Below are 72,089 nucleotides of genomic sequence, written 5' to 3'. Positions count from 1 at the left end.
TGCGTGATCCGTGGTCCCACTGGACTTCCCTTACAAGGCACAAGTTCAAAGAAAAAATTATTAAGAATTTTGAGACAGTGACGGCAGAGCCTTAAAGCACAGGCTCCTTCTGAGCACAGGTCCCTGTGATGGCGCAGAGCACAGCCACGGAGACTGCCCTGATGAGACCTTTCCCTTCACCTTTAACTCTGCCACAAAACCAAGGAAGCCTGTAGTTGGCAATTCTGAGGAAGTGTACTAAGAGGTATGAAGTGGGCTTGGCTTGAGCTGTAGGGCCTGCTGTTATTCTTTCATGCCACAGATGTTTGTTGAACAGCTACTATGTGCCAGGCACTGTTTTAGGTGATGGAGATAAAACAGTAAAAATAAACAAAACGCCCTGACCTCAAGAAGCTGACTTCCAGCAGGAGAGACAATAAACAAAGTGTGTAAACAAAGGAGAGTGTTTGTTGGTAGTTAAGTGCTAAGGAAGGAAAACTAAACCAGGGAAGGGGCAGGAAGGATTGGATTGAGGGTGCCACTCTAGGTGTTAATGTTTAACATTTTACAGCCATTTACTACAATAGTGAAGAACAGAGAAAATATCACAGGAGAAAGCTGAGAGAGCTGATGGGGAGATGGCAGGCGCTGGCAGTGGGAGGGTGGAAAGCTTTTCTGAGGAGGGACTGGTTCTGCTCATGCGGGACCCCTCTCCCCCAACCTGAGGCAGGACACCTGCACAGCGAGCTTCCTGTCTCTTCCAGCCAAGCTGGTCTAGTCTGTGCAACTGTGAAATAAAGTTCATTAAAAGAGAGTTTCCCTGAATGTAAGGGCTGGACACATGATGAGTTCCCGTAACCTCAGGAAAGTTCAGTAGTCCACATTTAAACTGGGTTTTCAGTCAAAGCTTTCACATTTATGGTTAAATAAGCCAGTTGATTAGGCGCCATAACTTAAGCCAAAAGTGGTGGGGATCCCCCAACCCACCAGACTGCAAATCAGACGTCCAATTTGCCTAAGTGAAAGCCAGAGGGGGAAGTGTATTCCCCCAGGGTTTTACTATGCCGGCTGAACACAGACCAACACCAAACCTTCCAGAACACTGTACTTCCCAGTCTAGCTTTTTAAACATCTCCAGAAACCATTCAGTTTACTCTCCAAGAGAACTGCTTACTAACTTCTGATCACTTTTTAAAAATGATTTATAATGCATTTCTTGACAACTATGGTTCCGACAATAGACATTAAGATGGAAAGGTTTAGAAAAAAGTGAAGATTTTCTCTTTATCCCTTGCTTGTATGATGTTTGTACATCAATAGATAAAGATTATCAGGAGGCTCTAGGGACCTTTTTCTTGAGTCATTGTCACATCCCAGGTTCAAATTCCACTTCTATTAATTTTTAAAACGTCTGCTGGTTTGGGAAGAAGAAATTATATCATCACTTCTGTAACAAAGCCGTGGTGACCTTGCAAAGAAGAAGTCAGCATCAAATATGCTAACCATCCAGACACAGGGCCACGTGTCCCCTCTTTAATTTGGATCGAGCTTAATCTGAAAGTTAACGTTTAGCCAGGTCTTCCTGCTTGGTTCTCCAAGTGTGTGTCCGCGGGTTGGCAAGAGTAGTGGGACGGGGTAGCCTGGATGAGGAAACAGTAACTGGAGGCTGGGATGCTCGCCACCCCAGCCCGGCTTCTTCTGTGCTCTCATGCAGAGCGAAGAGGGCTGGTGGGGACGCCTGTTCCCCATTCACCTCTCCCACTCGGAACTCGGTATGAATGGACTCTGGTGTTGTTATTTATTGGCGGATTCTGTCCACGTCTCTTCAGCGTTAAACACTGGCATCTCTGAAGCTGGCTTTGTCTCCCACCCATTGTTGGGTTGGGGCATTTTGAGGCCCTTAAAGAACTTCACAAAGTAGAAGAGAAAAGAAAAGGGGCAGCCAGACAGGATACACTGGTTGTACTATTCTTACCAGTCCATCCAATTCCAAGGAGCTCCTGCATCTTGAATAGTTAATAAAAGGTTAATGTGCAGCTGGGCCCCATGGACCCGCTACCTTTCCCTTAAATGCCTGGTAAAGGGAGTCTTTAGGATGGCTCACAGAACCAGAAATGACCGCCTTAAGAAACAATTTACATAGTTAAAAAAATAAAAGGCAAATGTGGGTTCATCAACTGTAACAAACGTACCTCTCTGGAGCCAGACGTTGGTGGTGAGAGAGGGTGTGTATGGTGGGGAGAATGGGGCACATAGGAACTCACCGTACTTTCCCTCAGTTTTTCTGTGAACCCAAAACATTCCAAAAAATAAAGTCCATTAAAAACTAAAAAAATAAAAAGCTATGAGGAGATCTCCCTATTCAAAATAGTTTTCATAGCCCAAACTTATTCACATATGCTGGGGGGATGAAACAAAGTGAAATTAAAATGAACAATAAAAATATTCTTTATCCTTAGGCAGCAGGTATTTGCATGCTATTTAAAATACAAGTATTAAAAAACTGATAATCTTAGTGGTTACTATTAATTAAACATTTGCTGTACCCTGAACTAAGCACTTTATCTCATGAACTTAAAAACAACTCTGTCTGGAAAGTGCTATTATTATCCTTACTTCACAGAAGAGGAGACAGGCTTAAAAGCAGGTGAAGAAAATTGTGTCCAGTCACACAGCCAATAAATGACCAGCTAGGAAATTAGCATTAACTGAAGAGTAAAAAGTAAAGGAGAGGGAAGTCACGCAATATTTTTTTTGCCTAAAAAGGAACAAATTAAACACATAAAAAAATTTTAATTAAAAAAAACTTACATCTAAAAGATAAACAAGCTGTAATTAACAAGTTTGGAGGAGAGAAGAGATAAGAGGAAAAAGAGAGATGTAGAAAGTGGGTACCGTTTTGGGGGTAGAGAGGAGTAAAAGAATTCTGCCTGGGGGTTAAGTTTGGAGAAAAAAAGTGAAGGGGGGAAAGGGAGAACATAAGAAAAGAGAGGAAGAAATATATTAAAGACTGGGACAATTTAATTTATGTGACTTTCATTTTGGAATGAATTGATTTCAACAAAATGATAGTCTATCGTGGCATCAAATGTGCAAACATACTTTTAAATTACTTAAATTCAATTGTATGGTTACGTAAAAAACCTTTAGTTCTTCGTCTTTGTTTAGTGTAGATGCTGCTGTGTGCCCTCCCTCCCCAGGACCTAAAGCTGCTGTACTTTATCCCTCAGGCTCGGACCCCCGGGCCTCTTGTGTGGGAGCATCTCACTGGTCAACGTCTAAAGATATGTGTTTGGGGTACACCATGGCCCCAAGTGCAAGCCATGGCTTCATCTGGTGCTTAAATGAAGAAACAGCCAATGCTGGAGGAAGCTCTAGCTGTGTTTGTCTTACTGAGCGCGTGTGTACCAGTCTCTTCCTAAAGGATTTTCAGAAGCCTTAACTTTGCTGGATGTTTACTTCCTGTGCTAGTGTAGAAAGTAACCCCCATGTACGGACAAACTTGATAGGCCACTGTACTTCTGCTCACCACCCAACCGCATCCAAACCCTAGAACCATCCAGAACTGTGAGATGAGCCATTAAGAGAGGCCACTGGGCCTCCCTGGTGGCACAGTGGTTGAGAGTCCGCCTGCTGATGCAGGGGACGTGGGTTCGTGCCCCAGTCCGGGAAGATCCCACGTGCCGCAGAGCGGCTGGGCCCGTGAGCCATGGCTGCTGAACCTGCGCGTCCGGAGCCTGTGCTCCGCAACGGGAGAGGCCACAACAGTGAGAGGCCTGCGTACGGCAAAAAAAAAAAAAAGAGAGGCCACCACAATGTCAACAATGAGCTCTCCTGCTCTCTGTTCACTTCATTAAAACATCATTTTAAATGAATGACACATCTCCATTTCAGCATTTTTGAAATCAAAATTACACGGGTGCCTCAATCATCCCAACTAGCAAATGGCCACCACGGAACTAGGAAATTGGGTTCTCCACAGGCCTCTGTCTCACTGCTCTACATGACCTCGGGCAAGTCACCACCCTGGGGCCCAGCTTCCTCAGCTGGACAGATAGAGTCAGATGACCTGAACTCCTCCAGCTACAAACTTCCATTGTCCTGCTTACCTACCGTTTCACAGCAGGTAGAAACTGGAGTTAAAAAGAATAAATCTCAAATTCTGACCAACGTATGAACCCACCCAAGACTGACCAGTTCACTCTCACGCATAGGAACACACACACTTGCACACACATGTACACAGCCTCTATCCCATACACCATATGCAGGCTAAGGAAGTCAGATCTCACAAAAGAGAGCAAGAGAAACACTCTCTATCACTGCATGGGACTCCCAGGGAACATCTTAGGACAAGCTGATGATAAGTTCAGACAACCATCTGTCCTTTACCTAAACTATGACTGAACTTCCCAATCTCTGCAGACTCTCTGTTGTTATTATTTCAAAAGAGCAGAAAGAATAAAGTAGTGAGGAGTTAATGTTTAATTGTTGAGCAGTCATAAAGAAACCCAGAGGAAATTCAGAAAGTTTAAACATCCAAATGGCGAACAACTCTGAGACCCACATCTAATAATCAGTGCATAATGCATCTATCTCTGTAGCACTTCAGAGCCCCAGATCTTACCTTGGGTCCCTACTTAGATTTTTGTTTCAGTTACCTTTTATCTCTCTAGTCTGTCCTTGTGTTTCTGAATTCCTTATCACCAGGATTTTTTTATATTTATAAGTTTATTTGTATTTATTTATATATTTTTGGCTGTGTTGGGTCTTCGTTGCTGCGCGCGGGCTTTCTTTAGCTGCGGTAAGCAGGGGCTACTCCTCATCGCAGTGAACAGGCTTCTCATTGCGGGGGCTTCTCTTGTTGCAGAGCACGGGCTCTAGGCGTGCGGGCTTCAGTAGTTGTGGCTCGCGGGCTCTAGAGCACAGGCTCAGTAGTTGTGGTGCACGGGCTTAGTTGCTCCGCGGCATGTGGGATCTTCCTGGACCAGGGCCCGAACCAGTATCCCCTGCACTGGCAGGCAGATTCTAAACCTCTGTGCCACCAGGGAAGCCCATCACCAGGATTTTTTTTTTTTTTTTTTTTTTTTTTTTGCAGTACCCGGGTCTCTCACTGCTGTGGCCTCTCCTGTTGCGGAGCACAGGCTCCGGACGTGCAGGCTCAGCGGCCATGGCTCACGGGCCCAGCCGCTCCGTGGCACGTGGGATCCTCCCGAACCGAGGCACGAACCCATGTCCCCTGCATCGGCAGGCGGACTCTCAACCACTGCGCCACCAGGGAAGCCCTGAAGTTTTCTTTTAAGGAATCCTATTAAAAAGTCAGTTCTCAACTTTCTTAAACGAGAGTGATACCAAGTTTTAAAGCTCCTATTTTTCAAACTCTGATCACCTCAGCGTTTTGTGAAAAATGTCTAAGATCTTGAGTTTTTCTTCAGCCATAGAGTATACAATGAAACACTGACGAAAATTTTAGTTATCCCTGGAAGAAGATGGCATTTCTCACCATACATCCCTATAACGTGCCTATTTTTTGAAGTTACCAGTTGATCACAGTCTTGGCCTCTGCTGACCTAATCCAGCCACAGGCTTCAATAAAGAGGGAGCTTTTGGCCTCTCATGTCACAGGAAAATACAGCAGTGAGTCCTCTAAATTTAAATAAACAGATTCAAATTGTTCCCAAAGAAAAGTTACTAGAAAGGCTTTTCCTCCTGAGAGGCAGTGGAAGTCCACTGGAAGTCTGCCTGAAGCTTAGTATTTATTCTTAGACTGGTCTGAGAAAGGATTTGAGTAACCTAAATAAGAGATTAGGAAAGAGGTGACAATGAGCAGAAGAAACATTCTTCACCTTTGCTACAGCAGATTCCATTTCCGAAGCTCACCTGCAAAAGGAAAAACCTATGGAACCTTCTTTTGCAGAAATGTGAAAATCGGGAAAAGGCCCTTGCTCAGCAAAGGCGGAGCACAGACTGTGAAGTGGCACAGACGCCTTTCCAAGGGCAGTACCACGTGTGCTTGTCCTTCTGGCATTGGGAACACAAGCTGGGCCAGCCGCCTCTGCTGTCATGCCCACAGAGCCAGCCTGTTGGGCAGGAACAGCCTGGTGTTCCCTGGTACACTCAGGAGACATTTACCTTTCTCCTAAGAGAGGATGCTCCAGTGGACACTGGATGAATTAAATGGTCAACAGGCAGCAGTGCTTCCAACACTTGCCTAAAGAAAACGATGTCTGTGTGCAGCCTCAGGAGACATTTACTTTCTCTTTAGAGAGGATGCTCCAGGGGAGACTTGTATCACATTGAATTCAACAAGCAGTTATTGCGCGCTTACTGTATATCAGGCATGGTGTGAGACACTGGGGACAAAAGGATGAACAAGGTGCCCTCCTGCCCTGAACGGTCCCCAAACAAGACCAAGAAACAGGCACAAATAAAGCAACTCTAAGACAACAGGAGCAGAATAGACCAGCGGATGAAAACGGTTCTGACGGGAGGTGTGGAGAAGGTGAAGGGTGAAGCGGACAGTGCTGGGAGAGTGCCTCAGAAGTGGTCACACTTGAGCTGGGTTTCCTCCAAACTTCCAGCACCAGGAAGCAAATCCCAATCTTTTCTTCCAAAGCTCGCTGTTCTAAGAACTGGCAAAGGCTTGGAAAGAGCTGCATTCTTTAGATACATAATGTCCTAATTAGTGGCTATCCTCCAAAGCCAAACAAAGAGGACAGCAGACTTCAAAGCCACTCATCTGATGACAGACTAGGACACAGAATGGCTTGAAATGAGAATAAGCCCTGACTGAGCTACATTTTGCTAGCATTCTAATTATCACCGCTGCTGGCATGCCTAATTTATTCACTCAAAAGAGCCTTTTTCTCTTTGTCATCCCACAGCAAGATAAATCTTTCTTCAGTAGTCCCCAAAGGGAAATATTAACAAATTCAATGATTAAAAGATGCTTGTAAACTTGGCCCTGAAAACTGTCATTCTGTTTAAATTCAGTTAAGAGGGCAAGTGCTTGCAACCAGGTCAAATATTTCCTAGCAGGGCCTAGCTTCCTCTAGGTCTAGAGGCCAGCTTTATTTTTTAGCATGAGTTACTTAAACAAATGTTCATCCTTCAGAATGGAGTTATAACCTAATAGTTGATTCTAGTCTAGGACAGTAAACTAAATTTCTATCCTGAGTTTTAATTTTCATTCATTCCAGCACTTAGGAAGCATCCGTTACGTACACAGTAGAGATTCAAAAAGCTCCTTCCACCACTTTCAAGGCCGCTCATTTAACCCCATTTTCATCACAGCACTTACCCTACCTGCCATTGTATTACACACTAGAACATAAGCTTCATGAGGACAGGAGCTTCAGACTGCTTTGATCACTGCTATAAATCCAGAGCCTAAAACTGCCTGGTGGAAGGTGTATTTGCTCAGTGAGACACTTGCTAGTTGACTCAGGTGAATGAATGAGCCAGGCATTGTGCAGTGCAGGGTAGTCAACTAAAGTTACAGAATGTAGTGGTAGCTCCATCATTTCTATATGGAAGGAGTGGATAGGGCTCAGTCTAGGGTTGGAAAGAATGGTTGTGCCTTAAGGCTGGTCTACACAGCAAGCACACTGTTTCTACTTAGATCATGTTGACTTGGAGTGATTTGGTGTGGAAAATAATGGAGATTTTGGAGGAGTAGCTAAATTCCTGCCACTAATAAAAGAATAAATGTGGGGTTTTTTTTGGTTTTTTTTTTTTGCAGTACATGGGCCTCTCACTGTTGTGGCCTCTCCCATTGCAGAGCATAGGCTCAGCGAGCCCGCTCCGCGGCATGTGGGATCTTCCCTAACCGGGGCACGAACCCATGTCCCCTCCGTCGGCAGGCAGACTCTCAACCACTGCGCCACCAGGGAAGCCCAAGAATAAATGTGTTTGACTGAATGAATATCACAGTTTCTAAAATAACAATATGAGATCCTTTCCCTCAGAAAGTCACATTTAGTAGGGTAAACGTGGTGCATGCAAAAGTGTTAGAGAAGCCCCAGAAAATCAACAATGAAATGAGGAAGACAGATGAGGACGACTGAACTGAGGCTTATATAAGAGTGGGAATTTTTGCAGTGTTGCCCATGTGCAAAATTCATCAGTAGTTCCCTCAAATGCACACAGAGACCTCCTCAACTTTGGGTAGCCTCTTTAGGTGAGACACAGGAACGTGAACTCGGAGCCAGGCCACCTGGGTTCACATCCTGGGCCTGCCACTTATTAAATGTGTGACCGACCTCGCTACCCCTCTAGATTAAGGCTAATAATACTCTTCCTACTTCAGAGGATGGATGTGAGAATTAACTGACTTAATAGATGTACTTAGAACAGGGCCTGTCATAGAGTAAATCAAATGATAGTTGTTTATTATTATTAATGGGATAACTATTATTATTGTTGGTGTTATGAATAGAATAGTACGCCTAAGAATGAAATAAATTACCAGTTATGATTTAAAGGCAGTTCTAGTTTCCACCCTAGGCAATGAGGTCAACTGGGCCTCCAAATGAGGGCCCACAACCAGAGAGGGCCAATTTTAACAGTCCAGGTAAACTTTGCCTAAAACACACGTAGCACAGCTTTTTATTTTTATTTTTTAATTTTTTAAAATTTTATTCTATTTTTTTCATTGAGGTACAGTTGATTTAACATAGCTTTTAATGTAAAGGGAAATCAAATTGAATTATTCATACATACACCTCATGAGCTTAGAAAAAAAGAGACTTTACATAGAAGGGAGGCTCCCAATGAAAATAAGGAATTATATTAATTTATACCTTTCAGCCTAGACTCTACAACGTGCTTTGGTTGGAATTAAGATAATTTGGCACCTGAGCAACTGGCCAAGCAAAAGCTACTTTTAACATTTTGTCATTCTTTCTGCATTTAAGACCTTAAACGCTACTGTGAAATATTTGAAAATCACAGAAACTATTTTCTAAACCACTAGATGTAAAATGTCAAATTATCACCGTAAGCTTAACAGTGTTACCATTAACAATTTCCCTTTATGGAAAATAAATTTTAGGAAATCAGTAAAACTTTGTAAGGCATTTATTTGTGTTTATACATCAAACATGCTTTTCACTCTTTTATTCACACAAAGCAACAAGTAAAAACTTGACCTTCATCCGTGCAGGTTTCAGTTTCTATGCTCAGAGATTTAGTTAAAATATTCCCAAGAAACGCTTTTAAAAGATAGAAGCCTATGAAATTGGGAGTCATTACACACCAAAATATGCTTTACTATACCAAGTTAAAAGTAAATTGGTTTCAGCCTTCCCTGGTGGCGCAGTGGTTGAGAGTCCGCCTGCCGATGCAGGGGACACGGGTTCGTGCCCCGGTCTGGGAAGATCCCACGTGCTGCGGAGCTGCTGGGCCCGTGAGCCACGGCCGCTGAGCCTGCGCGCCCGGAGCCTGTGCTCCGCAACGGGAGAGGCCACAACAGTGAGAGGCCCGTGTACCACAAAAAAAAAAAAAAAGTATCAAAAAATATAATCTCCTTTAAACTCATTAACCTTGCTCTGGCAGTTTGCTCTGCTTTTTCTATTTCTCGATGATATATTACTCTGTAGAATTATTTTCATTTAATTAGTAACATTACGTTTGTTCATGTGAATCTTACACTTTTCTGAAATATATCATGGTTTACCATGCTGGCTCACATATAAATGTAGAATTGTATATAATAGTGGCCACTTACTTTTCATATCACAGAAATACATTTTCAAATAATTTTTGGAGAATTGTGCACTTCAAATCCATTCCTCTGGTTCCTTTCACTAAAACTCTCTTAAAATTCAATAAATTCAGGACTTCCCCGGTGGTGCCAATGAAAGGGACATGGATTCGAGCCCTGGTCCGGGAAGATCTCACATGCTGCAGGGCAGCTAAGCCCACGCGCCACAACTACTGAGCCTGCGCTCTAGAGCCCGCGAGCCACAACTACTGAGCCCGTGAGCCACAACTACTGAAGCCCATGCGCCTAGAGCCCGTGCTCTGCAATGAGAAGCCACCACAATGAGAAGCCTGTGCACTGCAACGAAGAGTAGCCCCCTCTCGCCACAACTAGAGAGCCCGTGCACAGCAACGAGACCCAATGCAGCCAAAAATAAATAAATTTATATTAAAAAAAATTCAATAAATTCCATTCATGGATTTCTCATTGAAATTGAGTTCCTAGGCCTCCTCCCTCAAGCATACTCTATGCTAGGGTCACACCACTGTTAAAAGGTTGATTTGTGATTTATTTATAAGTTAAACTAAAGTCCTAAAAATAACTTTACACCTTTACTTTTCAATCATCATTACATAAAAACAACTGGAAACCACTTGGGTTATCTTGGGCAACCTGCAAATGTCAGCTGACTTGGTTTAAAGCTGTGGTTTTCAAATCCCCTGAGGTCTTAGGAAGGTGGAGGGAGGACAAGCCAGGGTCTGTCCTGGTTCTTGGCTCTCCAAACCTCCCTTCAGCCAGAGCAGCTCAGAGCTCCAGTTTTCTCTCTCTTATTTGTACATGCCATCAGGTGAGTTTGTTTTAAAGATATTCCCCTGCTCGCTTGCTTGCTTTCTCTTTCTCTGTTTCTCCACCACCCCACCTTTCTTCTTTTTCTAGTTTTCTCATGCGAATAAGCCTGTGTCTTCTCCTGAGCAACTCAGTCCTGAGTCATCAGGTGCACCAGAGCAAGGGAGGGGTCCGTTCAGAGGGGAAACCTGGTGGGGGGTGGAGGGGTCAGAGCCGGAGAAGAGAGTGTGTTGGGGAGGGTGGTGACGGGGTGAGGAGGGTAGGCAGCCTGGTGCAGTGAGTCAGAGCCCAAAGACGGCAAGGTGTCCACATGAGGGGAGCAGCGTGGCATGGGTGGTCCGTCAGAGCCCAAGCAGAGAAGGTACATAGTTCATGTCCCAAACACAGTGAGGAGGGAGGACATTCACACAGGGGTAAGGCTTGGGGCCTGGTGTCAAAGCAGGATGAGAAGAGCGCTCAGGTCAGAAATGGGAGTGACCCAGTGAGGAGAGTCAGAGACCACACAGGGTAAAGTGTCCTTGTCTGTGGGTGGCTCAGAGTGGGATGTCAGCAGTAGGCAGGGTGAGGAGGCACCCCTGCAGAGAAATGGTCCACTGTTGAATGCTGGAGCCCAGGTGTGATGGGTATCCATATGTGAGGGCAGCCCAGAACGAGTTGTGAGAGACCAAACAGGGTGGGAAGGATGTCCACACATGGGGTAAGGCTCAGCACTGGCTGTTGGAGTGGGATAAGGGGGCCATCGATGATAAAAGCAGCCTGATATGAAGTATCAGAGCCTGAGTGGGGTTACAGGGTACCCAGGTGGGAGAGAGGCAGCTGTGATGATGAGATAGGTGACATACTGGGAGACTGATCAAACAATCTAAATATATTAATGAGACCCAGTCCTTCACTGTCTGAGAAGAGAGGAAACTCATAGTGTTAGAACTGGAGGTATCAATTCAGTATGAAGTCGGGGATTTCCACATAGAGACAGATGTGGAAGTTTAGATATGAGTGTGTGTGTACCAGTCAGAATGGCCATCATCAAAAAATCTACAAACAATAAATGCTGGAGAGGGTGTGGAGAAAAGGGAACACTCCTGCACTGCTGGTGGGAATGTGAATTGGTACAGCCACTATGGAGAACAGTATGGAGGTTCCTTAAAAAACTACAAATAGAACTACCATATGACCCAGCAATCCCACTACTGGGCATATACTCTGAGAAAACCGTAATTCAAAAAGAGTCATGTACCAAAATGTTCATTGCAGCTCTATTTACAATAGCCTGGAGATGGAAACAACCTAAGTGCCCATCATCGGATGAATGGATAAAGAAGATGTGGCACATATATACAATGGAATATTACTCAGTCATAAAAAGAAACGAAATTGAGCTATTTGTAATGAGGTGGATAGACCTAGAGTCTGTCATACAGACTGAAGTCAGAAAGAGAAAGACAAATACTGTATGTTAACACATATATATGGAATTTAAGAAAAAAAAATGTCATGAAGAACTTAGGGGTAAGACAGGAATAAAGACACAGACCTACTGGAGAAACGGACTTGAGGATATGGGGAGAGGGAAGGCTGAGCTGTGACAAAGCGAGAGAGAGGCATGCACATATATACACTACAAAACATAAGGTAGATAGCTAGTGGGAAGCAGCCGCATAGCACAGGGAGATCAGCTCGGTGCTTTGTGACCAGCTAGAGGGGTGGGATAGGGAGGGTGGGAGGGAGATGCAAGAGGGAGAGGATATGGGAACATATGTATAACTGATTCACTTTGTTATAAAGCAGAAACTAACACATCATTGTAAAGCAATTATACCCCAATAAAGATGTTAAAAAAAATTTAAAACAAAAAATTTAAAAAAGTGTGTGTTGTGTATACACACACTAGATTTGTCCACTGAAAGGGCCTGGGACTGGTACATTCCCCAAAGCAACAAGTACAACTCATGCCCAAATCTTGGCTTCTAAGTATCACTCTCCACTAAAAGGGCTCTTTGGAGAAATGGCCAATTCCTGGGTTGGGGAAGGGAAAGTTCAAGACGAGTCTAGAACATCCTGTAGCAAAAAAGTAAAAAGGGCTCAAATAGTGAAGATCTGTCAATAGGCCACAGAAGCCAGCTTGCCACTGGCCAAATTAGGGACTATTTGAGCATCAGAATAAATTATGATAATAATGGGTAATAAAGTATGGTCCCTGGGCCGGTAACAACAGCATCGCCTGGAAACTTGTTAGAAATGCAAATTCTTGAGTCCCACTCCAGACCTACAGAATCAGGAACTCTGGAGACAGCGCCCAGCAGTCGATGTTTTAATAAGCCCTCCATAGGATTCTCATGCACACTCAAGTTTGAGAACCACTTAAGTAGGAAACCATGAGTCCATAAAAGAAATAAATGAAAGTTTGACGAGGAATACAGTATCTATATGATAGATCTTCAAGTACCCTAAGGTGACATATTGAAATTGAGCACCACCTGATAAGATGTGATGATGTTTATGGAGTAAAAAGTTTGCCAAAGTAACTCTGGAATTTTCGTTTCTTCAAGTCATTAGGATATTCCTATAAGAAAGCATGATCTAGGGACTTCCCTGTTGGTCCAATGGAGTAGGATGCTGCACTCCCAATGCAGGGGGCCCGGGTTCGATCCCTGGTCAGGGAACTAGATCCCACATGCATGCCGCAACTAAAAAGGATCCCACATGCTGCAATGAAGATCCCGCGTGCCACAACTAAGACCCGGCGCAGCCTAAATAAATAAATAAATAAAGCATGATCTATATACAAAAATCTAGACTTTACAATTTTACCCTATTACTTTTGTAACAGTTTGTCTTAAGTCAGAATAGTTTGAGTCATTCTTTCTGACAGTAACTTGGACTTCAAAGCAAAATTATATGAAGTCAGCTGCCAGCAACAATAAACCATGTCTTCAGCATATGAAAGAATGTTTTCTGAGCCTGCCTGCAGTATATCCAATAGTTTTACCCTACTGACTTGAAAGAAAAGGCTAATGCAAACATACTGCCGTTTTACTTGACTGGAAATTCGCTAAAGAATTCTAATGAATTATCTAATTCATTAGGAAATAGCTCCCAACTCTAATTCTGGAGGAAATATTAAGGATATGTTCTGTGTATCAATAACCAAGAGTCCTCATCACACTCAAGAGTTAGAAGGAAACATAGGAGTAAATCTTCATGATCTTGAGTTAGGCATTATCTACTGTCTTAGATATGACACTACAAGCACAATCAACAAAAGAAAAAACTGATAAATTGGACTTCATCAAAATTAAACTTTTGTGCTTCAAACAAATACCATCAAGAAAGTGAAAAGACGATTCACAGAACGAGGGAAAATATTTGCAAATCAATTACCTGATAAAGTCATATCTAGATTATATAAAGAACTCTTACAACTCAACGACAAAAAAGAAAAACCACCTAATTTAAAAGTCAGCAAAGGACCGTTAACAGACACACCGCCAAAAAAGACATGCAAATGACCAATAAGCACATGAAAAGGTCATCAACGTCATTAGCCATTAGCCAAATCAAAACCATGGGATACTTCACAAGCTATAATCAAAGGCAATAAGTGTTGGGGAAGATGTGGAGAAATTGGCTACATTGATGATGGAAAGTAAAATGGTACAGCCACTTTGGAAAACAGTTTGGCAGCTCCTCAAAAGGTTAAACATTGAGGTAACATATAAGCCACTGCTCCATTTCTAGGTACGTACTCAAAAGAAATAAAAACACGTCTACACAAAAACCTGTACACAAATGTCTGTCACAAGATTATTCACAATAGCCCAAAAGTGGAAACAACCCAAATGTCAACTGATAAATCAGTAAAACGTAGGTCATCCATACAATATTAATTGGCAACAAAAAGGAGTAAGTACTCATGCATGATAACATGAATCTTAAAAACATACTAAGTGAAAAAAAGTAGGTCACCAAAGACCACATAATGTATGACTTCATTTGTCAAATGTCCAGATAAGGCAAATCTATAGACAGAAAGTAGATTAGTGGTTGCCTAGGGCTAGGGGATTGGGGAGTGATTGCTAATGAGTGCAGGGCTACTTTTGAAGTGATGAAAATGTTTTGGAAACAGTGGTGATGGTTTCAAGAATATACCAAAGCCACTGTATAACTTTATCTTATTTTCTTAATTGTATACCTTAAACGGGTGAACTGTATGGTAAGTGAATTATATCTCAATAAAGCTAAAAATAAAGAAGAGTAAAGCATGTTATTTCTTCTAAACATTAAGCTGACAGGAGCAAAATCTGTTTAAAGTGATACTGACTACTCCTTTTTTCTTGATAAACTGTTAGATAATACCATCAAGGCTCTACAGCAATAACGTAATTAAATATAACAATGGTTCGGATGGTGAAGATAATGTTAGCAATATTATCAACCAACTTCCTCAACCTTTTAGTACTGATCAATTAAAAAGATAGGATTATCAAGCCAAGCAATTCTACCTTTGCCGATTTCTGTTTTTGCCAAATACTACATTTAGAGTGGATGCAAAGAGCGATACTGTTAGTTAAATGGCTTAAAATTCTACTTTCTAGAGTTGAAATTTGGTATACTAAGTGTACTATTGCAAAAAAAATTTTCAATTACTTCAGATGCCAAATACAAAGTGATTTTTAAGAAATTTACTGTAAGAGAATGCCATTGATAATAACCTTTATAGAAATGACCCTTAAAAAGTTTAAAACCACCAACACCAATATTATGAAGCCTAACATAACAGATACTTAATAAATGTTGAATGAACTGAAAATAATTTAGCTTTTAAATTAAAACTTTAAAGTTACTATCAATAAAGTTTCATGTATTTTCATCCTAGACTTTACTATTCAATTTTATCTTCTAAAATGTATAGCAATCATGTGGATTTGTAGATAATTGCTACTACACTGTATAAAGCTACAACATGTATTTGAGAACAAGTTAGCACATCCAAGAGAAAGATTACAGCTCAAGTACATTTTTGAATGTTTAAAAAATCAGAGGTATACAATTCAATACTACCCATTTATAAGAATTTCAGGGACTTCCCAGTACAGTGGTTAAGACTCTGTGCTTCCACTGCAGGGGGCACAGGTTCGATCCCTGGTTGGGGAACTAAGTTCTCACATGCTGCATGCAGTGCGGCCAAAAAAAGAAAAAAATTTCAGCATAAAAGTGACAAAGATATAGAAACAAATGACTTTATATAAAACTGGCCATTGTATGCACTTGACCCAAAGGCATGAATTCCTGTGTTAAGGTGTATGTATTCAATTTAATATTTTTCCTTGGCATCTACAAATTTTTGCTTCCTTTATGCCAATAGTTATCAATTTGGTTAATGTACTGGGGATCCAGTACAGTCCAAGTAAATTTCATTCAAGAGAACAGCATGAGAAACTGGCACCAAAATCATTTCAGGTTTATATATAAGTAAGATTTATAAAAGCTCTAAAAATTACAGAAAAATATTCTGGAAGAAAACACAGCTTGGACTCTATTTGCAGGTAAACTCCATGAAAAGGAGGCAATTTCTCTTCACTGCTCTACTCCTAGTGCCTAGAACAATGTCTGGCACATAGAAGGCACTCACAGCTGCTGAAATGAGGTAGAATACGCATAACATCTCCATTAACCTTAGCAAGGGGTAAAAAATCTTCAAGTCACAATATGCACAGAAGGTAAGTTGTAAAATATTTTTTATTGTAAAAACAGAGTCAATAGAGGTTGACAACATAAATGTTATCTCAGAACATTTCCCCCTGGTTCCTGAATTTGCTAGGTTCCTATGTATGAGCAAGTCTCCATTAGCACTTCTCAGATTTCACGGTCCTTTTTGGATATGTTTATTGATTATATGTAAATATTGCTTAGAAACAAAAGTCCACATGATATTAAAACAAAACAAAAAAAAAACCTGTTGTGCCTTTCTTTCACATTTCCTACAGGGAGATCTATATATCTCAGGTGCTTTCACAACTTAAAAGTAAAGTTAGTGCCTTAACCAAACCAAAGAATCCTCCATCACAAGTTATTAAATCAAACCTCTCACGACATTTGAAATATATCCAGATTTAAAGATTTTAAAACAAAAGAATTTAGAATTTAAAACAAACTTCAGACTGATTTCTCATATTTGAAAGACTACAGTTATTTGCAGCATACAAATGGAGAGAGTAGTGCAAAATGCATCAAGTTTTATATGATAAATATACTTTCAACCTAATGGCTGCCTCAAAAGCAAAGAGTGAAAAATTACCTCTTCTTAAAAGCAATCTAGACTGACTCAATAAAGTTCACAATTTAGAAAGATCAATTGCTACTCTATTTCCATAGATTGCAAAATGATTTCAGAAACAGATTAAACATACAACTGTTTTACAAAAATAGAAATATTGTTTGGGACTTTACAAAACTTTATAAAATATAACACTATATTTGTAAATTCAAGATAGTTTCACACTGAAAGAGAAAATACTTCCACAGATATGAAGTCTAGTCAAACTTAACTGGTCTCTCTTGACCATTCTCATACATTATTTCTTCCAAATCTTCAACCTAAGGATATCTGTGCTCTAGCATGAGGTTTTTTTTAAGAGATTGTTTCATTTCAAGAAGTTGTATAAGATGTTTCATTCTAGAAACAATGTTAAAGCAGATGAATTTATACCTAAAAATATGTCTTACTAAAAGTAGCAATAATGCAATGACAATTTGTATTTGATAAATTTCAAACCAAATTCCCCAGAATGACAATTATAATTTGATACCTACAAAAAGTAAAAATATAGAATAATCACAACTATTTTATGGAAAAATATTCATATAGAATAAAGAACCTCTAAATTTAGTTATTTGTAGCTGTCAAATGAGAAGTATTTTCTAATTACACCCATTTATAACATTCATTTTACACCTCAAAGAGCACCAGTGTATTTTTAAAACAAACTAAAAAGTGAGAAGGTAGGGGCTTATTACATGCAACAGTGCTATTATGATAAGGCACCACCTGGTATATGAAAAAGCCAAACAAAGTATTTCCAAAGCATGTATTTCTGTTACTGGTGTCTTAACCTTTAGATAGGATGGTTAGAAAAAAGCTAATAACATTATTAACTGACCACATCACACTCCTTTTTCCATCATTCTTTGCTTTTAGTTTTTCCATATAACAGAACATATAATAAACAACAGTGTAGTACATGTTAAATAAACATCTTTTCCCAACCATTCAAGAAAATAGTCTAGAATTAAAACAAGAATAAGAAACCAAAACTTTATCTGATATATTCGCAACAGTCTATCCCTGTAGAAGAATAGGGAGCTGGGGGAGGTGAGGAGAGAGTGGCAGCAGCAGTTGGGGCTGGGGGATGGTAACAGGACCTATTTTCTATAGAATATATTGAGGCACATAGGTTATAAGTTTCTCAGGCAAATTCATGGCTAGAGCAAAACTGACAGAAAGCTCAGGATTTTACATTCCCCCCAGAGCTGATTTCTCAGATAGTCACATCTGATTAAATATTTCAAAATACGCCTTTAGTCACTGCTATCATCATCGTCATCATCGTCAGATACATCATTTAAAGTACACTTCAATGACTGACTATAAGAGTCCGATCTAGTAGGCTGGCACGTGGCCATGTCCCCAGTAGAAAGCAAGTCATAGCAGAAGTCACAAATCCTCACAGGCTTAGAGGACTGGCTGGGAAGAAGAAATCTCTTTTCAGAGCAGGGCCCACAGACAACAAAACCACATTTGCGGCAGTGGTGACGACGATTAACAGGTGTGAATTTTGCTTTCTGACAACGCATACATACAGTTGCCTCAGAGTCAGGAACCCAGACAGCAGCATGTTCATTACTGGGTGTCTTCCCACTTTTGGAGAGTAAATCAGTAACACATTTATTTATGTGATTCATCCATTCTGATTTCTCAGTGGCAGTGGCAGCATAAACTGCAAACGATTTAGTTGGTGTCTTGATCAGCCATCCATTCCTCAAGTCTCCCTCATCTTTGATAGAATCAATTGTGACATTTTCCAGGGGAATAATATGTTGTTTGTTATATTTTTTCTTCTGGATGACAATATTGCCATATACAAGAATATCATTAAATAAGAAAAACTGCCTTGCTTTAGGCTTTTTTCTGCACAACTTAGTCAATACTCCTTCTCCAATAAGAACCCGTCCAGGTATAGTTAAGGGTTGACCAGCTGCTCCAAAACAGTTTTCTACTATATTTATACGTCTAGTATTTGCTTCACTGTTTGCCAAGCGATCCACCATCTTTTGCTAATAGCCTTAAAAAAGAGAGAGAGAGAAATCAGCACACAGAAATTATAAATTCATATAAGTTAAAAAAATTATACAATCTAAATTTAATCTAACGAATCATTACTTCTACCCAAAGGCAAAATTCCCCAATTGTTTCCCTCTAAGATAATCACTAAGTATACCAAAAGAGCTAACATCTTCCAATTTTTATAATCATCAAAAACATTTATTAACCATCTCCATATAGTATCATTAGCAGGTATTTATAAAAGTATAAACTTCTTACAGACATAAAACAACAAATAATTAGAAAATGAATATAAGCCATCAGCTACATGAAATTTAATCTCAGAGGGATTCTGAACAAGAAGGCCAAATATTATATAAGAGAAACAACTATGATTTTTCCAGTAGGCTCTATTACCATTGAGCTAAAGCCTCAATCCTCTCACCTGGATTACCAGAATCGTTTCCCAACACACCTTACTGCCTTAGCTCTTGCCCCTTAAATCAATCTTCAGGCAGTGATCTCTCAAATGCAAATCTGACCACACCATTACTCAAGATTATTCCCCTTAACCTAAAAAATGCAGAATCTTTAACATGGCATTTAAGGCCCTTCATTATCTGGTTCTTGCTTATCTTCCCAGACTCATCATAAGTCACTCTTTACCTCCAATGTTATGTTCTAAGAAAACCCTACCACTTGTAGTCCATTTCAATCATACATATCTTCTCTCATACTCTTGTATCCTTTACTATTTACTACCCTCAGCTAACTCTTATCATCCTTCAAGACTCAGTTTATCACACCTACTCCAAGAAGTCTTCCTTAAACTCTGTTAGACTAAACACCTTCCTCTGTGCTCTTCATATTCCCTGTACCTTCTGGACTCACTCTCACCGAAGGATTGAAATCTGTCTTCTCCATAGGCTGCAATGGAACCTAAAAGGCAGAGACCATCTGATATCTATCTTTGAAACACACATTGTCTGGCATAGTAAAAGTGCTCAAAAAGGTTGACAAGAACATCTTGGCAATGTGCAAAAAACCCACATTAATCTAGTCTTAAATGATCAAAGATTTAATCTCTAGATCCAATATTGACTTCACTCAAGTCCCAGAGTTGTGCCTATTTCAGACCACTAACCCAACAATACCATACTATAACCAAATCATATCAGAAAGGAGAGGAGCATTTAAAGAGTAAGAGCATAGTTTAAGTTCCAGTATTCAGCTCACAAACTGATGAGACTGTAACCCTTCTTGGCCTCCATTATAAAGGATACAACAATTCTGATTATTCCTGAATTCTGTCTCTCTCCTAATCCTGGGTCCTTATAAAGCCCTCTTGCCTTCCACAAGGGTGGACTCTGCCCTGAAAGTTGTTCCCAAAAATTAATATGACAACACATGGCTCCGAAGTGTGATGGCCTCTCTTTCTAATTAGGGCAAATCTGCCAGCCAATTAAAAGTCTACTGCCCTATGCACAAGTGCATCACAGAAGAGAAAATTTAAAAAGTAAACATGAAAAGAGGCTCAACCTCATTCATAAATAAATGAGTAAGACATTAGGATATGTTTTCATTCATCAGATTAACAAAAATTTTAATAATTTCTTAAGATGCAGTAATACTGAGGATATAGGGAAACAGGTACCCTCATACACTACAGAAAATATGTGTAGCCACTGATCCAGGCACTCAAAAGATATGTACAAGTATATTCAACACAACACTGTCTGTAACAGAAAAAAACACTGGAAAAGCTCCAACTGTTCATCAAGAGGAACTGGTTGAACAATTTATGATACACCCTTAACAATATGCTAGATATCTGTTAAGAATGTGACAGATCTAAATACAGTGATATAGGAAAATGCTCAAAATATTGATATCTAGGTGGGGGAGTTGAACCTAATGATCTCATTTTTGTTTCAAATACATACCAAATTTCATCAAATCTAAGATGCTATTAAGACACAGCCTCATTTTATGTGCTATTGAGAAAGAAAAATGCTGCCAATTAAATCATGGCAAACTCTTGATTATACGACATCCCAATTTTAGAGACATAAAATACAGTAAAACATGTTCATCTTTAGACTCAACGAAATATGGTATAAGAGCATAATATTAGACACTAGTAAGTATGTAAAATTAGAAAACTATATACCATAATATCAAGAATGGTTATTTATCTCTGGGAAGTACAATTATGGATAACTTTTCATACTTTACATGATAGTCAAACATTCAACAAGTGTTTGTTAGGCACTGATCTGGGTACAGGACAAAATAATAAACAACACAGGCAAGGTCCCTGCTCTTCAAGGCTTACATCCTAGTTGGGGAGGAGGCAAACAGAAAACAATCGAGACCCAAGTAATAATTAACATTGTTAAGTTTTTAAAGTGATTTTTAAAAAAATCCACTGGGACTACTCAGTCTACTCAGACTGGATGGTCAGGGTATCTAAAGTGGTATCTTTTCAGCTGATAGGGCAGAACTAGATATGCATACATGAGGGACGAGGATGAGGGAGAATATTCCAGACAAAAGGAAAAACTACAAAGGTCCTAAGGCAAGAAATACGTTGGCACCTGTAGAAAACTGAAAGTATCTATTTATTCCCACCTGAATCAACTACTGATTCTACTCATTATACAGTTATTAATCAGCTCATTTGCAATGCAAACAGGTTTCCTATTATTGCTACTACTGGAATTAATACCACCACAAATTTGTGCAGTGCTTTTCACATTTATTATCTTCTGATTTTAACTGTCTCAAACTGCTGTGAAGTTTTTATCTCCCAAAGAATCATCTAGTAATATTAGCTGAAATGCGAGCTGAAGGAGAAACTAAGGCACAAATAGAGATTCAGGCAGAACAGTCTGGAATTTACTCACTGGGAGCCCAAGCAAGAGCTGAGCACTTCACATGTATTACTGTATTTCCTACCCAGGGCAACCTTATGATAGATATGCACTATTAGCTCCAGTTTATAGATGAGCAAACTGACATAAAGGAGTTAAGTACCATGCCCAAGGCTGTCACAGAACTGAGGCTCAAAGCTGATTCCTCCGTGCTGTTACCAGTGTATTATGGCACACTGATTATTCCTTAAGGCTCCACTGGCTCTATATATAAGAACTAAGAAAGCTATTGCTAACCTCTGGACCTTCACCGCAAACCTTAAAAATACTGAAGATAAAAGAATACTAATTTGAGCAAATAACCTGAAAGGGTAAGTCATCATGATTTATTTAGCCAGTCTTCTGATAATGTTTCACTGTTCAAATTCTGCAATACATTAAGCCTGAATCCCTGTTCATAAATCTTTCCCCCTGTTTAAATATGATGCAACAAAAGTGAAGTTTGGGGCATTTTTTGTGTGTGCGTGTGCAGTATGCGGGCCTCTCACTGTTGTGGCCTCTCCCGTTGCGGAGCACAGGCTCCGGATGCGCAGGCTCAGTGACCATGGCTCATGGGCCCAGCCCGCACCGGGGCACGAACCCGTGTCCCCTGCATCGGCAGGCGGACTCTCAACCACTGCGCCACCAGGGAAGCCCAAGTTTGGGGCATTAACTGGTATTTGGCTGGAGCAAATAGCTTTCAAAGTTTGACAGTGACGCTGATAAGAAATATATTTCATACTGCAATGTTACAAACAATATACAATTCTATGAATGATGTATTCTAGCATCTTCATTTACTTTAATGATAGTTGCAGCCCACTTGACTTCAGCAATGGATTGTGACCTGTATTTGAACATCAGTGAGCACAAAGAACTTAAGGCCTTTGGCCTTAAGCAATCCTTTCCATTATCCCTGCTGGTCCTAAAATGTTTTCAGTATGTGTCTGACAAGAAAAAGAAAGGAAGCACTGATTTTGAAACCCCAGGAATACACAAATGCCCCCCCCCCACACACACACACGAGAAAGAGGTGGTGGGGGCACAAAAGGGAGGGGCTGAGAGAAGGGAGATAAATCAAAAATGAAATCAAAGTACCACCATTAGCTGGATTACTTCCAGACACCCCAAAGCAAGGCTCTTAATAAACTGGATTTAAGGCATTACCCTTTAGCCCAGGGCCTAAACAGGACCCTTTACTTTCCTCCAAAGTCCAAATCCAAATCTACTACCTGTACAGTGAGGTGCCCCAAGCAGTAAGAACTCTCAAAAGACTTCTGTGAGAGTATTAGAATACAAGAATACTGGGGCTAGCCAAGGAGTGAGTCCCTGGCATATCTGCATGAAAAGAAACAGAAGACAACTATAAAATGTGGCCCAATTGGACTTCTGTCTACTTTTCTTAGGAAGGAATATCAGTGAATACAGTAAGAGCTAGGAAGAATGCTTCCCCATCTTCTGGCAGAGATGACTTCTTTAGGATAGATTCCAAGAAGCAAAATTACTGGGTCAAAAGGCACTAATGTTTAAAGCTCTTGCTATCTTTTACAAAATTTCCATTCTGAAAGGTAACACCAATTTACCAAGTAGCACAATGACTATATCCATCCCACCTTGTTTCACACAGAGTATTTTCCTTTAAAAATTTCAGCAAATAGAGTAGATTTTTTTAAATGGTATCTCATTTTTATTCATTTTTTACTTCTCTTTTATTCATTATGTTTATTTATTCAATAACTTTATTGAACACTTTCTAAACGCCAGACATTATCCTTTTCCTCTCAGAGCTCAGAGTATAGTGGAGGAGAAAGACAGTAAGTAAGTAAACCAACAGGTGATTCCAAAAGGTGAAGTGCAATGAAGGAAATCAGCAGTGTGCCAAGATATAGGGAAAAACTCATTTACTGAGTAGTTCAAAAAGACTTCACTGAGGTGGTGCTACACACTGGGTCTTAAAGGATGAGGAGTCAGCCTTGCAAAGGAACTAATACTATGGACAAAGGTCCTAAAACAGGAAAGAACAGTACTTTCAATTTGACTGAATATTTTATTTCATAGTTACCTCGTGAGACCAGCTACTTTCTAATGTGTTTAGTAACTTGTATTTCTACACTCATATATTTAGGTTATTAATCTATATGAGTATATTACACATAAAGTCTATTAACCCAGTTATTTCATTGCTTTTCCTAGTATATTAAGCTGTAATTTTGTTTATGGTGTTTGACACAAAAGGAGTTTTACTTCTTAAGTAGTTACACTTACAGATACTTTCCTTTGTAATTTTTTTCCCAATGACTGACTCCTAAGTTTCCCTTATCCAGATATCGGATGCACCTATTCATTATTCTCTATGGTTTAGGTTTTACATTTAATTCCTTTATCCACCTGAAATTTATTCTGTCATAGGTAAAAACCCTTTTTCCTATTCAAATATTTGCATTCTAAAGGAGCTAACTGCTCCAGAATCACCAAATACTGTGTGACCTCAGATCTCCTCACTTATAAATGGAAATAATAATAGCAGCTATATCGGGGGAGGATTAAATGAGATAATGCATACAAAATGTTCAGCAAGTAGTCAACATGTGGTAGCTATTATTTACTGGTATTAATAATCTAATCTACTGCTTTATGACACTCAATTATATTAAATTTTTATATAGTATTATAACACTGCTTCTGGGCTGTCTGGTCTAATCCATTAACCTGTTTTATAATTCTTTTGTCAGTACTATGCACCTGGTAAAACTAGACTATTTCCCATTACTTAACCTTTTAAATGTTTTACCTAATCTCTTCTGCTTATTTGTCCAGATGACATCTACTTAGAACAGTGTTTCCCAACCTTAGTTGCCTGGAACCACAGGGAAACTCTTAACCTTTAGTATACCATAAAAAAATAGCCATCCCAATTTACTCTCTGAGTCCAAAATACCCTTTTTATTTACTTTTAATATTTTAAGCCATTTTATAACTAATTTACAGAAACAAGAATAAACGAATAGTAAAAAACAATAACTTTAAGAACAATCTTTATAAAAACTGAAACACAGCAAATTTCTTATTCTACATTCCTGTTACTGAAGGTATGTAGATACAAAAGTATAGTATCCTTTAAATGCAACTAACTGCTCATAAGTTGTCATGCATGAATCTATAATATTTCCATTTCTGTTTTTAGGAATATTGTTTACTAATTAATTCTGAGTTTGAGAAAACTCATCTAGAAAATCATCAACTGAAGGCTCATTGTCTGAGATTTCACTTATAATGTTTCACCATCATTATTAGTTTAAGTGTTGCTGTTTCTTTGCACTCACCCTGTGACTTGTCTAATAGTTCTGAAATGTCTAGCTTTGCTCATTTTTTTTTGTCATTAGATGAAAAATGAAAAAAATCTAAATTCTCAAATATGCTAAATGAAAGCTTAAAATAAAAAGATTAAGGAGATCTCCAAACTGCTTTCGTATCTTTTTGAAAGATGATGCAATACTTTGGTTAATGTAATAATAAAACTGAAAAATGGTGCAATAGTGGTGATTTATTTTATCACTGCATCATCCTTCCAGGCAATTACATCACTTCTATTTTCTTCTTTTTGGTTAAATAATTCCTAAGAAAATAAAATAGTAAAATGCTTCAAGATATAGGAAAAACAAGATCACTCACTAAAATCCTATAATATATCTTAGATTTACACATGTCCAATGAACCCATATGGTAATAACAAGCTATGTTTTTTAATACATAAATTTCCTTTTTGTTTTGAAAATCTCTAAGAAATAATAAAATAACAAAATATCAATCACTACAAATAATTAGAACTGCTTAAAATATCAATAGAAACTCAAAATACAAAACTGAGACCAACAGGTTGTGATGACAGATATTAAAGGTTAAGAAATACTGATATCTAGATCCCTCCCTCTAGGATGTTCTGATTTTACTGGTCTGGCCTGGGTACTGGGACACTTTAAAGTTCCTCAGGTAATTCCACTGTGCAGCTAAGGTTTAGAACCATTTCCAATTACAATAAATAAGTGAAAAAAATAGAGACCAAATCCACTGAAATTTTGGTGAATTCATATTACACTTGTAGTGTTCCTAGCAGGTTGATACTATCTCTTCCCAAGGTTTCAAATCTTGTTTAATGGCCCAGTAATTTTGTACATTTCTTCTCACAAGATTGTTACATTACTTAAATTCAAGTATCTCCTATCTTTTGTTGATATTTGAATCTAGTCTCTTTTCCACATTATATTTTCTAATTCATTACTACTACTGATAAGAAAACTACTACTATATCTGTTAGTTTCATCCCACATCCAGCCACTTCAGAGAACTCTACACATGCAACAGTTTTCCAACTGATTTCCTTCAGAGAACTCTACACATGCAACAGTTTTCCAACTGATTTCCTGTCTTCTTTTCCAACAAATGGTGTCTGGCAGCCTTAATTCATAGTTGAAAATGTAAGAACCACAGGAAAAGCATACCAAAAACAAAACAAAGAAACACTCTTAACTTTTATAAAGACAGCTTTATATACCAATTTTTAAAAATTAAACCATCCAAGTTTCAAGTTATCTCCTTCACAACTGTAGACAAGAACTACATTTGCATCGTCCAAGTTCCACACTAGTCTTTTGGTAACATCTTGTTTCTAAAGTTAATATGTTCTTCAATGGAGTGTCTACCACCTGTTAAAAATGTAATACTAGAAGAGGCAAAAACTCTTTTTTAAAAAGAGTCAGAATGCTATTTACAATTGAGAAGAGAGCCCAACTGTCACAGAATACTATGGCCCAGTTCTTCTTACTGAAAACCAATACTTCTATCTCATCCCTGCAGGTGAGTTTAAAACAAAAAAATCACCTAATTAATTTCTTACACGTACCCAAGACATCTGATATCAGTGAGCTTCAGTATTCAACTCTGCATTATAATGGAAAAAAGAATAAACTATGAACCAAAAGACCTGGATTCTAATCTCAGCTCTGGCACTAAATAAGAGATTTCATACAAGCTACCTAACTGCTCTACACACACACACACACACACACGCGCGCACACACACACCACACACACCACACACACACACACACACACACACACACACCAGCTACCACCTTGAATAAAATAATCTGCAAAGCCCTTTCTTGTCTTTAAAATAATGAACTCTGATAGTAGATGGGCCATAGTTCTGGTTTACTAAGACTAAAAATTAATTTTTAACCAAACTTTTGACTATGTCTTAATATCAATTGATTTTTTAAAATCTGTGTTACTGCTGAATTAAGACTAGAAACTGTAAAAGGAAAAGGAGAGACAAACAGGAAAGTGGGGAAAGAAGAGATTTTTTTTTTTAAAGCAGCAAGAAACTATCAGAGGTACATCCTCCCTGGGCAAATGTGTAGGTATTAGAACAAACTACTCCTCTCTCCTAATGCACCTAAGTCAAATGAACAATTATTCTAAGCACCTACCATATGCAAAGGACAGAGCAGTTTTTACTTTCAAAAGTTCTATAATTTAGTAAGCATAATAATAATCAGGAAATTCTAGGAAATTCTAAAGACTCTCAATAAAATACTAGAAGAATAACACAAAGAAGAAATACTTGAACATTTAGCAAATTAAATTTGGAATTTTAGAAAATTTAAATATTCTATCAATAAGAATAGACAGTTTTTCCCTCCCCTTTCCACTAGCATTTCTGCCACTGTGGCAAACCAATTATACAATATGTACTGCAGAAATCAGTAGTGATCAAGGAAACATTCATTTCTTAGATAAGAAAAAAGAAAGGAACAATCTTTTATATTAATTTTAAACTCATAAAGGTGGATTGATAAGAACTGAAACTTCTAAACTTTGAATCACATTTACAGAGAGCCATAGTAATTTGTTTTATATCTCTTGTAGGCACTAAATTTGCCTATTACTGAAAAGTAGACCCAAATGCACTATACTACAGGCTTAACCAAGAAAGGAAAAAGAAAAAGCATTTACTCAACACCTACATGTGCTAGGCACATCCACATTTTTCTATTTCATTTAATAATCTCAATTTTGTTAAAATGGATAATCATATCCATTTTACAAAAGAGTAAATTGAGTCATGGACTAGTTAAGGAATTTTCCCAGTCGCACAGCCAGTTTTGTAAAAAAATGCATGTTCTTTCCATTATACTTTGCTACCTTCAGAAATAAATATTCCAGAAATATTTCACTCATGTGCACCTTATTAGGTATTTGGAGAAAGCCACTGATGACACAAAAATCTTAAAACACATGGTAATAAGTAGAACGTATGCTGAAAATAATTCTTCAAACACTAAAAGGAAGTGAAAAGTAAAGTAATGACTAATTTTAGGGTGTTAATAAACGCAGTTTCACATAGGTTAGGCTTGATAGAGAAACTCACCATGGTATACAAAGAATGACTAAGCCACAGTTGAAGTTTTTTTTTTTTCCCTATACGCGGGCCTTTCACTGTTGTGGCCTCTCCCGTTGCCGAGCACAGGCTCCGGACGCGCAGGCTCAGCGGCCATGGCTCACGGGCCCAGCCGCTCCGCGGCATGTGGGATCTTCCCAGACCGGGGCACGAATCCGTGTCCCCTGCATCGGCACGCGGACTCTCAACCACTGAGCCACCGGGGAAGCCCAAGATTTTAAAAAATTAATTTAGAAAACCAGAACAGTCACATTGGGAGTTTAAAAAAAAGGTCTTTACAAAGAGAAGGACTACGAACCTCAAGCTTGAAACAAGTCCTCTAGTCTTCAGCATTTAAACCATGCCACACAAGGCAAGATTAATATTCTTTAACTACAGCTATGCTCAGGGAACTCTCTATTAACAACCAAAGGTTCCCTGGCCAACAGAATTAATTCCAAAATCCTTGACCTGGTATTCAAAGCCCTTCAGTCAAGCCCCAGCCTGCCCAGTCTATCTTTTCAGTTTTACCTTTCTGTATGTTCTCTTTGTTATAGTCAAACCAGACTACTAGCTATTCCCAGGTTATGCTCTGAGCTTCCTCTCCTCTACCTGAGCTCAGTATGTCCTTCCCCACTTGCTGTTCTGAAATCTTACCAGTCAGTTCAGTAACCTCATAGGCACATATTGTTTACCTTTAAATTATCATACCATTTTACCTGTACCATTTATGGCACTTATATTCTATTACGTTGTTTTTTGTTTGGTTTTGGGTTTTTTTGGCTGCGTTGGGTCTTCGTTGCTGCACATGGGCTTTTTCTAGTTGGAGGCTACCCTTCGTTGTGGTGCACAGCCTTCTCATTGTGGTGGCTTCTCCTGCTGTGGAGCACAGGCTCTAGGCACGTGGGCTTCAGTAGTTGTGGCACGCAGGCTTCAGTAGTTGTGGCTCGTGGGCTCTAGAGTGCAGGCTCAGTAGCTGTGGCACACGGGCTTAGTTGCTCTGCGGCATGTGGGATTTTCCCGGACCACGGCTCGAACCTGTGTCCCCTGCATTGGCAGGCGGATTCTTAGCCACTGTGCCACCAGGGAAGCCCTCTATTATGTTCTATAAAAACTTGTATACCTGCTTATTCCCAACAGATTTGGAGGTTCCTGAAAAAAAGAAGATCATTTCCTACAACTTCGTATTCTCAACAGCACCTACAAAATTGCTTGCATATACATGCCATCACTGTGCACTGAGCAGTTAAAAGCAGCAGCAGCTTCTTGACCTTGAGCTTTATGAAAATCAAAAACTTCATTTTTGACATCCATAGTACTAATTTTCACACAAAACAGGAACCACACCCTTCACTAGGCCCACAGATTTTAAATTTACAAGGCAAATGTTCTCGTCTATTTAACTATAGTATCTAACTGTGAATTCTAAGTATTGAGCATAGCAGATCCTGTTTTTAAAATCTCAATCTCAAGATAATATATAAAAATGATTTCTTCTCTTACTGAAAAGCACAGCTGTTTAGTTAGCAAATAAAAAATGATGGTGTATGCGTATTTTCAACATCAACAATATTCAGATAAAAAACTTCATCATTTCAAAAAGTATTTGTACAGGGGCAGCTGTACAATGCTGACAGCTGTTAAATCATTGTATAATATTTGACAAATAAAGCTGGTACCCATCACATCCCTAACAAATTTTCTTTAGTATTTTTCAAAGCAGTTACAATCTACTCACTATGTTCAAGACTTTATGCTTTGTGTTAAAGGGAAAACAAAAATGAACCAGACACTGGGAATTAAGACATGTTCCCACAAGGTTTTAATAAAAAGCACAATGAAATAAATACTATAATAACGTTAAAGCGGTAAGGAAGAACGCAGCAGCTGAACACTTGAAACAGGTTCTGAAAAATACACTGAAAACAGGTTGTGAACTTCAAGAGGCAAAAACATGATACGTAAAGGCATAAAGCTCTGCAAGTAAAAATGTGTTTTTAAAAAGTTACACGTACAGCTGCAGAAGAGGCTGGAGAAGAGATATTTAGTAGAAAACCGGGAGAAAAAAATAAGACAAGAGATCTTCTTGGTTCCTGAGAGCTCTTTTTGAAGCTCTGGGAAGGAGTGGCCTGATTTGATCTGGATTCTTCTAAGATAACTGTGGAAACAGTGAAAGATTTCAGGAGGGAGAGACTGAAAGGACCCAGCTGAAAAATTATTGCAAAAGTAAAAGGGAAAGTTGATGAGAGTCTGAAGTTTGCAACAGGAAAAGAAAGAATCAGTAATGTTCAGGATTGCCATAACTAAACTAGATGTGGAAGAGTGAAATTGAAATTAAATCCCTGGGTTTTTAGTCTAAGCAATATGGAAGCTAGTAAAATCAATAATTTTCAATGAATTTCACGTAGCAAACATTTACTGATTACTTACTCCGTACAAAGATAGAAGTACTCAAAACTAACAATCTTTGTGAAGGAGGACAGACATATACCCAAGTTTATATACACAAGTATATATAATTCATGTATTATACATTAGGGTGTGTTTCTACAGGAAAGAGGATAATGGAAGTAACTGATAAGGAAGGAAACACCAAACAAAACAAGAAAGTGTTTGGTACTCATATAGCATGCTATGAACTGAGGAATATGATTACCTCAATCTGTGCACTCAAAATCTAAAGGAGCAAAGGAGAAACAAACCAAAAACATAAAATGTTTTTTAACTAAAAAAAAAATAAAAAGAGTGATGAAACCTTAGACCAAAGAGTGTAGTTGGGAGGTTAATTTTGACCAGGGGGAATATTTAGGAACAACTCTTAAATGTCTAGAAATTCAAGCTGGGCCTTAGAGCAAAAGTAGTAGGTCAAACTATTTAGGGGAGAGGGAGAGAGATAGGAGATGATGGTGTACAAATAGAATATATTCCCCAGAGAGGAAATAATTGAGTCCAGGCTGAAGGAGGTAGGATGTGGAGAATGTATAGTGGTAAACTAGAAACCTGGCAAGATAGGGAAGAGCCAAAATGCAGAGGAAAGTAAGCATCACACTCAACAGTTTAGACTTCACTGTAGAGGCAATGGGAAGACCAAGGAAAATAGGAAAATATTAATAAGTCCACAGAAGCAGAACACAGGATGAACTGGAGAGACTACCAAAGAAGCAAAACTGGAGGCAAAAAAAGCAGGAGCATATTACAGTAGTCTCTAAGTGAGAGGTAACAAAAGCCTAAGCCACAAATTTGACAGCAGAAATAAAAAGGGGAAGATGGAAGTAAGAGAGATTACTGAGGTAAGGCAGAAAGGATTGAGGAACCAACTGAATGGGTTTGAAAGTGAGTATAAGACGACTTCAAAGGTTTAAGCATAATCCATTGGGTAGATCAGATGCTAGTTTTGTTTCAGGAGGGGAAGAAATCAGTCTGGGGCATACTTATCTTGAAGTGCCTTCAAGGTATACACAAGACAAACATCTGTCAGACAAACAGAAACCCCAAGATGAGCAGGGAGCTCCAGGACAGAAAGAGATTTCAGAGTTATCTGTGAAGAGATGATCATTGATGCTGTGGAAGAGAGGAGAGGGCAGAAGACTAAACTTTGGGGAATGCCTAGTTTAGAAAGCAGGAGGAGAGAAAAGGGGAGACAAGAAAGCATAAAGCACCTTTTCAACATGCTTTCACATGTCTCCCAAGTCTCAGAGACTAAATGACCTCATTGTGCCAAAAGGTCACAATAAGCAGTGAAACGTGGGGAAAAAAAATCAAGGACTGAAGGTAATGTACAGAAATATTGTACAGGTAATATTTACCTGTACAGGTAATGTACAGGTAATATTTCAGAAAGCACTGCCCTTTGACCCTGGAATTTTTAATCACAGAAATTTATCCTGAGAAACAAACTCTTGGGGTTGCGGGGAAGGTAGGCTGTACTGTAGTTTTCCCTCTGGCATCAAGTCTAATAGTGACAGACAGAACTTAAATTTCTAGCTCTAGAGAGAAATGGCTAAATATAACATTAAAAAAAGCCAAATACCATAAAAGAAAACATTTTACCACGTAAAAATTTTAAACTTCAACACTAAGAGGAAAAAAGCCTTAAAGTTAAAGAAAAAGTTGCACAATATGACAAAGGGTCAACATTTTTAATATATAAAGGGCTCCTGTAAATCAATGAGATAAAAGGAAAATATCCCAAAAGAAAAATGGGTAAGATACAAATGGCAATTTCCAAAGGAACAAATGAAAATGACCAGTAAATGGAAAAATGTTGGCTCTCAGTGCTAATCAAAGAAATAAAATTTAAATGATGTATTATTCACCTAAGATGTGGAAAAAATAAGCACTCATATTCTTGAAAGTATACACTGGAATAACCTTTCTAAATGCCATTTTTGGCAATATAATCACTTTAAAAAGTTTACACAACAATTCTACTTCCAAGAATATATGCAACAAATAATTAGACCAGTGTACAAAGTTGTTCACATGAAGACGTTCACTGTAGCTTTGTCTATAATGTTGAAAAGTCAGAATCAATCTAAATGTTCAACAACAGGACATTAGTGAAACAAATTAGGGCATATCCATATAATGGATTTTTAGATAGCTTTTTGGAGAACAGATTAATATTTAATGTGGAAAACTGTTAAATATGGCAATTTATTAAATAAAAGCTTTTAAACAGCACATGCAATATAAAAAAAATTTTTTTAAAGTCTGGAAAGACACCCACCAAAAATTTAGTACTGGTTATCTCTAAGTACTAGGGTGAAATATTTTGATATTGCCTAATTATTTTATATTGAACACATATTCTCTCATAGACAAAGAAAAAAGTTTTTAAATTAACAAAATGCAAAGAATGTTGAGAAAAATATAATAAACACAAGTTACAGGTATAATTAATAAAAATATAACCAAAGAATACAAAAATCTTTTTTATTTTTTTCCCCAACCACTGTTTAAATGAAACAAGTATAAAGAATTAAGGATAGTTCCGCTTATGGAAATGGAAAGGAGAAAGGGATTTAAAAAGTTGATGGAAAAAAGAAAACAGAAAATTCACATCATAAAATCCATAGAAGGAAGCAAGGTCATCTGTTAAGAGTCAAGCATTTCAAGATTGGGGTTAGCAACCTAAGAGTGAAAAGGCAACAGAGAAAACGAGTCAACTTTGGGATAAGAAAGGATTAGAAAGGAACTAGTACACAGGCAGCTAGAAAACAAATATTTAACAGTCACCATAGATGTGACTTTTTTCAGGAGTGCTACGCAGGGACAAAAGTAGAAAAAGTAAAAGGTGATATTTACAAGTTGAGAACTGACCAGTTATATACAGCAAAGGTCGAGGAGAGGAGGCCTATGTGGTACTAGTGGGTTCACAGTATATGAACTACAGAGTTCAGGACTGGAAAAAAACGAGAAAACTAACAGCATAGGAGGGACTGCAGGTGACGATGAGAACAAAAAGCTGGTTCATAGTTATGATGGAAAACAGGCCCTTGAATCACCTCTGGTCACAGATTAAGACCTGAGGTCTAAATGATGATATGGTTAAATAACACAGGCATCCATGTAGGTTGTTAATGCAGAGTGGAGACAGTTGCCACCGGGCTTAGTGAACTGTAGTTCCAAATGTGGCCTTTCTGTTCTGAAATGAAGGTAACTGTTATTTTAACTTCTGTGCACGTCACTTTCCTCTAATGCAAATTAATTCTTTCTAACCTGACGGGGAATTTGGCTGGCACTTAACCTCTCTCTGCACTTTATTCAACAACAAAATGAAGAGAATAAGGAGATGGGAGGTTGAATTAATGGTTCTCAACCCTGACTGCACATTAAAACAAGCAAACAAAAAACTGGCAAAGCTACCTATGCTTTGACTCCAAACGCAGTAACTGTGATTGATTTGCTCAAGGGTGGGGTGCAGAAGCTCCTCAAGGAATTCTAATGTGCACCAAAGTTGAGAACTGAAGTATGTATTTCTAAAGGTTGCTTCCCTTTTAAAATTCTGTAATTAACTGCCACTCTGCTCATTTGCTAATTAACTTACTGAATATCCTGCACCACGCACTTCCACAAACATCGTAGTAAATCTTCACAACACTGTTAGGCAAATGCTTCTGTGTCCATTTCACAAGTGAGTCCAGTGAAGCTTAAAGAAGTGAAGTGACTTGTTCAAGAGTCACAAGCTAGAATGGAGCAGACCTAGAATTCAGGTTTGGTTTGCTTTGGTTCCAATCCACCCAACATACAACTTGCTTTCTCTAGCACTCACAGCAACTACTTGAATGCCTTCTATATTCTCTCCCAGGACCTCCCAAACTGAGCACACAGTTTGTGGTTTATAGAATTGGAGAGAAAGTTATGGGGGCAGGGAATTAACCCCAAATTCTACAGTAATTTCATTACAGAACGCCACCTAGTTTAAGTTTTGCAACTTAAAACAGCACTGTGAGAGTATATCTACAAAGACTATTTTATTAAGCCAGCATACACCTTGCTATTAAGCATGCAGCTGGTGGTACAAAGCTGGTTCTCAAAGATAAACTTATCAATAGAAAAGCAATTGTTGTATGTTTTCCAATAAGCAAGGCATTCTAAAACAAAATTCTAAGACAATTCTAGCAAAACAATAATTGGTAGAGAAATGAGAGTTGCTCTATCAAAGAGCTTAAATGTATAAATATGACCTTCAAAATTTTCAGGCATTACCTCTACTTCCATTCAGTGCAAATACTAAATACAGTTGCACTTTAAAAGTACGATTATTATCCTTTTGTTGACCCACAGCTGCTGCTTTTTTGTTGATTATACTTCAGTCCATTATCTACTTGGAAATTTCATAACATTCAAGTTCTGTATCCCCAGTCCAAAATTAATTGAGTTACCAAGGTAAATCCCCCCCTCCCAAAAACAATTACAGAAGATTTAACTACTTATGCCCATGGAAAGTACAATTTAACAAGAAATTCATGAAGTTTATTTACAAGAAACATAAGTGTATTCATCCATTCAAACCCTTCCTGAACATCTGCTATATTCTTGGGACGCTGGGGATGAAGAGGCAAGTTAGACCTCATGTAATGCCTGCTGTCAAGGAGGTGCCATGACAGATAAATGTTATATTTACTGAGATGCAATAGGATAGATAAGTGAATTATTCTCGGGGAGAAAGGGGGGGTGGGATAAGGAGAACAGGGCAAAAAAGCGTCAAAGAGTATATGCTCAAGTGAGTATTTTTAAGAGGAAAAATTTCCTTGTAAATTAGGAAATTTCCTAGGAAATACTCTAGGAAATATATATGCTGAGGAACTAAATTAAAATCAGAAAGAGCAGCTAAGACAGAGGAACCAAGGTGGACACAGACTGCACCACAGGAATGAGTTATGTACCCTGCAAAGTTATGCTATTAAAAAAAATGAGAAGGCTTCAGTCATAAGACCTCAGTTAAATACCAGCTTGGCTGCTAGATTTGTGAAGTTAGTTAAATCACCTCAGTCTCGGTAACTCTTACATCCAGAAAAATAAATATGTATAATGGCAATTACCTGACAATGAAGCAAAACAAAAAGAAAACCCTAAGAAAATTAGCAATCAAATCTGAGAAGCTATATTTTTACCTACAGTTCAAGAAGAGAAATTCTCCAAGACATGTTGAAGGGTTTATCTTATTTGTGGTTAAGAGTGCTTTCAGTACAATTAACAGAATTTGGAAACTCAGATGCCTTTATTAAAACTAGTAATTTACATTCATTTACTAGGGTGATTCAAGCTGAATCTTTTTTGATGCCTTCCTTGGTCAGTACACCAGGTTTTATTTTTTGAGGCGATTACATGTGCTTTCCAAATAAGTAACTTAATACCATTCACCTCCAACGCTGTGAGGACCCGAAACGATTTAAAATAGAAGCCTTCGTTAATACTGAATTAACCTCAGGACCCCATGAGCTACCAGAGTACAGAAAAATGTAAATGCTCGAAACAAGGTAGGCATGCACCTTTAAGGAACTAAAGTGAAGGAAAAAACTTCGCAATGTCAAGATCACTTCACCTTATTCCTAAGTGAACAACACATGCCTTTAAGTCTCTCAGTGAACGTTCGTGTCTGTCTTTACTGAATTTTTTTCAGTAACGTACTAAAACACAACAAAGAAGGTATTTATCAGCTTACACACTTTGTGAGTCTATGAATTACACAGAAGGGCTTGGTTATCTGTAACCTTAATACCACCCATTATTCCCACCGCACACTCACAAGTTACTGCTACTGTACTAAGAGCGCGCAGGGGTATTCAAGACACATGAACAGCAAGCTCTCGGCCTTCAATAAAAATTTTAAAGGAAAACTAAATTCGTCAAAAGACCATACGACTTTAAAAGACTCCAAATAAGTAAGGCGTTAGAGCCAGCGCTTCTATCAGAGCAAATTCTGCGGTGCCATTTTTTGCCCGAAATCACATAAAAATGTTGTTCAAGTTACAACATCCCTGATGCCCAGACCCTGCAAACTTTTTGGATAGAAAGATGTTGGCACCCTAAGACGCCGGTGGCCACGACTGGACACCAGTCCTCACGCCTCACTTCTCGCCCGACCTCGGGGCCCCCTTCGCGCGTCTGTCCGGCCCCCTCCCCGCGGCCCCGTGGACTGGACGAGCACCGGCGCGGCCCTGCGGGCTGCCCTCAAGCCCGGCGGGCGGGCGCGGCTCCCCCAGCGCGAGGGGAGCGGCCCGGGAGCGCCCCGTTTCTCACAGACCCCAACATGGCGTCGGTCGCCGCCGCCCGAGACGACGACACCTCCCCGCGCCGCCGACGGCCCGGGGACCGCGGTGGGAAGCGCCCAGAAAGTTTCGCTTCTCCTCTCCCGGCCCCCCAGGAGCCGCCGGACAACCAACCCCGGCTTCACCTACCCGGCCGGGCGCAGAAAGCGGCTGCAGAGAAGGTCCGACTCCTCCTCGTCCCGGGCGCCGGGCGCAGACTCTGCTCGCTCCCCCGCCCGAGCCTCCCAGGGTGTGCAGCCAGCGGCCCCGCGCAGCCGGCGCAATCCGGACTCAGGTGACCCTCCGCCCCTCCAGACGAAACCCACAACGGCCGCCGGAGCTGGCCTCTCCCCTGCGCGCGCACGGGCGCGCCGCCACCCACACGCCAGGCGCGAGCGCGCGCACGAGCACACCCACACCGCTCGCTCTCCGCCCTTTCTTGCCTGTTCCCTCGCCCCGCCCGGGCGGCCCCGCGCGACGTGCTCGAGGGGGCGGGGCCACCGCGGAGGCCACACCCACCTGGGCAGCCGGGGCGTGGGGTTGGTTCCTCGGCGCCGAGTGGGGTAGGGGGTCCTGGAGCTGATTGAGTGCACGTGGGACGTCTTACCTGGGTTGCCTCGCGCGGGCAATCCCTTAGAAAGGATTGTTCATCTCACCAAGAAGGTCTTAGCGAAGCTGGAAGAATGGAAGGAAAGCTGGGCCCCCTCTCCCCCCACCACCGAACGGGCCTCCGCGGGGAATTCAAGAACTTCCCGCAGCCGGGAAATAAAAGCTTTGGATTTAAAGCGTCGGGGCAGACATTTGTTTGCTACACCCACTTAGCACAGCGTTCCTTCCCCGTCACATCTTCCACTTGCTTTCCCTAAAACCCCTACCACTTGAAACAGGGAGCTGCGGCTGCAACACATACCCCACGTACTCTGCACAGCCTTTTAAGTGATGCCTTTATTCCCGGACCTAGAACCCCGGTCTTTCCAAAACTTCTCTGACGCCGCAAGCCTCATCTACCTACTTCACACACCTGGAAACAGTAATGATAGTATATAAGGTTAAACCTGCCCTTCTTCATTTATACCACAGCTAAGCGCGCTGGTGGGTACGTGGAGAGATATTAAAGATGCCTAAAGTAGACAAGGAATGGTGGGGGGAGGGGACAGCATATTCACTTCAAGCAAAAAGTGTATAGGTGGAAATTAGATTTGGGTAAATTTTCTTTCCTATTGATCTATTATTTCAAGATTTTGAAATAATACCTTTTTTTTTTTTTTTTTTTTACCTTTGATTGTTCCTGAATTAGAGCCGCCAGCACCCACCTACGGAACATAAGCAGGTCTTGGTTCCAACCAACCTTCTTTTGGTCTGGGATTCTACCCCCACCAGGTCTGCAGCCTCCCATCTTCCCCTGGTCAATATCTCAGAAACAAACAAATGTTTTTTAAAAATTAGTAACTAGAACAAAACTGGCAAGGATGATTTTTTTTAAATAGGAAAACAAAATCACCGTCACAGAAATCTTTACATGTGTTAGCTATAGTTGTCTCTGTAGACAAATACAAACGTCCCCAGGACTCTCATCTCAATCGTCTCCCAACTTCATTTAGCCTCATCCACCTCTCCGTACAGAACAGCAACTGTCAGTGGAAGAAAGGATGGACTTGATCATCTCCAAAATCCCTTTAAAGTGTGAGATTAGGAATTGCTATGCCTGACTGGTTGTCAAAGGTCTAGTCTGGAGCAATAGTCACCAAACATTTTTCATCACCCACCTATCAGTAAAAATGTTTGGCCTCTCCCACCTCCCAGTATACGTATTTAGCTTATCCTAAAAGGCATGGACTTAGAAGCCAAAATGACTACTCAAATTTTTGCTTTGCTGCCAGCTACCTGTGCCCTTGGCCACATCCAAATTTTGCCTTAGTTTCATTTGTAAAATGAGGATAATTAAAGTATCTACCCCACAGTGTCATTATGAAGATTAAATGAGTTAATATTTGTAAAGCATAGTGCCTGGTAGATGGTAAGGGCTATATACGTGTTAAATAAATACATATATAATTAATTATGTATAAAATAATATATGTAACATATGCGTGTATATATGTATATACACACATGTCTATTATAATGTTGATGTAAAACAAATAGATTGCCAGTTATTTCTCCAGTAAAAATAATTGCAGTTCAGGGTATGCTACCATGGCAAGGCACCTGCAAGTCTCCGCCCCCACACACCCCCCCAGTAAGGAGAGAACTCTTTTAATGAGGGGAAAAGGAACTTCGGAGGGCTAGAGTAAACAAAGAGTCCATTGGAGGAATTGAGAGTTCCAAGTACAGGGGCTTTTCATTGGTAGAGTTGTGACAACCTCTCATTGGCTGAGCTCTTGCCAGGCAAGAAGAGGAAATCTTTCTTCCTTTTGGTCTCTGCTACTGTCATAGGGCTTAAGAGCTCCCTCTTCTGGTCTCCTGACTCTATATTAATTGAGGTTTCTGTTTATTAATTTTTATGATATGCCTAATATGTTAGGTACATTAAAAACATATTCACAAAATATCAGAAATAATGATTTAAAACATACATGTGTATGTGTGTGTCTGTATGTTTTCTTTCTGTACTCTGCATATTCTGTACCCTCCTTGGTCTGTGTGCACCCCAACTTAGAGCCTATTGGCAAACACAGTATTGACGAATACAGTAGCCATTAGCCACATGTAGTTACATAAATTAAAATTTTAGTTCCTCAGTCATACCAACCACATTTCAAGTTCTTAAAGGTCACATGACTAATGAACAGTTCAGATATAAAATATTTCCATCACTGCAGAAAGTTCTACTGCGTAACACTGACAAAGCTGAAAAAAACAAGGGACTCAGGCAGTAGGATCAACTCCTGACTCAAACCTGTAACTGTGGTACCATGTTCAAATCAAGTGATAAGATCTCTCTCTGAGCCTCACCTCTCTACAAAGTGAAAATAAAAATAGGAACTACCTCATGGATTGCTGAAGAGGAAATGAGATAAGGTGTGTAAAGTCTTTGGCAGACTGCCTAAAACATAGAGGAACTTGAAAATGTTAGTAAAATTTGAGTTTAACCCAATTCTATCCATATAAGCCTGAAAGGCAAAGATCTTGTTATTGTCCTTGACTCTAGTGAGTAAGTTTTTCAAGGATATGTATTTTGGAAAAGACAAGAGTTTGGTTAACTTTTAGTTGAAAACAGAGCATTCAGAGAAAGATGGCAAATACCTGGATTTCAGTTACTGCTTGATTTCTTTGTCCTCCTCACCCACAACCCACGGACAGACCCTGGTCTTCTCCCAGTCGCGCCCATCAGCGAAATGGCCCTGCCATCCACAAACCCGATGAGTCATCACTACCTCATCCTCTTTCCCATCTTCTTTACCCAATCCCTTTGCCTCCAAAATATTGTAGGATCTACCTCCAGAACACTTCATCTGATCTCTTCACTTCTTGTGTCCGCTCCACACAGGGGCAATAAAGGCTTGTGTCACTCCCCACTGAGGCTGCCATATACAGTGGTACAGGTTGTAGTAGAACAACCTTATGGAAGAGTGCCTCTCACAGTGAAGCATTGTAAACTTTACATTTATCACAGATATACTTTGGCAGGTGTCAATGAAGTGCCTTGTTGTAATAAAAGTATTTTACAACAATTTTCCAACAAGATGGAAATGCCTTGAGGAGTGGATTTGCCCAAAGGTGCCATATGGGGTAGTAACATTTCTACTTCACTTAGAACAAAATGGCAGCTCATCACCAGGTGCTTTAAGGCCTAGCAGAACCCAGCTTCTGTCATCCTCTCCACCTTAAGATGACGCCACACTCCACCAAATTCCAGTGATGTTCACCTGTCATTTTGAAAATATATCATGTTCTTTTCCACTGTTGGAGGCCCACTGCCCAGGCTACTTGTCTATCTAGACAGCCCCAAGCCCAGCCCGCCCTGCCCTTCGCATAGCTGTGGCTCCTCGATATCTGTCAGGCCTCTGTGCCCTGAGAGAGTGCCCGTTATTCTCCGTCACAGCCCTGTGTGTTTCCCTCTCGGGACTCAGAGGTCTGTCTGGACACTGTAAACTCCATGAAGGCAGGGAGCTCATTGTCTTGTTCTCCTTTCTATCCCCAGATCCTAACAGGACAGGAGGTTGTCCCAGCTTGTCAGTGGTCAGTCAGCTCAGCATTATTGCCACCCCTTTCTACATTCGCCTCTGCAGGTGGGGAGGAAGCCTAGAACTCTATTTTCCAGAGGGCTTTTCCCTGAATGGTCCCAGGTTAAATTCTGCCAATGGAAACACATATGTGAGATCTGAAAGGCAGAAAAGGAGAAATCATTTCTCTCCAGTATACCTTCAGGCAGCTCAGATGACAGGGAGCTGTTTTCCTAGACTTCTGAGAAAATATCAGACAAATCTGAAAAAAATGACATTCTATTTTTAAAAGGGCGTGGGGGGGGGCTGAATTCTGAAAAAGGGCAGTGGAAACGTTCCAGATTAAAAGAGGCAAACGAGACATAACAACTAAATGCAATACAGCCCGCCCTCTAGATCCGCAGATGCAGAATCTGAGGATAGAGGGGGTCTGACAGTACTATGCCATTTTATACAAGGGACTTGAGCACCTGCGGATTTTGGTATCCGTGGGCAGAAAGGTGGGGGAGGAGGACGTGGGGGAAGGAGGGCTTTCTGAAACCAATCCCCCCTGCGGATACGGAGGGATGACTGTAACTGACCCTATACTGGGTCCTGTACTAAAAGGGGAAAGTGCTACAAAGGATATTACTGGGTCAATTGACAGAGTTGGAATGTGAACAGAAAATTAGATGAAAGTGTTGTATCAAAGTTAAATTTATTGTTCTGGTTATATAAGAGAATATCCCCATTTCTAGAATATACACACTGAAGTACTTAGGGGTAAAGGACCATGATGTATATAATTTATCCTCAAATGATTCAGAAACATTTTTAATATATAACATATAATGTAAATATTAAATATGGAAGAGAGAAACCACCTATATAAATGATAAAGCAAACGGGGTGAAACGTTAGTAGGCGAATTTGTATAAAGAGTATATGAATATATAGGTACTATTTCTATTCTTGCAAAATGTAAGTTTGAAGTTATTTCTCCCCTCAAAAAAAGTTAAAAAATATATATATATAATGAAGCATTAAATAAACTATAGTGAATAATGCAAGACAAACTAGGATAGTTGTCTTAAATATCCAGTCTCAAAATAGGCCCAGCCTGATAGCTACAATTAAAAAACAATACATTTGCTGTTTTTTTCTAATTCTTCTGTGAACAAAAAGTGAATTTACTCTTCTTGCAGAAGACAAATGCTCCCTGGCTATGGGAAAATAACCTATCATACACAGGGTGTCATTCTAAACATTTAAATATGGGACATTTGTGGCTTTGCTGGCCACTGTGTCCTACGAACTAGATTGGGACAATATATTTCCTGCAGATACTGGATGAAATGGGAACAGATATTATATTCCTTATAAAAATTCATCATGTAAAGAGAATAATCCAAATTATAACCACATCCCCAAATTGCAGCATTGCACACTTTTCACTTTGAAGAAGGAAGTCCCCAGTACCCATGGAAATACAATTCTATGTTGTTTTAACAGAGAGCCTTATAGTCAGTTTCTAGATCATTTAGAAAAGTTTCCAGTGCATGCTTGGGCAGCACATATACTAAAATTAGAAAGATACAGAGAGGATTAGTATGGCCCCTGCACAAGGATGACATGCAAATTCATGAAGTGTTCCATATTTTAAAAAAAAGAAAGAGAAGATGGTGTACTAGGAGGATGCAGAATTCATGTCTCCTCACAACTAGGGCACCTACCAGGCACCGGTGGGGGACCACAGACACCTAAGGAGACGGGAGGAACCCCCAGCAACTGGGACGTGGGGCGTGGGGGGGAGTGAAGGGGGAGGAGAAGTGGAGGCGGGACTGGACTGGTGCCCCTGAGGCGCGGCTGGGGGAGGGGAAGGGATCCCACGCCAGAAGGGGGAAATTGGGGAACCATTGGGAGGGCAGAGGATCAAAAGGGAGTGTGGCCAGGTTTCCCCTGCCCACTTGGACCACCAGGAACCTGCTGAGATCCTCTGCCCACTGAGGAGGTCCAGCTGTGCGGGTCCTGAGGGAGTGGGAGGGAGGGAAGGGGGAGCAAAAGTAAAGGTCGGACCTCCTGGACTGGCACCCCTGAGGGGTGGCTGGGGGGAGGGGAGGAGTTCCTATAGCCAGCGGGACCCACCCATGGTTAGGGGTCCAGCGGCGACCAGGGAGACCCTAGGGGAGTCAGTGGAGGTGGGGGGGTGCGGCGTGAAGGAACCGAAGGGAACGGGCCAGATGCCTTCCCTGTCCACTTAGACACCCGGGAGCCTGTTGGGCTCCCAGGACTAATCCTCTGCCCTCAAAGCCTCCCTCCTGCCCTGCAGAGCCCAAGCCCCGCCCCTACATCCCCACCCAGGGCCCCACCTCTACACTCTGAGAGCCCCTCCAATGAGCTGAGCTTAAACCGAACCCAAACACCCTCACTCAGGGCCCTACCTCCTAACTCGGGAACTCCACACTCCAGAGGCCCTCCTTTCCACGTGCTGCCGCTCCCCTTCCATGCAGGTCCCAAGCAGAGGCCCCGCCCCACGTTTGAACGCTGGCCCCCCACCCGCGTAGGTCCCTACCGACCCTAAACCCCACCCCTGCCTAAGTCGTGGTCGTCGTCGTCCCCCCCTCCCCCCCCCCGGTCTAAACTCTGCCCCCATACCCAAGGCCTTTTTTTTTTCCTTTTCTTTTTTTCCTCTTTTAGATTGGAATTCTGTTTTATCTTGTTGATTCATTGTTGTTGATTCTTTTGTAATTTTATTTTTCCTAATAAATCTTTTATTTTTCTAACTTTATTTTATACTTTGTTAGTGATCTCTCCTTTTGGCTTGTTACTCCCCCCCCTTTTTTTTCTCTTTTCTGTTGTGGTTTTATTTTACCTTGTTGCAGTTGTTTCAATTATAGTTTTATTTTTACTAATATATTTTTAATCTTTCTAATTTTATTTTATTTCTTATTCTTTGATATTGTACTGCTCTTTTTTCTTTCTTTCTTCCTTTTTTTTTTTTTTTTTTTTTTTTAACTGCACCATGAAACTTGTGGTATCTTGGTTCCCAAGCCAGAGGTCGGGCCCAAGCTCCTGTGGTGGGAGCTCTGAGTACAAACCTCTGGACTAACAGAGAACCTCAGACCCCAGGGAATATCAATCGGAGTGAGGCCTCCTGGAGGTCCTGATATCAGCACCAAGACCCAGCTCTATCCAACTGCCTGCAAACTCCAGTGCTGGATGTCTTCAGGCCAAACAACCAGTAAGATAAGAATACACCACCACCCATCAAAAAAAAAAGGAAACGACCAAAAAAATTTTTACAGACGACGGAGCAAGGTAAAAACCAACAAGACCAAATAAATGAAGACAAAATAGGCAGTCTACCTGAAAAAGAATTCAGAGTAATGATAGTAAAGATGATCCAAAATCTCGGAAACATAATGGAGAAAATAGAAGAAACGTTTAACAAGGATCTACAAGAACTAAAGAGCAAACAAACGGTGATGAACAACACAATTAATGGAATTAAAAATACTCTACAAGGAATCAATAACAGAATAACTGAGGCAGAAGAATGGGTAAGTGAGCTGGAAGATAAAATGGTGGAAATAGCTGTCAGGGAGCAGAATAAAGAAAAAAGAATGAAAAGAATTGAGGACAGTCTCAGAGACCTCTGGGACAACATTAAATGCACCAACATTCGAATTATAGGGGTCCCAGAAGAAGAAGAGAAAAAGAAAGGGTCTGAGAAAATATTTGAAGAGATTATAATAAAACTTCCCTAACAGGGGAAAGGAAATATTCAAGTCCAGGAAGCACAGAGAGTACAATACAGGATAAACCCAAAGAGAAACACACCGAGACACATATTAATCAAACTATCAAAAATTAAATACAAACAAAAACTATTAAAAGCAGCAAGGGAAAAGCAACAAATAACATATAAGGGACTCCCCATAAGGTTAACAGCTGATTTTTCAACAAAACTCTGCAAGCTAGAAGGGAGTGGCAGGACATATTTAAAGTGATGAAAGGGAAAAACCTACAACCAAGATTACTCTACCCAGCAAGAATCTCATTCAGATTCGATGGAAGAAATTAAAACCTTTACAGACAAGCAAAAGCTAAGAGAATTCAGCACCACCAAACCAGCTTTACAACAAATGCTAAAGGAACTTCTCTAGGCAGGAAACACAAGAGGAGGAAAATACCTACAATAACAAACCCAAAACAATTAAGAAAATGGTAACAGGAACATACATATCAATAATTACCTTAAATGTAAATGGATTAAATGCTCCAAGCAAAAGACATAGACTGGCTGAATGGATATGAAAACAAGACCTGTACATATGCTGTATACAAGAGACCCACTTCAGACGTAGGGACACGTAGAGACTGAAAGTGAAGGGATGGAAAAAGATATTCCATGCAAATGGAAATCAAAAGAAAGCTGGAGTAGCAATTCTCATATCAGACAAAATAGACTTTAAAATAAAGACTATTACAAGAGACAAAGAAGGACACTACATAATGATCAAGGGATCAAGCCAAGAAGATACAACAATTGTAAATATTTATGCACCCAACATAGGAGCACCTCAATACATAAGGCAAATGCTAACAGCCACAAAAGGGGAAATCGACAGGAACACAATCATAGTAGGGGACTTTAACACCCCACTTTCACCAACGGACAGACCATCCAAAATGAAAATAAATAAGGAAACACAAGCTTTAAATGACACATTAAACAGATAGATTTAATTGATATTTATAGGACATTCCATCCAAAAACAGCAGAATACACTTTCTTCTCAAGTGCTCATGGAACATTCTCCAGGATAGATCATATCCTGGGTCACAAATCAAGCTGTGGTAAATTTAAGGAAATTGAAATCGTATCAAGTATCTTTTCTGACCACAATGCTATGAGACTAGATATCAATTACAGGAAAAAGATCTGTGAAAAATACAAACACAAGGAGGCTAAACAATACACTACTAAATAACCAAGAGATCACTGGAGAAATCAAAGAGGAAATCAAAAAATACCTAGAAACAAATGACAATGAAAACACAACAACCCAAAACCTATGGGATTCAGCAAAAGCAGTTCTAAGAGGGAAGTTTATAGCAATACAATCCTACCTCAAGAAACAAGAAACATCTCAAATAAAGAACCTAACCTTACACCTAAAGCAACTAGAGAAAGAAGCACAAAAAAACCCCAAAGTTAGCAGAAGGAAAGAAATCGTAAAGATCAGACAAGAAATAAATGAAAAAGAAATTAAGGAAACAATAACAAAGATCAATAAAACTAAAAACTGGTTATTTGAGAAGGTAAACAAAATTGATAAAACATTAGCCAGACTCATCAAGAAAAAAAGGGAGAAGACTCAAATCAATAGAATTAGAAATAAAAAAGAAGTAACAACTGACACTGCAGAAATACAAAGGATCGTAAGAGATTACTGCAAGCAACTATATGCCAATAAAATGGATAACCTGGAAGAAATGGACAAATTGTTAAAAAAGCACAACCTTCAGAGACTGAACCAGGAAGAAATAGAAAATATAAACAGACAAATCACAAGCACTGAAATTGAAACTGTGACTTAAAATCTTCCAACAAACAAAAGCCAAGGACCAGATGGCTTCACAGGCAAATACTATCAAACATTTAGAGAAGAGCTAACACCTATCCTTCTCAAACTCTTCCAAAATATAGCAGAGGGAGGAACACTCCCAAACTCATTCTATGAGGCCACCATCACCCTGATACCCAAACCAGAAAAGGATGTCACAAAAAAAGAAAACTACAGGCCAATATCACTGATGAACATAGATGCAAAAATCCTCAACAAAATACTAGCCATCAGAATCTGACAGAACGTTAAAAGATGATACACCATGATCAAGTGGTGTTTATCCCAGGAATGCAAGGATTCTACAATGTACGCAAATCAATCAATGTGATACACCCTATTAACAAAGTGAAGGATAAAAACCATATGATAATCTCAATAGATGCAGAAAAAGCTTTTGACAAAATTCAACACCCATTTATGATAAAAAAAAAAAAAACTCTCCAGGAAGTAGGCATAGAGGGAACCTACCTTAACATAGTAAAGGCCATATATACAAACCCACAGCCAACATCATTCTCAATGGTGAAAAACAGAAACCATTTCCTCTAAGATCAGGAAAAAGACAAGGTTGCCCACTCTCACCACTATAATTCAACATAGTTTTGGAAGTTTTAGCAACAGCAATCAGAGAAGAAAAAGAAATAAAAGAAAAAAGTAATAAATAAATCCAAATCAGAAAAGAAGAAGTAAAACTGTCACTGTTTGCAGATGACATGATACTATACATAGAGAACCCTAAAGATGCTACCAGAAAACTACTAGAGCTAATCAATGAATTTGGTAAAGTAGCAGGATACAAAATTAATGCACAGAAATCTCTGGCATTCCTATACACTAATGATGAAAAATATGAAAGACAAATTAAGGAAACACTCCCATGTACCATTGCAACAAAAAGAATAAAATACCTAGGAATAAACCTACCTAAGGAGACGAAAGACCTGTTTGCAGAAAACTGTAAGACACTGATGAAAGAAATTAAAGATGATACAAACAGATGGAGAGATATACTATGTTCTTGGATAGGAAGAATCAACATTGTGAAAATGACTCTACTACACAAAGCAATTTACTGATTCAATGTAATCCCTAACAAACTACCACTGGCATTTTTCACAGAAGTAGAACAAAAAATTGCACAATTTGAACGGAAACACAAAAGACCCTGAATAGCCAAAACAATCTTCAGAAAGAAAAACGGAGCTGGAGGAATCAGGCTCCTGGACTTGAGACTATACTACAAAGCTACAGTAATCGATAGTACGGTACTGGCACAAAAACAGAAATATAGATCAATGGAAAATGATAGAAAGCCCAGAGATGAACCCCAAGCACCTATGGTCACCTTACCTTTGATAAAGGAGGCAAGAATATACAATGGAGAAAAGACAGCCTAGCCTCTTCAATAAGTGGTGCTGGGAAAACTGGACAGCTACATGTAAAAGAGTGAAATTAGAACACTCCTTAACACCACACACAAAAATAAACTCAAAATGGATTAAAGACCTAAATGTAAGGCCAGACACTATCAAACTCTTAGAGGAAAAACATAGGCAGAACACTCTATGACATAAATCACAGCAAGATCCTTTTTGATCCATCTCCTAGTGAAATGGAAATAAAAACAAAAATAAACAAATGGGACCTAATGAAACTGAAAAGCTTTTTCACAGCAAAGGAAACCATAAACAAGACAAACCTCAGAATGGGAGAAAATATTTGCAAACAAAGCAACAGACAAAGGATTAATCTCCAAAATATACAAGCAGCTCATGCAGCTCAATATCAAAAAAACTACCCAGTCCAAAAATAGGCAGAAGACCTAAATAGACATTTCTCGAAAGAAGATATACAGACTGCCAACAAACACATGAAAGAATGCTAAACATCATTAATCATTAGAGAAATGCAAATCAAAACTACAATGAGATATCATCTCACACCAGTCAGAATGGTCATCATCAAAAAATCTACAAACAATAAATGCTGGAGAGGGTGTGGAGAATAGGGAACTCTCTTGCACTGTTGGTGGGAATGTAAATTGATACAGAACTATGGAGAACAGTATGGAGGTTCCTTAAAGCACTAAAAATAGAACTACCATACGACCCAGCAATCCCACTACTGGGGATATACCCTGAGAAAACCATAATTCAAAAAGAGTCATGTACCGAGCTTCCCTGGTGGTGCAGTGGTTGAGAGTCCACCTGCCGATGCAGGGGACACGGGTTCGTGCCCCGGTCCGGGAAGATCCCACATGCCACGGAGCGGCTGGGCCCGTGAGCCATGGCCGCTGAGCCTGCGCGTCCGGAGCCTGTGCTCCGCAACGGGAGAGGCGACAACACTGAGAGGACCGTGTACCGCAAAAAAAAAAAGAGTCATGTACCACAATGTTCAATGCAGCACTATTTACAATAGCCAGGACATGGAAGCAACCTAAGTGTCCATCGACAGATGAATGGATAAAGAAGATGTGGCCCATATATACAATGGAATATTACTCAGCCATAAAAGGAAATTAAATTGAGTTATTTGTAGTGAGGTGGATGGACCTAGAGTCTGTCATACAGAGTGAAGTAAGTCAGAAAGAGAAAAACAAATTCCGTATGCTAACACATATATATGGAATCGAAAAAAAAAGGTGGGGGTTCTAACAAACCTAGGGGCAGGACAGGAATAAAGATACAGACATAGTGAATGGACTTGAGGACACAGGGAGGGGGAAGGGTAAGCTGGGACGAAGTGAGAGAGTAACATTGACATATATACACTACCAAATGTAAAATAGATAGCTAGTGGGAAGCAGCTGCATGGCACAGGGAGATCAGCTCAGTGCTTTGTGACCACCTAGAGGGGTGGGATTGGGAGGGTGGGAGGGAGACACAAGAGGGAAGGGATATGGACATATATGTATATGTATACCAGATTCACTTTGTTATACAGCAGAAACTAACACAACACTGTAAAGCAATTATGCTCCAATAAAGATGTTAAAAAAAAAAAGAGCAATAATACCAACAGCTGGTGAGGATGGAGAGAAACTGGATCTCTCATACATTACTGGTGTGAATGTAAAATGGTATAGTCACTCTGGAAAAGTATTTGTCAGTTACTTACAAAACAAAATATGCGCCTATCATACAGCCCAGCAACTATACTCCAGGGCATTTATCCCAGAAAATTGAAAATTTATGTTCACAGAAAAATCTGTTCGTAAATGTCCATAGCAGCCTTAGTTGTAAAGGCAAGAGAGAAAAAAAAAGAGACAACCCACATGTCCTTCAAGGGGTGACACTCTGGAATATTCATACAATGGAAGAGTACTCAGCAGTAAAAACGAGTAAACTATTGGTGAGGCAAAAAACTGGATCTCAAATGCTTTATGCTTAGTGAAAAATGTAAACCACAAAAGGTTCCATACTGGATGATTCTATATAACATCCTTGAAGTGACAAAACTGCAGATTTGGAAAGAGATTGGTGATTGCCAGGGGACAGGGAAAGGGTGGAAGGGTTTTATATATATAAGGGTAGTAGGAGGGAGTTCCTTTGTAGTGTTGAAAGAGTTCTATGCCTTGATTGTTGTGGTGGTTACATGAATCTATAGAAGGGATAAAATTGCATAGAACTACACACACATACACACACACACACACACACGAATGCATGTAAAAATTGGTGAAGATTGAGTAAGACCTCTTGTAACCTATAAGCTACTTAATGGTGTTAGACAATGTCAGTTTCTTGGTTTTGATATTGTACTGCAGTTAGTTATATGACATGTCACCATTGGAGGAAGCTGAGTGAAGGATACATGGAACTCTATGTACTATTTTTGCAACTTCTTCTGAGTCTATAATTATTTCACAATAAAAAGTTTTTTAAAAAGTTAAAAATTAAAAGAAAGAAAGAAAAGTTTCCCAATTAAATGACATAGAAGTATCCCTTAAAAATAGTGCAAGACAGTAAAATGATCAGTGGTTGCCAGGTGTTGGCAGGAGGGAGGGCTGAACACAGAGGATTTTTAGCACAGTGAAACTATTCTGTGTGATAGGATGATGGTGGGATACACATCATTATACATTTGGCAAAATATATACTGTACAACACCATGAATGAACCCTGATGTAAACTATAGACTTTAGGTAATATTGACATGCCAATGTAGGTCCATCAATTGTAACAATCTGTGGAAGATGTTGATAGCAGGTGATGTTGTGCATATTGGGGGGAAGGAGGTATATGGGAACTCTGTACTTTCCCCTCAGTTTTGCTGTGAACCTAAAACTGCTCTAAAAAATAAAATCTATCCAAATAGAAAAAAAAAAGTTACTGCATATATTCCTTGGAGAGATTGTAATTTAAGCTTGGGGACTTATTTGAGAAGCTTTTTGGCAGGCATTTAAATGTATGTCTTGAAAGATTTATTGTAAATTGCATTTCTCAGACTACTGCTCTTTTAACCGTCTGTCAAGTTATCTTATCTTACAATCAAAAAATGGCATTTAAATCTGAACAGAGAAGTTTATCCATATTTTTAAAAATTAAGTTTTCTTGGCAGAAATTTGATCTTGATCTTGGAAACTTTATCATAGAAACCTAGTACACTTCAAGAATCCTGTGACTTTTCCCAACAATGGATAAAAATTGATCAGGGATTTGCCTCAATTCAAACTAAGTTTACATATTTCTAACAGGGACATCATTTATTTATCATATTGAAAACTAAGGAAATAGTTTTATGCTCATCTATATCTTATTAGAAACATAAGGCTTAACACCCTGTACTAAAATAAATTCCAGGTATATGAGTGGATTACAATGTAAAATTTTTTAATTTTTGTATAAAAAAGCCATGTAAAATACGTATCTGTCTTTGGTAGGTTATGCATGATTATTTTCTTTGCTGTAATTTACCAATCTTCTATAATAAGTACATATTTTTTAATTTTTGTAAAAAACATTCAAGGCATAGTCATGGGTAAGTTTTTCAGTGAAGCGTGAATCATATTCAAATACTCATACACAAAAAGACACAATGGCTGCTTTCTTTGGTAGAAAATTCCTAAATGATTTGCATATTACCTTCTCTGCCAGTGGTAGGAAATTATACAACAAATGCCTTATTTCTCAACATTAACTGCTGTAAATGACAAAACATTAACCTCAACAAGCAGTTGTTGAGTAAGCTTACCATCTATAAAACTAACTCAAAATAGGTGTACAACCTGCAAAGTTAGAACATTGTATTAAGGTTTTCAAAGTTGGTGCCAGATTAAATGAAATTGAACAGAAACTTTAAATCCACATATTACCAGGGAATTTTTTTTTAATTAATTTATTTAATTTATTTCTTTTTGCCTGCATTGGGTCTTCGTTGCTGTGCACAGGCTTTCTGTAGCTGCAGCAAGCGAAGGCTACTCTTCGTTGCAGTGTGAGGACTTCTCACTGAGCTAGCTTCTCTTGTTGCGGAGCATGGGCTCTAGGCCTGCGGGCTTGCTCAGTAGTGGTGGCTTGCGGGCTCTAGAGCGCAGGCTCAGTAGTTATGGCACAGAGACTTACTTGCTCTGAGGCATGTGGGATCTTCCCAGAACAGGGATCGAACTCGTGACCCCTGCATTGGCAAGTAGATTCTTAACCACTGCACCACGAGGGAAGTCCCAAAGGAATTTATTTTTTAAAGCAATAGATTTTTCTAGAATACTGGTATAAATAAGTTGTCCATACTTTTATGTAAAGAGAAGAAATTTAAGCATGATTTCATTTAAAATTCATTTTCAGGGCTTCCCTGGTGGCGCAGTGGTTGAGAGTCCGCCTACCGATGCGGGGGACACGGGTTCATGCCCCAGTCCGGGAAGATCCCACATGCCGCGGGGCGGCTAGGCCCGTGAGCCATAGCCGCTGAGCCTGCGCGTCCGGAGCCTGTGCTCTGCAACGGGAGAAGCCACAACAGTGAGAGGCCCGCGTACCGCAAAAAAAAAAAAAAAAAAAATTTCATTTTCAAATAAAAATAAAAACTTTTACAGTTTGGAACCAGATAGACCTGAGTTCAAAATCTGATTCTGCAAATTATTAGCTGTATAACCTTGTGTAAATAGTTTAGCTGTTCTGCATCTCAATTTTCTTATTAGTAAAATTTGTAAAATGGGAAAAATAATCCCTGCTCCCTAGAATTATAAAGATTAGGGGTAACATAAGTAAAGCACATAGCAAATAGCACTTGCTCAGGAAACAGTGGATGTGGTAGTAATAGTTGTAATGGTAAATGTTGTTGCTATTGAAATTTTTAATAAAATACAAATTTTACCACTTATGTAAAAAGGCAGGAAATAGTATATTAAACTTTGACATGCCTGACTCACAGATCCCTGGCCATTTCTTGCAAAGAGACTTCCTCCATATTTGTGCCTCTCTGTACACTTGAAATTGAGAACAAACAAGGAATGTTCATAAGCAGCGCAAATCCTATGTAATGAGTGGTCATTCAGCTGCAACCACCAAACTGCACTCCTCACCTGGTCTCCCTCTGACTCTGTATGGAACCACCCCCAACACTCATCTCCAGCCCCTACTTCTGCTCACACCTACCCACAGGTTTCTTTACTTCTTAGGCCAAGCTCAGCCACCAGGCCTAGTGGGCACTGGGACAGGCAGTCCAGGTGGAACAGGGCATCTGGTTCTAGAAGAGAGGCAAGGTGGCTGGACCAGGAGAAAAGGTCCAAACTTCTTGCTCCGCTGCAACTGGGCCTCAGCACATACAATCATTGCTTACTGCGTTATGACTCATGCATAAGGAAGTCCAAATTTGGAAGTGAAACAGAGTGGCAGGGTGGCCAAAGCAGCCAAGAAACAGAGGTAAGAGATATAGGCTCACAGCCAGGGACCATAGGACTTGGCGCAGAGGACTGTTTCTAAGCTGGAGTCAAAACTCCTAAGGGTTGGAAAGGATGTTTTGATCTGGAAAATACTGAATATCTTTTCTTTTCGGCTGCTTGGGGTCTTAGTTGTGGCACTCAGGATCTTTGTTGCAGCGTGCAGGATCTTTCGTTACAGTGCGCAGGCTCTTCTTGCACAGCGCAGGCTTCTCTCTAGTTGTGGTGATCAGGCTATTGAGCGCTCAGGCTCAGTAGTAGTTGCGGCACACGGGCTTAGCTGCCCCATGGCATGTGGGATCTTAGTTCCCCAACCAGGGATGGAACCCGTATCCCCTGCGTGGGAAGGCAGATTCTTAACCACTGGACCACCAGGGAAGTCCCAGAAAAGCTTTATTTTTAAAAAGATAATTGGACATTAAATGCCCCTGAAGAGCTTTCCGTGGATGTTGGATAAAAATTACTGATTACAGCCCTTTAAAAGATGTCAAGTTCAGACTCCTTAACAGAGCCCCTCACTATCACTCCTCAGCCTCCCTTTCTGGAGAGCTTACAGTTTTCCTCTCAACACATTCAGTAGAGGATACTGGTTATTTTCCCTCCTTGCATCCATGTACCCTTCTTTTGGTAAAACAACATCCCAGTTTTGTTTTGCATAATCATTTCTACCCCATTCTCAACAAAATGTTTTGGAGGGGATTAACCTTCCCTCAGCTCCAAGGAGGAGCTGGTTTTTAACAAGCAGGCTATCCCATACTCCTAAATACAGTAATTGGTCCCATCAGAATAAAGCCCAGCATCATCAGAAAATCTACAAACAACAAATGCTGGAGAGGGTGTGGAGAAAAGGGAACCCTCTTGCACTGTTGGTGGGAATGTAAATTGATTCAGCCACTATGGAGAACAGTATGGAGGTTCCTTAAAAAACTACAAATAGGGGCTTCCCTGGTGGCGCAGTGGTTGAGAGTCCGCCTGCCGATGCAGGGCACATGGGTTCATGCCCTGATCCGGGAAGATCCCACATGCCGCGGAGCGGCTGGGCCCGTGAGCCATGGCCGCTGAGCCTGGGTGTCTGGAGCCTGTGCTCCGCAACGGGAGAGGCCACAACACTGAGAGGACTGCGTACCGCAAAAAAAAAAAAAAAAAAAAAAAACTACAAATAGAATTACCATATGACCCAGCAATCCCACTACTGGGTATATACCCAGAGAAAACCATAATTCAAAAAGACACATGTATCCCAATGTTCAATGCAGCACTATTTACAATAGTCAGGTTACGGAAGCAACCTAAGTGCCCATCGACAGACGAATGGATAAAGAAGATGCGGTACATATATACAATGGTATATTACTCAGCCATAAAAAGGAACGAAATTGGGTCATTTGTAAATGGATCTAGAGACCCATACAGAGTGAAGTAAGTCAGAAAGAGGAAAACAGATATCATGTACTAATGCATATGTGTGGAATCTAGAAAAATGGTACAGATGAACCAGCTTGCAAGGCAGAAATAGAGACACAGTTGTAGAGAACAAACATATGGACACCAAGAGGGGAGAGTGAGGGCGGGGGGTGGTGATGGTGGGATGAATTGGGAGATTGAGATTGACATATATACACTGATATGTATAAAATAGATAACTAATAAGAAACTGCTGTATAAAAAAAATAAGTAAAATTCAAAAAATAAAAATTAAAAAAATTTTTTGTAAAGAATGAAGTCCAGGAATTTTATTTGACAATTGAAAAAAGAGATGTTCTTTCTCCTGTGGACATGAACAAGGAATCATAAAACCTCAGGACTTTTGGTATCCGTCTTGGGACCACAAAGGAAGTCTGCCGTAGGATGCAGCTCACATAGTGGAAGCCAGAACAGAGAGAGGAAAAGAAATGAGATCTTGACGCCAACAAGCCTTACCTACAGCCTGAACCACCTCTGGCCTTTTTAAGTGGGTTGAGTTCCCTTCATTGTTTAAGTCAGTGGAAGCTGGGTTTTCTGTTGCTTTCAACCAAAAGACTCCTAATTAATAGTACCAACACTATGACCCAGCCACCTTGAGTCACTAAAATACATGTATTTTTACTTCGAATTATGGTTAAACTGAGCTCAAAATGTATTAAGCATAATCCCCATAAAAAGCACAATCTGGCTAGCTGACGAACAAAATCACCATCTGCAGCATCTAGAAAACATTTATAAAACTGAGAACATTCCAGATTTCCAGCTGTGGAGAAGCGCCGTTCCTGAAGTGTTGACTGGCTGGCATCTGCAATTTTAGGGCACTTGGCTCGACAAATGACCACGGGCAGCTCTCTGAGCCCCCAGCTTTTCTTAAAAATATCTGCTGAGCAATCAGGTTGGGCGCCACTGAGAAGAAACCTTGGGGTCTTGTGAAGACCTCATCTGAGGCCTGATGACTCCTCCGTATGGAGAGCATGCGAATAGAAAAACTCCATTGGAGTCAAAGGTGTGCTTCTAACTTCCTGCCGTGGTCATTTGAATGGGTAAGTCTGAGTACATGCAACGCAGCTCCAACCAATGTGGCTGAGTCAACTGGAGAGGCTTCAAGGTAACATAAAAAGGGGAAATGGAGGAACACTTTTTAATTCGGGGAGCCATATTCTCCCTTCCCTTCATATTTATAATTCTGTTCTCTCACTACATTTGAGCCTCCAAGGGACTTCCCTAGTAGTCCAGCAGTTAAGACTCCGTGCTCCCAATGCAGGGGGCCCAGGTTCGATCGCTAGTCAGGGAACAAGATCCCGCATGCAGCAACTAAGAGCCTGCATGCAGCAACTAAAAGATCCCGCGAGCCGCAACTAAAGATCAGGCATGCCACAGCTAAGATCCAGTGCAGCCAAATAAATAAATAAATAAATTTTTTAAGAGAGAGAGAGAGAGAAGCCTCCAAGATAGAATGAAGTAACAAAATAAAATTTGCCAAGGGAGACCTTCCAGAGATAATGGAGTGAATGAAACACATGGTTTGTGGTCTTCTCCATCATACAAATCCATCTTTTCTTGAGTCATATTTTTTTCCTCTCTCCTTCTTGGTGTTGACAAATATTAAGGTGTTCAAGGAGAACTTTTTAGATTTCTGTGGTAATGATGGATGAAGCAGATCCATTAAACGTAAACATGAATTTTTGAAGACAGCAATTTGGCAAGATGGGTACACAACTTGATAAGGTCCATCAAATGCAAGACTGTCTTTTTTTTTATTTATTTATTTTTGGCTGCTTTGGGTCTCTGTTGCTGAGCACAGGCTTTCTCTAGTTGAGGCGAGCGGGGGCTACTCTTCGTTGCGGTGCGCGGGCTTCTCATTGTGGTGGCTTCTCTTGTTGTGGAGCACGGGCTCTAGGCACACAGGCTTCAGTAGTTGTGGCGCTCAGGCTTAGTTGCTCCACACCATGTGGGATCTTCCCAGATCAGGGCTCGAACCTGTGTCCCCTGCATTGGCAGGCGGATTCTTAACCACTGCGCCACCAGGGAAGTCCAAGACTGTCTTGATATACACTTTTGCTTATTACAAATCTCAGAAGAGCATTTGCATTAACTTACTTGTAATTTCAGATCTAAGTTGAAGCCCTAGTGTCAAGGTTAGTTTTATAAACCTCCATAAAATATCAAAGAAAACCATAACTGCCTTTTTTTGTTGTTGCTGGTTTGATCTCACAGAAGAATGTAGGAGAAGGTAAGAACATAATCCTCACCTGTATACGCTGAACAAAAGAATGCAATTCCAGAACAGTGGTAGAAAACATACACAGAAAGTCGGCAAGATGACTCATAAGTACCAGCAATGAAATAGCTCGGCGTTTGTATATGGTGTGAGAGATCTTCCAACAGCTAACTAATGTGATAGAATAATGAATCACTCGGGACTAGATTTATTTAAAAGTTCCTGTAAAGTACACCTACATATGTAGTACCAGAAATGCCGCTGACTTTCAGCAAACATCCGTATGAGGGGGCGGGAGGGGCGGGGAGAGGCAAGGAGGTCCCCTGCTGGTAAATTCCACTGCCCCAGCTGCCCTTGCTTTAATTAAGTCCCCCTCACTCTCCCTTCCACCTGTCTGTCTGGGGAGCAGTGGGTGTTCGGAAGTTAAGCCCCAGGGGCCCTGCATCTGGCTGAGGCCGAGGGAGACCTCCCTGGCTCTCTTTTCTTCTCCTCTGCAGGCGTCAGGCTGCCAAGGACCCTTCCCTCTTTGAAGCCAACACCACCCGTTTCATCTCTGGCTTCATTTTCTCCTCCAAGGCTGGAGATCCAGGTTTGCTTGTTTCACCCAGCCTCTGCTTCTCTCTCACAGAAGCACACGTGTCCTTTCCATGCCACGGCTTCACGGAGGATAAACCAAAGAAGCAGGCAGTGAAAGAACAGTACGTGTGGGGATGCCTCAGGGCTCAGAAACTCTTAGCAGCATCTCACCTTTGGGGTCCTGACTCCCCTGGGCGTCCCTTGGCCTCTGCACGCTCTGAGTTCTCTGCACTGGATAGTTTCACAAGGACAGAGCTCACCTCTCCCTGGGATGGGGTGGGGATGGGGGGATGGGTGAGCACCCCACACTCCTGCCCGCTCTCCCTCAGGCTTGAAGGGCTCTTGGGCTTGCAGTTCCAATCAGGACCGAATGACAGAATCAACTAGTATCGCCTCTGACGCCATTTTTCTGAAATAAATATTTGACATTTCCGAGGGCCCCAGACCCAAGAACACTTCTTTCTGTGTATTCGCTACTCCATAGAGAAACGACCTGCTCTAGGCCTTTCTTCACACAGCCCACAACAGAGCAGAGTCAGACTGCCTGCATTTCAGCCCTTACTCTGTCACTTGCCTGCTACCTAAATGACCTCGGGCATGACACTGAACCCCTTTAAGCCTCAGTTTTCCTCACCCATTGAATTGTGGTGAGGTCTCAAAGAGATAGTAGCGCGGTTCCTGGTACACAGTAAAAATTAACACCAGGACTCTTGGCAACATCTGGTAGCCCCAGTCCCGCACCTGAAGGGCTAACGCCTGGCATGGCAGGGGCCTCCTGGACTTTGCTCCATCACTGCAGCCGGCCACCATTCCAATCCGTCAGCACCTGTGCCGTCCTGGTTGCCAAACATTTTAAGTCTTAATGCTGGTGGTACTATGTGTACTGAAAGCAAAGTCACGCAGAGGAGTGTGTGCTAATGGGTCTTTAAAGTGTAAGAGAGGTGAGAAAAGGAATCACAAGCAGAAGCACGGGGTGTATGGGAGGGAGCAGAGGTGGCTTTTGTCTGCCCTGTGATAGGCAAACAGGATCTTAATGGCGCACAGCCTAGTAGAGAAGCACAGGGAAGACCGCTGTATTATTTCCTGTGCTACCATAATGAATGACCACAAACTGGGCTTAAAAACAAAACAAATTTATTCTCTTACAATTTAGGAGGTCAGAAGTCCAAACTGCCTCTGAAAGTGTGGCAGGGCCACGCTTCCTCTGAAGACTCTAGGAGAGAATCCTCTCTTCCCTTTTCCAACTTCTGGTGGCTCAGGTGTTCACTGGCTTGTGGCAGCGTCCCTCCAATCTCTGCCTTCCTCTTCACGTGGCCTTACCCTGTGAGTCTCTGTGCCTCAGATCTCCCTCTGCCTTTCTCTTATAAGGACATCTGTCATTGGAGTTAAGTCCAGGATGATCTCATCTTGAGAGCCTTCATGTCATTACATCTGCAAAGATCCTTTTTTTCAAGATAAAGTCACTTTCACAAGCTCTGGGGGTTAAGACTTGAACATATCTTTTGGGGATCCACTATTCTATACTATCTCCCCACTACAATTACACACAAAAGCAGAGGCCTTTGCACACAGATGGCACTTAATAAATACTGTGGCTGATACCTATCTTTATTGCGCTTGATGACTTTCAGAAGACTGTAATTCTATGACGTTGAAGAGTGTGACGTGGGAGCCTTGGTGCTTACCCAGAAATGGTCCTCAGCAGTGTTCTGCTGCTCTGGCTCTAGCAGAGAATCTGTTGCATCATCTTTTCTAGCTTCTAGAGGCCATCTGCAATTCCTTGCTCCCATGTCACTCCCGCCACTTCCTTCTCTGACTCTGGCCCTCCTGCCTCTCTTTTTTTTTTAATTAATTAATTATTTTATTATTTATTTATTTATTTTTGGCTGCGTTGGGTCTTTGTTGCTGCACATGGGCTTTCTCTAGTTGCAGCGAACGGGGGCTGCTCTTCATTGCAGTACATGGGCTTCTCATTCCGGTGGCTTCTCTTGTTGCGGAGCATGGGCTCTAGGCGTGCAGGCTCAGTAGTTGCAGCTCACAGGCTCAGTAGTTGCAGTACGTGGGCCCTAGAGCATGTGGACTTCAATAGTTATGGCATCCAGGCTTCAGTAGTTACAGAGCACAGGCTCAGTAGTTGTGGCCCCTGGGCTTAGTTGCTCTGCGGTATGTGGGATCTTCCCGGACCAGAGCTCGAACCCATGTCCCCTGCATTGGCAGGTGGATTCTTAACCACTGCAGCACCAAGGAAGCCCCTGTCTCCCTTTTATAAGGACCTCATAAGGACCCTTATGATTAGATTGGGCCCACCCAGATAATTCAGTATAAGCTTCTCATCTCAAGATCCTTAATTTAATCACATCTGTAAAGTGTTTTGCCATGTAAGATAACATAATCAGGCTCCAGGGATTAGAATGTGGATATCTTTGGGGGCCATTATTCTACTGACCATATCTGGGAACTCAGGTTTCATTCTAAAAGCAGTAGAACTCAATGGGTTTCAAGCAGGGAAGTGAAACCAGCAGAATCAGCAGTTGATAAAAGCAGAAGAATCATGCTGGAGAGCAGAGACAAAAAGACTAGGTATGGCCAGAGGATTTTAAAGTAAGCTAGAAGCACCCCATACAATATTTTTAAACCTATGGAATATCTGGTCATGTGTAGGATAACTGGTTTTGGTCTTTCTCAATTAATCCTTTGAAGTTTTTATGAAGCCCTGAGTCCCAGGAGGTCTTTGGTTATTATTTATTATAGGTGGACAGCTGGACAAGGTGGACCCGCATGACTATTTGGGCCAAGATTCTATGCCCACCACGAGTAAGCCAGGTGTGTGTGTGTGGCTGGGGTAATGCTGTTTTAGTAGGCACAGTTCCTTGTCAAAACATTGCCCAGTAGGGAAAGATACTGGAACCAATTCAAAGGTAAGGAAGTGGCCAAACAGCAATAGGAAAGAACGCCATAAAACTTTGAGAAATCCAAGAATGTGGATTATGTTGATTCCTGGAAATGCTTTATCACCACTAAGTAAAAAGGGTGAACAGAATTGTTCATACTGACTACATGTGTGTTAAGGGATATGTAAATTAATAAAGATTTTCATAGAGTTTTAACTTTTCTCTGAAGTTGGTGCAGTTTACTCAAACATGTCTGGGCTGCTGGCAACAGCTTCCTGTCTCTGATCTTGCACGGAGTTGCTCAGAATTGCCCAGAATGCCTTCCAGGGACTCCTTTTGGCTTGCTTCTTTCTGCTTCTCTCTTCACTGGGTTTCTGATCCCATTCCTCCCTACTTCAACTCTCTTTACCTATCTCAATGCTACCTTGTTTAGATGACCTGTTAGAATAAAATTCCTGTGTTCACTGGCTGCCCCTGCTGGCCCAGGAGTCCTGGCTTCCCCTTTACAGCTATGGGTGAGAACATCAAGTCTCCCTGCCCAGGCCACTTAAGGTCAGACAAGTCAGGCCAGTCCAGCAGGTTTCATCTCCAACTAGGGGATCAGAGAGATGGGATAAAAATTCCTTTCCAGAAACACATTGCCTGGAAAAGTTACAAGTTATTTACCAACCAGTATAAGAAAAACTGCATTGTCATAAATTTTTCATAGCAACACAAATCTTAGAGCTGACACTGAATATTGGGATCCAGAAAGGGTATTATCCAATGACACCTTGAGGGGGAAAAGCGAACAAACATGGAAAGGCCCAAAATGTCCTTCAGGAGACTGGAAGACAGCACGGTTCTGATGTGTAATTATCCATTACATCAAACCATACAGCCCGGGATTGAGAAGTAGGGGAGAATAGCATAAAGATTTCAAAACACGGATTCTGGACCCAGATTTTCTGAGCTCAAACTCCAACTTTGTCACTGTTGCTTTTGGACAAGTGATTTAACCACTTTTTTTTTTTTTTTTTTTTTGCGGTACGCGGGCCTCTCACCGTTGTGGCCTCTCCCGTTGTGGAGCACAGGCTCCGGACGCGCAGGCTCAGCGGCCATGGCTCACGGGCCCAGCCGCTCCGCGGCATGTGGGATCTTCCCGGACCGGGGCACAAACCCGCGTCCCCTGTATCGGCAGGCGGACTCTCAATCACTGCGCCACCAGGGAAGCCCGATTTAACCACTTTTTATCTTAGTTTCTATACCTGTTCAGTCAGGATAATAATAGTACCTTTATTGGGTTGTTTTGAAGATTAAATGAGAAAATATATAAAAAGGACTTAGAACAGTGCCTGGAATGTAGCAAGCCCTAAATGTGTGTTTGCTACTATTAGTTTTACTGAAATCTGTCCAATGCTGTACATCACTGATTTTGGAAACTGCTTAGATAACCTATCTGGCTTCTTAAATAAGTGGCACCCATGAACCCAAACTCACAGAGCAATGAAATTTTACCTGTTGATATAAACTCTCCAAAGGCATCTTGGTGGTAGCTGGATGGGAGGCTGAAGCATGTTCTGTCTGGTGCATGGTTTATTGGTGAAGCAAGATGCTAATAAGATCACAGGGCAGAATAGTGAAGTCTTTGCTCCTCCAACCATCTCTCAAGCATAAGCCACTGGCCCAAAGTACATCTAGTCACCATGACTGGCCATTATTGGACTGTGGGCACCATTATGGGAGAAATTACCACAGCTCCATAGGCAACATATGATAGGTCATTAGGATCCCCCAGCTGAATAAATAATGCATTTTATCACCGTCCAGGGGATTGGATAAGTATAATTCAAAGAAGATAGAGCCAGGGACTTCCCTGGTGATGCAGTGGTTAAGAATCCACCTGCCAATGCAGGGGACCCAGGTTCAATCCCTGGTCTGGGAAGGTCCCACATGTTGTGGAGCAACTGAGCCCGAGCGTCACGACTACTGAAGCCCATGCGCCTAGAGCCTGTGCTCTGCAACAAGAGAAACCACCGCAATGAGAAGCCCGCACACCGCAACAAAGAGTAGCCCCGGCTCGCCATGACTAGAGAAAGCCCACACACAGCAATGAAGACCCAACACAGCCAAAAATAAATAAATATATTTATTTTTTTTAAATGAAGCAGGTAGAGAGGAAAAGAATCCATATAAGAATATACTGATACACAATTTTGAATTGCTTGGAAGTGTGACAAAATATTACATAAAAAGAAGCAGAGATAGACCCACATGCATAATCTTGGATAAGTAACTTTCACTTTACCAATCACAGTTTCAGCTTCCTTATTAACAAAGGGATGGGGGTGCAGACGGTGACCTAGATTAGTCTTACTGGAAGACCAAATCCTTTCTTATGTGAAACATCCAGAATCTCACATGGCACATTATTAGAGACACTATCTTAGAGGATCTGTAATGAGGAGTATCCCATTTACTATGCCCCCAGGGCTTCAGCAACAGCTCACCTGGCTCAGACAAAGGTCTCCTCCCCAGGTCCCCATAACAATACCTCCCCTTAGCACTTCCCTGTGCCCTTGGGTCTAGGTGTCATGTCCATTGATGTTATTCCAGTTTTCAGACTCCAAACACATATGTGAATATGAATATTTATGCATAAGCTTGAAGACAGTGAGAAAAGAGAGCCCATAGGAGTTTCATATTGGTCTGAAACTCAAGACTCCATTTAATTCTTCTGGGTCCTCTATCTTGATAGAACATGGTTGATGGTCTCTGGTGTCATTTAATGTCCTCTCTGGGTTAATCTCATGGCATTCCCCACTCCCCACCCCACCCCCACCACCACCACCACACTCACCACTCAGGATAATTGCCTCAGTGCTGCTGAATTTGTTTTTCTACAGAAAACAGTATAGTGATTCCCCTACAGTAGCTGCACCATTTTATGTTCCCACCCACAGTGCACAAGGATTCACATGTCTCCATACTCACACCAACATTTGTTATTTTCTTTTTTATATATATAATAGCCATCCTAACAGATGCAAAATGCCAGCAGATGTTTTTAAGATCATTTGGATAGGAGGGCTTGCCAACACAACTTAACCAGACACCTGCCACCCAGACTAATAGCACAATTAGGGGACATCTTGCCACTTCTATTTAACATAGTACTGGAAGACCTAGCCACAGTGATCAGACAAGAAAAAGAAAAAAATGTCATCTAAAATGGAAGGGAAGAAGTAAAACGGTCACTATTTGCAGATACAGAAACATATATATGTGTATATATATATATATATATATATTTGAAATATATATATTAGAATTAATAAATGTATTCAGTAAAGTTGCAGGATACAAGATTAATACACAGAAATTTGTTGCTTTCCTATACACTAACAAGGAACTTAAAAAAGAGAAAGCAGGAGGGACTTCCACAGCAGTCCAGTGTTTAAGACTCCACACTTCCACTGCAGGGGGTGCAGTTTCAATCCCTGGTTGGAGAATTAAGATCCCATATGCCTTGTGGTGTGGTCAAAAAAAAAGAGAGAGAAGGCAGGAAAACAATTTAATTTATAATTGCATTAAAAAGAATAACATACCCAGAAATAAACTTAACCGAGGAGGTGAAAGATCTATACTCTGAAAACTGTAAAACACTGATGAAGGAAATTGAAATTGATACCAAGAAATGGAGAGATATCCTGTGTTTTAGGTTAGAAGAGTTAAAAAATGCCCATACTGGGCTTCCCTGGTGGCACAGTGGTTGAGAGTCCGCCTGCCGATGCGGGGGACACGGGTTCGTGCCCTGGTCCGGGAGGATCCCACATGCCGCGGAGCAGCTGGGCCCGTGAGCCATGGCCGCTGAGCCTGCGGCCATGGACACTAGTCCAAAGAAGACATACTGATAACCAACAGATACATGAAAAGGCACTCAGCATAACTAATCATCAGAGAAATGCAAATCCAAACCACGATGACGTAACACCTCACACCTGTCAGAATGGCTATCATCAAAAAGTCAAGAAAAACAAGTGTTGGCAAGGACGTGGAGAAAAGGGAACCCTAGTGCACTGTTGGTGGAAATGTAAATTGGTGCAGCTGCCATGGAAAACAGAATGGAGTTTCCTCAAAATGTTAAAAATAAGACTATCATATGATCCAGCAATTCCAATTCTGAGTATTTACCCAAAGAAAACCTAAACACTAATTGGAAAGGATATATGTACTGTATGCACCCCTATGTTTATTGCAGCATTAGTAGCCAACATGGAAGCAACTGGAAGTGCCCATCAATAGAAAATGGATAGAGAAAATGGCATATATGTGTATATGTGTGTATGCATATATATAAAGTGGAAATTACTCAACCATAAAAAAGAATGAAATCTTGCCATCTGCAAAAACATGGATGGACTTAGAGGGCATTATGCTAAATGAAATAAGACAGAGAAAGACAAATACCATATAATTTCACTTATACATGGAAAGTAAAAAACAAAACAAATGAACAAATATAACAAAAAAAGAAACAAATTCATAGATATAGAGAATAAACAGGTGGTTTCCAGAGGGCAGGTGGGTGGGGGGATGAGTGAAAAAAGTGAAGGACATCAAGAGGTACAAAATTCTAGTTACAAAACAAATGAGTCATGGGGATGAAATGTCCAGTATGGGGCATATAGTCAATAATATTGCAATAACTTTGTATGGTGACAGATGGTAACTGACTTGTATGATCACTTAGTAATGTACAGAAAGATTTTTTTTGTTTTTTTCTTAATTTTTATTGGAGTATAATTGTTTTACAATATTGTGTTAGCTTCTACTGTACAGCAAAGTGAATCAGCTGTACGTATACATACATCCCCTCTTTTTTGGATTTCCTTCCCATTTAGGTCACCACAGAGCACTGAGTAGAGTTCCCTGTGCTATATAGCAGGTTCTCATTAGTTACCTATTTTATACACAGTATCAGTAATATGTAGAAATACTGAATCACTATGTTTACATCTGAAATAACATAGTGTTGTAGGTCAATTATACTCCAATTTTAAAAAAGGAGAGAAAGAAACACAGCTGTCAGTGTGATATGAAAAGGAACTGATGGCAACTGAACACATGGTGGGGTAACTTACAGGAGGGGAAGCCTAAGACTAGGAAACTAGAAAACATGAATCTTTTGTAATGGATATATATATAGAGAGAGAGCCATTTGCTCCAGATAAGTGAGGCATCATCTTTATTATACTGGACTGTAAGCATGACTGCTCTTTGCTCTATAGGGAGACACTATATCTTCCAAGGCTGTTCAGTATATAAACTTCCTTAGATGAAGCTAAGAAAGATAATCCAGATTAAAGGGAAGTCAGTGTCTCTGCTTGCAAGCCATGAAGAAACAAGAAAGATACATGGAGAATTATCTCCCAATAGTAGTTACTAGCGAATCCCCCTTCCTCACCTTTTCGTATAAATACTACGAGTATCACAGGGTTTAATTGTGTGTGCTTTGATTTGAAGTTTATGAATGTGAATGTGGACATTCTAAAATCTTTTCTGCATGGTGATTATAATGGACCACTGCAGCAATGCTTAAATGCAAAGGTAAGATGCCTATGGTCATTTTATTCTTTTAAGAGTTGTAGAAATAGACCAGCCTTTGCCTGGGCCCTTGTAGGCTGTACCTGGTAAGTATTTACCAGCCCCACCTAAAAGAGTACAGATAGGTGTCCACCTAGTTTAACCAGGCTACCCAGAATGACAGGACAGGCACCCATCATAGGAATCTAGCATAGGGAGTTACAAATGTAAATGCCTACATTGGCCAGGCTGGTAGGTAAATGAGTGAGGTGGTCAGTTGTAATAACTAGAGTAGTAGTGACAAGAGCAACAGGAGAGACCATGATCCACCTGAAATTGGTGGCCACTTCTCAGCTTCAACTGATTATTTTCATGTAAGAATGAGGGTCCCAAGTTGCTTGACTTTTTTCCCCAAAGAAATTGGAAATGGGACTTTTATGTGATATCATTTGCTCCTTTAAATGTGGACAACTAATGCAAGTTTAAAGTATTACAAGTGCCCAGGAGAAAACCCGAAGGAACAGTGGGTTGGCATTGAGAGAGCAGTCATAAAGGAAGGAGCCAGCTCTGATAGACCCCTTATCTCCTCTTCTAAGGGGGTAGCCAAAACCTTGGTTGACCATAGTCTTAATAGGTAAACCCAACTGATTAGGAGAACATAAAGTTAGGAAAAGTAGATGGAGATCTGCTAGAATCACTTTCCTGCCCTCTCATCCCACCCTCACTTGTCCCACCCTCACACCCCCAGGGGAGGAAGAATGACTTACTTTATTGGGAATTTAGAAAAAGGGAATTGTGCATGTCTGGATCAGTTCACTCCTCTCCCTCTCTTTGAGATTTGTCTGCCTACAAAGGACGCAAGATTGGGTCTCTTCCTTGATGTCTATGGCGTAAGTTTTACAGTAGCCAATTTGCATGGCAGGGAGTGGTGGGGCGTGGGGGGCAGGTCCCTGTGGCTATTTAGCTCTACCAGAGACAACATCATTCCCTGAGTGCCACTCAACATCAACTTCTCTCAGTAATAAAGCTGACGTGTTATTCTCCACCCTATTGACACTTCAGTCTATTTCTCAATTGTTTCCAAATTTGGGCAGGAATTAAGGTGTGGCATTTATTTATCCCTTCCAGCTCAAATGGGCATTATTATTATTTCCACTTTACAGGTGAGAAAATGGAGGCCTTGGTTGATTGAGATCTATCTAGTTCCACATTCTCTGCTCCTAAAAACCACCAGTGCTATTTTTGCCTGCCTATTAGCCATTCCTCCTTCTTCTAGTATCAACATTTTGATCTGGGCTTCCCTGGTGGCGCAGTGGTTAATAGTCCGCCTGGCAGTGCAGGGGACACAGGTTCAAGCCCTGGTCCAGGAAGGTCCCACATGCCACGAAGCAACTAGGCCCGTGCGCCACAGCCACTGAGACTGCGCCCTAGAACCTGCAAGCCACAACTACTGAGCCGGCGTGCCACAACTACTGAAGCCCATGCGCCTAGAGCCCATGCTCCGCAACAAGAGAAGCCACTGTGATGAGAAGCCCGCGCACCACAATGAAGAGTAGCCCCTGCTTGCCTCAACTAGAGAAAGCCCATGCAGCAATGAAGACCCAACACAGTCAAAAATAAAATAAAGTAAAATAAATTTATATATAAAAAAATTTTGGATCTTACATGGAATTTTCACTGTACATCTGATAGGGGTAAGTTTGACTCACCCCTTCTTCTGGGAGTAGGATATTTCAGAGCTGGTCTATCAGAGCAACAGAACCGTTCATCTGAATACTGTGATTGGCTCAGGAATGAACAGATGATACAAGCTTGACAAACTAGAATCAATTAAACTTAACCTGGTACGATGTTGGGGAAGAGACATACCCTCTTCCCTGTGGGGTCCTCAGAAGAAAGGGATAAAAGCCTGGAACTTCTGACAGCCATCTTGCCACCAGAAGGAGAATGTGTATAGAGCCTAAAGAGAGGAACAGAATGTAAAAGTGGTGTGCCAGTTAACCACAGATTCCCTCTTGGCTCCAAATTCACCCTTTATTGTCTATTCTAAAAAAATGTAGTGGGTCCTTCCATTTTTTTCTTTACCAGCTGTCATGATATTACACTTTGTCAATAGAGAGCACTGGAGAAACATGGCAGAAGAAAGGGTTCTGCTTCCCGGTTCCATGTGTTCACTGGGAATGGGGGCCACTTCTCCAGTGTCTGCCACTTGCAGCATCAATGGCTTTGCTAGCATCTGCTCCTTCAGTGCCAGCAGCACACCCAGTGGCCAGCATCTTACCCCGGCACCTACTTCAGATACGCTTCCTCATGAACAGCTTTCCCCAGCACTACGGGGATGAATTTCCTGTAAGTTGCAGGGGGAAGATTTCCAGCAGGTTCCACTGAAACAGCATGACAGTAACTTATTTGCCTATCAGTGAGATACAGCTGTGCCCTCTCCAACAAGGTCTGGATCTCAGGTGGGGAGATGGGAATGCCTAGATCTTTCTTGGGTGCTCTATACCAGCCCCAGGAGTATTGCTCCATATACCCACACTTCCTGCATTCTTCAGGACTGTTTACTTCTTGCCGGCCATTCCCATGTTACTCCAATCTCCTGTTACAGGTAATAATTCTTTTTTTTTCACTTTTTTATAATTGTTATTGAAATATAGTTGGTTTACAATGTTGTGTTGGTTTCAGGTGGACAGCAAAGTGAATAATTCTTTAGGTTAAACGTTTCCTGTTCGAATGATCGTGTGGTTTCTCCCTCCTGATGGGACTCTGAATGGCACAGATGGCGAGGGAGACGAGGCCCTGACGGCTTTGGCTGGGCCAGAAGCTGCCTCTTCCTCTGGACTTTTCAGTTATGTAAGCCAATACTTTTTTTTCTTAATGGAGCCATTTTGAACTGGGATTTCTGCCTCTGACAAATTAAAGAACCTCAATTACATAAGCCACAAGAAGGGTAAGGAACAATGAAAGGAACAAGAAATGTTTACCCATAAAAAACTCATCTTCCTAGGAGGCAGTGTGAGAACTATTTACGTTTTCATCATGTGAAAGAACTTGAATGTTATGATCAATTTGAATTGTATGACCATAAGATAATTTGTCATCTGATGACCAAATTAGAACCAATGGGTAGCAGTTACAGAGAGACAAAAATCTCAGCTCATCATGACGGCATAAGGAAAAACTCTCCAGCAATTCAGTGTTCAAAGATGAAATGAACTGCCTTGTCCTTTGGGAGGGCCCTGTCCCTGGAGGGGCTGGGAACAAGAGGTGACAGTCACTGGCAGGTATGCTATGGAAGAGATTTTTGCATTGGGTGGGATAGGAAACTAAATGACCTGTAATGTCCCTCCCAAATCTAAACTTCTACTACTAGATTGTGAAACTTCCTTAGCCCAAATCCTATTAGCCCATCCCAGTTAAAAGAAGACCAGACAAGGGCAACATTGTGCCTTATGGGAATCACTTGGGCTTGGAACTTCGGGTACTGCCAGATGTTATCATCAGATGCAAAGAAAATGGAGTAAGTCATCAGATAGGGGTGTTTAAATAGACTTCTTTGCCCTGCTAGGAACACAATGTATCGCCTGAGAAACAGGAAAGCAATTACTGTAAATAAAATGGTTCTAAAAATAAGCATATCAAACACTTGGTTTTCATTTGGCCTGAGCATATCTACCTGACTCAGAATTAGATTGCTTAAACGAGAAGGTAAATGAAAAGTGCTCCAACATCCGGCCTCACCCTGATGGTATGGAACATTAAACTTGGAGGCCGCCAACATTGATTCTATTCCGGCTTTTTATAGTGTCCTTGGGGCAAGGGGGAGGGGAAGGGGAAGAAGAAAAAGAACTTGATTTTGCTGAGCTATGGCTTGCCAGAGCACAAAAATCAACAAAACAATAGCCACACCTACATCACAGAGTATGTGAAAGTTAAACAGGAAATGCCTGCAAAAATAGAAAACAATGTATTTGTCTATGAACATGATAGATATTTTGGGTCGGAATCTTTTAATGCAAAGGTTTCTGGGCATAAATTACACTGAAAACTGCATTATTTAGCCAATATTTCCCAACACCCTCTGAATTAATATAACTTCTAAAGATATCTGCTCCAAAACTAGCTAGTTCTAGCATGTAGGACAAATTGCTTTAACACATACCAAAAGAAAAAGAAAGTGAAACTAAAACATATAGAAAATCAGTAACACAGTATACTCAAAGGCATAATATATTCAGAAAGTCAGAGACAACTTTGCATCTGACTGTATATGGAATAGTCCTCTAGACCAAACATTTCAACAAATCAGATCACTTCCTTTTCACTATCGGTAATTTTTTCCCCTTCTCTTTAAGAGAAAAAAGAAAAAAAAAAAATCCAACCACAGCTCCATCACAGTTTTTGTGGAGCAAAACTTGCTTTCAAGTTTAATTACTTACTTTGTCCTTATATTTACTATTGTTTCTTCTATTTATTTTTTTCATGCAGGCCGCTTCCTGAGCAGGAAATCATTTTAAAACCTAATTCTTATGGATATCCTCATTTCAGGGACATTTTCTGACTGCTTATTTATTCCTTACACAGAGTGAGGGAAGGCAGGCACTGGTTATGAACCAAGAAAGGTAGGGACTGCCCCTGGATCGAGCCTTTACAATTTGGCTTCCCTGATCAGTTAAAATCAACTTCTAGATCAGATGGACCCATCCATGTCCAATTCGCTCCAAAGGCTCATGTATGGTTTAGGGATCGTTATCTGCAGCCCAGACCAACTCGAAAGAGCCTCAGCACACTCTGTCTCAGAGGAAAAGGGTTTGGGAAAGCACATTTGCAGAGGTTCTCCTGAAGCCTGGAGCAATGAAGATGGCACCAGAGAAAGCATCAGAGGCCAAACTTCCACTAATAGTTTATTAATAGGCACTTGCAGAGGCTCTATTACAGGAAATGCTTTAGAGGCGAGACAATAGAAGTGGGGTGGGGACTTCCCTGGCGGTCCAGTGGTTGGGACTTCGCCTTCCAAAGCAGAGGGTACAGGTTCGATCCCTGGTCCGGGAGCTAAGATCCCACATGCCTCAAGGCCAAAAAAAAAAAAAACCCCAAACAAAAAGCAGAAGCAATATTGTAACAAATTCAATAAAAGACTTAAAAAGAAACAATGGTTCCACATCAAAAAAATCGTAAAAAAAGAAAAAAACAGGGTTGTGGCTAGGAACGAGGAGAACTCCAGGGGTGGTGTGTGTCTCCAGCAAGCCCCAGCGAGAAGGCTTGGGCTCTGTAACCTGGAGTGAAGAGATGGAAGGGGTAGAACATTCAAGAGGCTGGTCTTGCGAGAGGAGCTCTCCTCTCTGTTTAGCACAGGGAAAGAACTAGGAACTCTTCATAGTCAACACCTTGCATGAACCATGGAAGTTTTGCCAGGCAGTGGAAGGGAAGGCGTGCAGAGAATGCGGAAGCAGCCACCATGAGCACGGACATTTCTTTTGGCTTCCAAAGCCCAGGATAACTGGTGGTGGCTAGTGATGGCCCATAAGAACACACCTTGAGAGGGAAGCCAGCTTTCAGGGAAGATGGATCTCTCTGGATTAGGGTGTCGCCCCACACTGGCAATATGGTGGCATTGACGTATGAATTGAGGCCTCAATCGTACGGAAGACTTGAGGCTGCCACATTGGGGATGGCTCTAGCTGAAATTTACCATTAGCACTGGCCTGTTTTAATATGCTTAGAACATGGCTGACTAACCATGAGTATATTTTCTAAGGCGTAAA

At 40.7% G+C, this 72,089-nt stretch overlaps 1 protein-coding gene and 1 non-coding gene across 2 annotated transcripts; one reads left to right on the top strand and one right to left on the bottom strand.

Moving 5' to 3' along the window:
- Positions 1–16,248: 16,248 nt before the first annotated feature.
- Positions 16,249–37,376, bottom strand: PLEKHF2 (pleckstrin homology and FYVE domain containing 2). Its single transcript, XM_030862928.2, has 2 exons — positions 37,109–37,376; positions 16,249–18,870 (listed from the first exon to the last, which is right to left on the bottom strand). The coding sequence occupies exon 2, from the start codon at positions 18,854–18,856 to the stop codon at positions 18,107–18,109; it is 750 nt and encodes a 249-aa protein (XP_030718788.2). The 5' UTR covers positions 18,857–18,870; positions 37,109–37,376; the 3' UTR covers positions 16,249–18,106.
- A 5,282-nt stretch (positions 37,377–42,658) lies between these two features.
- LOC115856698 (U6 spliceosomal RNA) lies at positions 42,659–42,765 on the top strand. Its single transcript, XR_004040947.1, has one exon. It is a non-coding gene; the product is annotated as a U6 spliceosomal RNA (small nuclear RNA).
- The last annotated feature ends 29,324 nt before the right edge of the window (positions 42,766–72,089 follow it).

Source organism: Globicephala melas, chromosome 17 (genome assembly GCF_963455315.2).
Source record: "Globicephala melas chromosome 17, mGloMel1.2, whole genome shotgun sequence".
Lineage (NCBI taxonomy): Eukaryota > Metazoa > Chordata > Mammalia > Artiodactyla > Delphinidae > Globicephala > Globicephala melas.
This window is presented reverse-complemented; position numbering and strand designations above follow the sequence as displayed.

What these genes read in the sequence shown, in the direction of transcription:
- PLEKHF2 (XM_030862928.2), bottom strand. Translation starts at nt 18,856, where the DNA reads ATGGTGGATCGCTTGGCAAACAGTGAAGCAAATACTAGACGTATAAAT.